The following is a 72,089-nucleotide window of genomic DNA, read 5'->3' as shown; positions in this document are numbered from 1 at the left end:
TTTTCATCCGATTGCCATCAAATTTTCAGGGATTGAGATATAACTATTAAACTTCATTTTACCATTTTACTCGTATTTTATTTACAGTCCATACGCAAATGCCCGCACCTTGGCCTTAACTCCGGCCATAAGATTCTGCACAACCTGTGAATCAACCGTTTTTTGCATGTAAACCCATACTTTCTTCAGTTCCTCGGCTGTCTTCACTACCTTAGGTCGTTTAAGAAGGTGCTGCTTCATAATCGCCCAGTACTTCTCGATGGGGCGGAGCTCCGGAGTGTTGGGAGGGTTGAACATTTTCGGCACGAAATTGACCTTATTTTCCGCATACCACTTCAGCACGTCCTTGGAGTAGTGGCATGAGGCCAAATCCGGCCAGAAGATTGTTGGGACGTTGTGGGCCTTCAGGAGAGGAAGCAGCCGCTTCTGGAGGCACTCTTTTATGTACACCTGTCCGTTCATCGTGTCCTGGGTCACGAAAGGTGCACTCCGCTTCCCGCACGTGCAGATGGCTTGCCAAACCAGGAATTTCTTCGCAAATTTGGACATCTTCTGAGTGCGGACATGCTCCGGAACGCTTGGCCGTGAAAAACAGGTTGCCGGGGATCTGTTTGAAGTCGGCCTTCACATATGTTTCGTCGTCCATGATGCAGCATTCAACTTTCGTCAGCATGTTGAGGTACAACTTCCTGGCACGGGTTTTGGCGGACTTGTTCTGCTTCTCGTCGCGATTAGGGGCCTTTTGTACCTTGAACGTTTGAAGCCCAGCCTTAGTTTTGGCCTTCTGGACAAAACTTCGGCTTAGGTGCAGCTTCTTAGCCACATCCCTAACGGAGGCGTTCGGATTTCGGTTGAAGGCCCCAACTACGCGGTTGTGATTTTTGGTGTTGTACGGAATACTTTTTCCTTCACTTCTGGGCTTCCGATCGGTGGTCAACCGTTCCTCGAACCGCTTAATCACTCGCGACACCGTGGAATTCGCGATTCCCAACGTTTTAGCGATGGAACGATGCGAGAGATCCTTGTTCTCGTGATGAATGCGCAAGATTTTATCACGCACGAGCTGTTCTTTCGACTCCATTTCCGCGAGTTTTGATCACAGGACTTTAAAACTTGCAGGATGTAAATAATGCACTATGAACTAAATCCACCAAAATTTTTATTAAATTCTACCCAACGGTTAAAAAGTTAGAGCAATTTCATAGTGTGGCAATTTCATCGTGGACGCCCTTTATACGTCTCGCTCGCATATACATGGGGTGACACGGTCGAATCTTGGTAGAAATGGTGACAGTCCTAGGGCAAAAAGGTTGAAATCACGCATAACTTTTCATAAAGGCTAATGTACCATTCAAAACTTTTCTAAATGTTTGTAAAATTCATCGGTTGCACCCGTAGAATAGGAATATACATTTGCCCTCAAATAAAAAAATGAATTCAAGCTGAACATTGCATTAGGTTCTAAGTAATATTGACAGATTCGCTTCGTCAACTTTCTCTTTGCATCCCCACGGTCATGTAAAGACATTCCCAGGTATTTTCAGCACATAAATCGATAAAAGAAGCTTTTATCTAGCATCCAATACGACAAACACATCAAGAACGGTTCTGTGAATAAGTTATCAACGAAAGAGAAAGTTGCGATTTTTTGCGCTTTGGGAGATATTAATGTTCAAAAATTGTGTTTTTTTTTCTCGTTTTTTCAACAATATCTTTGAAATTTGAAGCTTAATCCAGTTTGTTTCTTCACAAAAGCTATTTATTTAATGTATTTGCATAAGAGAATAATAAAACATTATAAAGCTGTAAGCAAAAAAACCGAAACAGAAAAAAACCATATTTTCGACATTTTTTTCTTTAACTCCATATAACTTGGAACCAGTAGACAGTGGAAATTTAACGTCTTTGAAATAGCTGTTTATTTTGTCAAGATAAACAACTTTGCCCAAAACATCAAGTCTCCAAAACGTCAGAGAAAGAAGTTAGATTGTGGCACCATCTTTGCGGAAGAGTTTTGAACTATATGTTTATGTCAATAGATGGTCCTTAATATGACGAGAAATTTTGCCCAAGACACCAAGTCGCGGAAATACTTCGTTTCGGAGTTATTAATTTTGATCCGCTAGGTTGCATTCCTGACCCAGTGTGCAATGTAAGCATTAGACATTTTAAGAAATTGCGCTTGGTGTTTTTCTTGCCTGCTGTCCTCTGTCGCCATATTGTCATTATGAAAATGCCATTAGCCTTGGAATAAAATCCAAGAAATTTCAATAAAATAATGGCTAAATAAGAGATCCGAAATGATTTCCAGTGTGCATTGGTATGAATTTATGTATTGAGATCAATTTTCTGTAAAATTAAGGTAATTCCATCAAATTCATTTGATTTCTGAAACAATCTTTTTTGTTAACTTGAATTATTTTGGAGGCGCATTTATTTAACGCTCATATTATCTCAATATACACGATAACATTTTAAGCGCATATGTTTTGGAACTTCTAAAAAGTCATATATTTTCTTTAAAATTTTCACTGATGTCGCCATGAAACAAAATTGATGGCATGGTGATCTTGACACCAACACTCAAACCTATTTTTAACGCTAAAGATTTCCATTTGGAAAAAAAGTTTCAGCAGAACAGAACAACAACAAGCTAATTTATGGCGGTTGCTTTGAAGCCAATAAAAATTAAATTGGCTTTATAACTGATTTTCACCAAAGCGTAATAAAACTGCTTGGATACAATATTACTCTTCTAGAGGCTATGAGAACCTTTTGTAGAGTATGAGGCTTCCTGACAAAAGGTTTTAAGACAGCTTTATTGTGATTCTCAAACATGCTTTATAAACCTTATCAAGAGTGGTCCACTAAGCAGTATGACGATCTTATAGCGGTTATCAAAAGGTTGTGCTGGAGCTATTAATTTTATTGGCGGTTTTATGAAATTGATCTCAATAACCACTAATAGAGTGCAATAAAAAATAGAGTGCAATGTAACGCGCGCGGCGGCACTGGAATTTGTCATCTGATTCACGACACACGTCTACGGTAAACTCTTTCCCGAGCCCCCAGCACTAAGCACTGACTCTCTTTATTATTTATCATTTTACTTGTATACTAACCTCCTTATAGCTATGCAATGAACTTGAACTAAAAGCAAGCCACCGTAGAACAAACAAGGCCTTGCACTTGAAATAAGTGCCGTTAAAGAAACAGCGTTCTACACCCTTGGGGTGGCATACAAAAAACTAAACAATGCGACGGCCCGATGTAAATGAAAACATCGCGCGCGGGTCGTCACATCTACCCCTACTCGATGAGTTTGAACGTGATCTAGAAAGGATCGCGTTCAAAAGAAATGGGTTCACTAGGAACGGTTACATATAAACAAACCTACTTAGCCTAATATTTACTCCTCAGAGGTATCCATCCTTATGCTGCTCGTGTGGTCTGTCTGCTGCAGATCCCCACTCGTCTCTATGATTCTGGGCTAGTCATCGGATTGATTTCAGACTGCTAGTGCGGCAGTACTCGTTCTCCATTCGGTTCTAGCATTTCGAATTCGTGGTCCCCATGGCCTGTGCTTTGAGTTTAGCTTGATTATTAGCACCCATTTTTTTTTTCTTTTTTGTTGGCTTCCCATTCTTGTCCGGCATATGGAATTCGTCATCGTCCATCTTGACTCCATCATCGTGCATCGTCCATCACCATCATCACCGTGAGTTGCTCTGTTGATGTCGCCGCAGCTTCTCGAACATGCTTACGTTGGGTTTGCACCTCTTCGCTTTCGTTCGGTTTTATTAAAAATTGATACGATCTGTTCCACAGATCTAGCTTCTTTTGTTAATGGTAAGCTTCAAAATGCTAACATCGCTTAGTTAAAATTTCAATTTTGATACATTTTAACACACATTTTTCGAACGATCTTGCGTACGAGATCAAGTTGATCTTCCCATCAGAGTTTATAACTACTGAATCCATAATATTATAGTTTTATTCACTGCCAGAAGCAGGATGCATGACTGCTTGTTGATATCCCAATTCCAGGATACGTTTATTCGTCCAAACCGAAAAGCACTGTAGATGCCATTATCAGCCGCATGTTTCCTCTTTGGTCCACCTTCTGTCGCCATATATTTGAATATTCTTCATATAGTCGTCCGGATACCTCGTCGTTACTACCAACACTATTAGTCATCAATCGCTCCTCTGACTTGCCTTTACGCCATCCTTTCGTCCTTCCTGTCATGCCTGCCGTTGTTGTCTCGTTACCTCTGAGAAGTGATTTTCTTTGTGTTATGTATTCATTTTAATATTTACTTCTCTTTTTTAACGCCCTATAATTGTTCCTTTTATAACTTTTTATCACATTTCTGTACTTTATAATCTAATATTTATTTAAACTTTGTTTATTGTAACAATCATATTTTTCATATCTGTAATTGATTTTCGATTTACCTACTTGTCTTTACTCGCATCACATTTTTATTCTCTTTTTCTTTTGTTCACCTTTGCAATAGACCTAGTTCTAATTGAAATTACATTTCTTGAGTGAGCATTTAAGTTTACATGAGCTCCACATTCTAATTGAGTTTAAACATTGTTACATTGTCTACAATTTTGGTTTGATTTTTAGTTACTTCTTTTGTACATTCGTTTAATTTTGCATTGTGTGAGCGTTTTTCTGCATTTCTGCCTGTAGCTTGTGCATTATTGTTCTGATGACACAGCAAAGCAAGTTATTAAGGTCATTTCTTGCTTTCGTGCCATTATTTTAATACATACCATCATACCAAACCTGTCTTGTCCTTTATTTGGTGTCCATATTGTCTTCTCCTCCTTTGAAGACTTTTGGGAGGAGCCTGCTGTGTCATCCTACCCCCACTCGATGTGATGGTCCTAGGTAGGAACTGTAAAATACTTAGAGTGATATATTAATATCTTGCAAATAATTGATTATTAAAGCCATGTCTCATTAAAGTATCCTTGGGATTCTTTGATAAAACCTTTATTTTTTTATAAACTGTGTACTATGGCCCTTACAGAAAGAGTAAACTATTCTGGGATTTCCAGCTCTTCGGTACATTCAAAAGCTATAATAGCGATTGATGGACGCATTATTTGTTATAAAATAGCTGTAGGCTCATAACCTCACTGAATATTAAAAAAAATCCTTTTCTTTTACTTTTGACTGTGGACTATGGCCCTTACAGAAAAAGTAAACTATTCTGGGATTTCCAGCTCTTCGGTACATTCAAAAGCTATAAAAGCGATTGATGGACGCATTATTTGTTATAAAATAGCTGTAGGCTCATAACTCCACAGCATATTAATGTTTGCAAGCATCAGAAGAGATGTCTGCGTTGTTTGATTTTTTTCCCAGACCAGAAATTAGTGGCATCGTGAGTGTTAATGTTTAATTTCAGTTTAATAACGCGCTGCAAGGTGCGTGAAAGAGCTCGGCACGATCGATGTTGATGTTGGTTTGCTTGCAACTATTTTTGCAAAAAAATAATAATAAGTGTTTTTGAAGGATGCATCATGTTTGCAGGCTTCAGAAGAGATGTCGCTATCTGCGTTGTTTGTTTTTTTTTTCGCTTGTGCTCCTGGTCCAGAAATTTGTGGCGTCGCGAGTGATAGTTTTTGATTTCAGTTTGTTTACGCGTTGTATGATTTTGTGAACGGTCGCTTCGTGTTCGCGTCAAGGAGATGCAAGTTGCCACTTGCACTTGGAGCTACCGACTACCTTCCACCAAAGGATTGATCCCCGTAGGGCGGGTCTATGCTGGGAACTACTACACCAAGCGTGATAGAGCGGCTTGCAAAGGATTCATTTGGACTGATTTGGGGAGATTGTTCCTTTTTTCTACTTTTGTCTATTTAAACTTAATTTATTTGAATCCACAGCGTTTGGAATCATTTGATTCGGATGAGACTCTTAACCTTTATTTGTTTACATTGTGTTTCAATGAGTATTCTTAAAAACTTCACAAAATAAGGTCCCAATATTTAAATTGAGGAGGTTGGCTAGCCTGGTGGTTGCCGCTTTTGCTTACTGAGTAGAAGACCGTGGGTTTACTCCCAGGCTCCTCAAAAAAAAAAAAAAAAAAAAAACAGTTACCATGGTCGCATCGCGTGCTTAAGCGAATCCTGATCCATTTCCTACCCAACTATCCAACTCTGTGGGGCGTCGGTGAGTCGCTGGCCTTCCGTTAAGTAGATGTTACATCAACAATATCCAACCTTTCCCCAGTAACGGAGAAGATGGGCGTGGCCGGCAATGGTAATTGTCATGCTTTTCCTGTTCTGAACTTTGATTGGAGAGCTATCCCTCCCAAATAGTTTTCGTTAAGCAATCAGAATAAGAACGTTAAATTTGATACATGACAGTTGCCAGTATGCCATCTACGAATTATTCCATTGCAAACGTTTTTTTTTTCTCAGGTTTCTATTTTATTTTGATGGGCAACCCCCCCAATATTTATGGTAGCCATTTCTATTGCAGTTATGGGGAATTGAACCCAGTCGGTAAAATTTTAAGACATGCTGTGGTTTGTTCTGTCAAAACCATTGATTCACCGAATATTCGACCGCCATAGTATTCGAAGTGAACCTTTGAGGTCTCAAAATTTCATTCAAGTCAATTAACATCACTTCCATTACATAGCTATCCGCTTGCTGGTTTTCCCCCAAAACACCCACCATGGCCACCGCTATGTACAATAAATATTTACATTTAATGCATCTAAGCGGTCAAGTCCAGCACGTGAGCAAATACTTGAATTCGTCGCGCATCTGATTGCATCATGACTAATTTACTTCTGACGATTTGCGGCTAATAGCCTAGAATCCAATTTTCACACACACACACAAAATCACTAGAACTAACAGTGGAAACAGGCGATTCCATTGTACCCTTGAATGGTTATTGATCCTTCGGAAGATAATTTGTAATTTGTATTCTTACCTAGCAATCAACGAAAGAGACACCGGCACGACGCTCATCTGGCGCCCTCCGACCAGGTAGTCCGCCTCCATATCACCTTTCTTGGACTTCTTCTTTACGAACCCAAAGTACACCTCTATTCGGGCACAGATCATCAACATCAGCACAAACACCACATAGTCATACAGGCCAAACTTTTGCAAAGACACCTTCACTTCGTCGACACTGATACCTTCCATTTTTTCTGCTTCAACAACAACTATCTCTCAATCACAAAATCACACAACCCTCTGCTCAGAATGGTCAGATCAACGTTTCGTCGCACTTGATTGTCATCCCAAAGGACGACCACTGCCAAAATAAATTTTCCAAGCTTCTGCTGCACTTTCCCAAGATGTCTCAACAAGCAATTCCCGTTCTATTTTGTTTACCCACTGAAACGAGTCGAAAACTGCGCAAAACCACCGAAAAACGACGCATCGCGGTTGGCACTCGCAACTAGTGGCCCTATTGCCACTGAACATGTCGAGTGGGATTTACGGTGAAAATATCCTCAAGCTGACAGTGTCACGGATTGATTTCCATTTTTTTTTTCTCCAAGGCGCACACTAGCCAACAAACACGACAATACACCCGAAATTCCATTGGCGTTTTGCTCTCACGACGACTCTAGCAAACGATATCGACGACGGATGGTGTAAATTTTCTTTTCCAAAACTAAACTTGCACCAGTCAGAAAAGGCATCCCGGTGCGGAGCACGTTTCCGCTGTCACCACTGTAACGCGCGCGGCGGCACTGGAATTTGTCATCTGATTCACGACACACGTCTACGGTAAACTCTTTCCCGAGCCCCCAGCACTAAGCACTGACTCTCTTTATTATTTATCATTTTACTTGTATACTAACCTCCTTATAGCTATGCAATGAACTTGAACTAAAAGCAAGCCACCGTAGAACAAACAAGGCCTTGCACTTGAAATAAGTGCCGTTAAAGAAACAGCGTTCTACACCCTTGGGGTGGCATACAAAAAACTAAACAATGCGACGGCCCGATGTAAATGAAAACATCGCGCGCGGGTCGTCACACAAGACATGCTACTTGGGAAGCTACTGCTGGTCTATTGCTGCTGCTACTACCGCCGGTGGGCATTTTAGGTCGAGTCCTTCCTGTTTTGTATGTTGTAGCATTGCCCGAGTAGGATGATGATAATTCAGACAAGATGTATCTTCCACTTGCCGGTTGGATACTTGGTTTCGGCAAACGTCTGCCAGAATGACTCACGGTACAGAATTGTCTTCTCCAGCTTCTGCCATCAGTAGCCCTTCTCCTTCTCGTGGAGGGGCTGAACGTCGAGTGTCACTTCCTTGAAGCGGATGACCGGCAACGAGTTCCTTGAATATTATCTTGGAATTTATGTTCGCCTCTTTTTTCCATTCATGACTAGAAAATGTAAACAAACAATCACAAAAGTCATAAGTGCAGGGTTGCCAAACTTATGGGCTACTGAGACTGATAGCTTGATTTCCACACTTCGGCACGTTCGGCACAAAGCTTAACCCAGCTTTCGGCACAGATAAAGTACTCGGCACAGATTGGGATGTGCAGAGTTGAACACCCCTTGAGCGTTGGAAGGAATCTTCCATTTTTGTAAATAAGCAGAGGAAACATCTAAACTTTTCTGCAGTCTGCTGCTAATAACACGAATACTTCTATTAACTTTAAGTTACGTACGATGTCGCCGTACCGAAGATCGTTTTTGCATCGGACAGCGTTGTGGACAGATCGCCTCAATAACTAGCAGTATTAGGACCACACATTTTTCAAAAGGAGTTAAATTTCTGTGATAAATCGACAGTATTTACCGATTTTCAGTCAGACTACAATATTGTTTTCACTTGGGTCCGGTTCAAAAATTACGTCACTCGGAAAATGTAATTTTAATTAAAAACTCATCCCACTATAACGAATCCTAACACCTTCTCACTCCTTATCATAACCTGTATCAGGAAAATTTTCGCATATAAAAACTGTATTTCTTCATTTTAACAACGTTACGTAACAACCTCCTTTAACACCCCGTCCCTAGTAAAAAATTGCAGCAAATTCTTATCTACCCCCGACTCCCTTGAGCGTTACGTGATATTTGAACCGGCCCTTGGGGTTTCCTTTTCGGTAAACTTCAGAGTATGGCTACATGCTACATGATGGAATCCTTTTCACAGACATAATTTTTTAAAAGTAGTACGGGAAATGGATATAAGGTCGGCCTAAATGCCCCTAATTTGAACCCACACAAAAATTCAGCAATCGACTAAATTTTCAATTGCGACAGAAATATCCATTAGTACCGTCCCAATGACGCGTTCATCTACACCGTGTCCAATATATTCTCATACACCTTTTCATCTTGTCGTAGTGGTGAAGCTACAGTTCATACACTTTATATGGATTGGTGTAATCTTGCACTGTGTTTACACAAACCATTGACGGTTCTGTTTGCTTATTTTCATTCAGTATCCATCTTTTATCAACGATGAAAGAATTTCGTGCTATGGTAATAAAAAAGTTTTTGGAAGGAGAGCGCCCTGGCGCTATTTTCAAGGATTTGCAGAATCTGGGAGTAAAGCGGGATTTTGTGTATCGAACCATTAGAAGGTACAGTGAGACTTCCTCGTTAGATGACCGGAAAAGATCCGGCCGAAGACGTTCAGCTAGGACTGAACGAGTGATTAAGACCGTCAGGGAACAAGTTCGACGAAAATCACAACGCTCTTTACGTACAGGCAATGTCTCGAAATCGACCATGCACAATGTACTCAAGCAGGACCTGGGATGCCAAGCTTTCAAGAAACGTAAAGTTCACGGAGTTTCGGAACCTTCCAAGAAGAAACGGCTTGAAAGAGCAACTCTCCTACTATCGCGGCACGCTGGACGAGACTTTGTCTTTTCCGATGAAAAGTTATTTGTCCTGCAGCAGTCTCATAATGTCCAAAACGACAGGTTGTGGGCGTGTAGGTCCAGGGACATCCCAGATAGAGACAGAAACATTCCACGGTTCCGAAGCGCCGCTTCCGTGATGGTATGGGGCGGTATTTGCAAGCGCGGCAAGCTACCGCTTGTTTTTATCGACTTTTTGGCCAAGGATGAATGGCCTCCCAGTTCACCAGATCTAAGCCCCTTGGATTATTTTGTGTGGTCATACATGCTGTCAAAAATAAACGAACACAAGGTGTCCACTTTGGTTCAGTTTAAAGCCGTAATCCTGCGGATTTGGGACGAAATGCCGATGGAAGTCGTGCGTGCCGCTTGCGATGGGTTTGAAAAACGTTTGAAGCTGGTTAAAAAGGTTAAAGGCGGTGTTATTCCGAAGCATATGCTGTAATTGATCCATACTATATTACCTTTCAATAAGCACAATTACTAATAAAATCTGAATAACTGATGTGAAATAATCGATGTTTGAATTTGTATGAGAATATATTGGACACGGTGTAGATAAAATTGATAATTGGCAGATTTTAGCGATGGGCCCACTCTTAGATTCATAGGCCAACATTAGAGCCATTTCCACTATGTCGATAGAAAGAAACTCTATCTACTATTTCCAATTAGTGCAATATTACTCAGAAGTGCTTGTATGATTACGATCCTGCGTTAGACAAAAACTTGTAATTATTGAGAAATTGTGATTCCCGGAAGCGTGAAGGACCGTGAGGCAGACGGATTTCCGAAACGACTCAAGACCCCTGCAGTGAGAGCTCGGTGTTATCAAACCAACATGAAACCAGTCAAGGTTGCAAATACTCATTTCAGCTAAAACAATTTTTTTTTTAAATTATGAAATAATTAGATGCCATGATCATATTTTGAATTGGTAGGATACAAGAAGAGGTTTCAAAGAATGTGTTTGACATATTAAACCTGTTTATTTCACTTCATGAGAGTCACAATCAGCGATTTTTCACACACACTCACACACTCACTCACTCACTCACTCACTCACGCACTCACTCACTCACTCACTCACTCAGCGATCAGAAAATTGCTGATTGTGACTCATAGAAAGCAAAATATACAGGTTTTATATTTCAAACGCATACTTTGTAACCTCTTCTTGTAAGTTAGAAGTAAAACATGCCATCTTTTGGTTTTATTTTTCCGAAAAACATTATTTTAGCTGAAATGAGTATTTGCAACATTGGTCAGAGGTAATGCATCACGCAGGAGAAGGTCCTCTAACTCAAGGTATGACATTACGTTCGAAGCGTAACTATGATGCATACTATCAAAACACTTAACAAGTGGAGAACCTGTATACCGTAATAATAGGTTACTTCTACGGTTTTTTAAATCAATATGAAGAAAAATGCACGAGAAGTTCACTAAACTGCTTAACCTAGTCTACATCTACGTGTCTTGTATACAACCCCACCAATTTACAACGGTACTAGTGATGTAGTGATAAGCGTGATTGGCTCTCACTCCAAAAAAGCCTGAGTTCAATCCCACCCAAGCAACACACTTGTTCTATAACAATTGATATAACTTTTATATGACTGATTTTGGTTGTATAGCAGTTTACTCAACATAATCTTATGACTTTGTGTTGCTTAGGCAGTCGGCGCCGCCGGGATGTACTAAGTAGGGTGGGACAAAATTCAAAATCCAGTTCCAGTATGATTTATTTATTTCGTCAATCGTCAATCAGTGTAGACCGTTTTACAATAGTGCTGTTGCCTTACATGCTATTTTAAAACATACGTTTTATTTGAAATTGTCAGTAAATGCAGACTGCATATACCAATATCTAAGATAATATTGTTTTATACTTATTAAATTATAAATTATCTAAGATAATATTGTTTTAAACTTAACGAGATGAAATCCTAGCAGTTAGTGTTCTCCTTACTGTATCTTTAGACATCGTTAGCTCTATATGCTCACAATAATTATTATACACTCTCATCATTATATTAATTGGTCCATTTTTACCATAATTCGTTCTGTGAGGTGACAGTTGAAATACAATTCGAGTTCTTAACATGCGTATGCGTACATGGTACGTAAAAATTTTATCTTGCTAATATTTTTTCTGAATGTACGCGTTGTGAGATAATATCATTAACAAAGGAAATCATGGAAATTTCTCTTCGTTTCTTAAGCGTTTCAATGTTTATCAACATGCAACGGGACTCATGCTTTGTCCGATTGAAAGTTGTTGGGTTTCATGCTTGAATCGAAAGTACCTGATGACGGCCAACTCCGACGGCAAACGGTTTCTGGGCAAATGCTTCCTCGCAATACCGGTGATGAGATCTAACTTGAGCTTGGTTTTGGTGACATGATTTTCTTTTTTGGTTCTGCTTGCTACGGCAATCAAATGGAAACTAATAAATTGTGTGGTCCCTCTCCGCTCATATATACTCCTATTGAATTCTAGAAACTTCGAAACAAATGTATCAAGTGATTTGCAAAAAAGTAGGTGATTTGTATTTATCGATTTCAATGATAGTTTGATTTGCTGGTGGACATAATGCAAGTATTGAAATTCTGAACTTTTCTTTCCACAGTAAATCACGAATAACTTTTTAACGGTTGAAAATGAGGTTAAAATGTCTTCAGCAAAGTTTTTGCTTATAAAATTTCCCATATTTTTGCTGAATTTGATTGATAATAGCGCTATGATTGATACCGACTTTTGATGATTGAATGCAGTGATGTACAACAAAAAACATCATTTTAGAGAGTTTGAAAAATTGTTACTAACAAATTGGACACAGAACATGCGGTAGCAATTTTTTCTCTTATAGTTTTGACTCTTGGGAATCTGCGAAAAATATAAAAGGGTGAGATTTCACTGAAATTTAAAGAACTAAAAATATTTTCATGTTCATTTTCATTTTGCAGCGTTTGGTGGGGCAATGGGAGCGCAAGTCAATCCAAAGCCGAGGATAAAGGACGGGTAATGGCTGAATAGTCTATGCGGACCACTTGAACGCCATGGGAAAAGGAAGGGATTGAAGAGGCCGGTTATTGGGGGGTTTTGAGGAAATGACACATAGTGATGCTAAATGTAAAGAAACCGAAAATCCATCTCCCACTGATTCATCCTTTCACATATATACCAAATTGATATTTAATGCAATAATCAAAATAAACAGACAATACATAAAAAGGCTAGTTGCCAGTTGCTTTAAAGGCTAGTTGCCTCCTTAAGCGAACCCTCCGCATTCTAAGTCTTCTGTTAATCCACTTAATGCTGCTAGGCTGTCTAAATTTTCTTATTTAAGTTCGTTTGATGATTATGATATCTCTAGTCTAATTTAATAAATAATTAAAATCTCTTATCTACCTACCATGCTTTATTTAGTACCTGCACTTGTGAATGTTATCTAAAATTTAACGTGTTTCAAGTTGTTTTTGACTTTGACGTATATTTAATATATATTAGTTCGTCCCAGGTGACACCTTCAAGTGATTAAAATGCTGCACTTTGAAGTTAGTTAAATTACATAGGGTATATGCTTCAACTACGCTCACACGTTTCCACTATGTCGCACCACAAAAATACGTATGGATATGTTACAATAGAAGCACGCCACAGTGGAAATCCCGAGCCATAGTTCAAACACTTATCCCAAATCAAAATGAAGCACATATAAGATTAGTTGCAATACCATGTACAAAAATGGTGTTTAACATTGTTCCGTGAGTAATACCTTAATGAAAACAACAACGAAAGCTTGTCACGCATGTAGAAGGAGTACTGTTGGGCACTTTCTGAAATATTTGTATAGTATAATTCCCTTGCAAACCCAAATAAATCTATCTGCGTAAAAATAAATAAAATAAGAGTGATTTGCGGCAAAACCCGCCAGTATCGCACCCAACGTCAGTGCCTATACGTAAGTGTACTACGACGCGGCTTTCAAATAAAGAAGTAACAAGTGTGATCCTATCACTTCAGGCTAGAACTTTGGTTCTCTTATGCAATGGTTCATCAGAGAGGGGAAGCTCAGTAATCCTCATCGCATGCTCATGACGCTATTTTGTCACGGCATGAGCCAACGATGCCGGACCTAAATCAACCGTCTCCAACGCTCCACTATGAAGCATAAGATTAGGCCCGCCCACCAACGTCCAGGTTAAAAAACTAGCCAAGGGGAGGGAATTTAAAGAACTAAAAGTATTTATTGGATAAAAGCTACGAAAAATGGACTTTTTTCGAAAATATCGTCGGGGCGACCTCTAAACAACATTTCCTAAAGTTGCCGCCATACAAAAGTTTGTTTGTAACACCCTTAGCTATCATTTGGCGGTTGAGTCCCCAGATTTCCAGACATAGTGCAATTTTGGGACACTCTAAGGTCCAGCCTAGTTTCCTAAAAGCAAATAACAAAAGCTGTTTTTGAACTGATTCTAGACGATTTATATATCTTTCATGGTATGGAGCCCAAACCACACTGCAATATTCGAGAATTGATCTCACGTAAGAATTACTCCTAAGTCCCTAATTTTATCGCACCTTACAACCAGCTGGTTTCCTAGAGTACATTTAAAATCTAGAGTAGTGTGTTTTCTGGAATAAGATATAATATTGCATTTTTTAACATTAATATCCAACAGATATTTAACGCACCAATTGTAGAAAACATCAATTTCATTTTTAAAATGTAGCAAATCAGAATTGTTAAAGATTTCTATGTACAGTTTCATATCGTCAGCATATATGAGAACATTTTAGCGATTCAACACAAACTTCACATCATCCACAAATAAAATAAATTATAAAGGACCTAAGTGAGATCCCTGTGGAACTCCCGAGGTAACATTAACTGGCGAGGGCATTTTTTCTTTAAAGTGGACCATCTATATTCTTTCTGTCATGTATGATCCAATCCATTTTAAAAGTGTACTTGTCATACCTAAACGTTTTAATTTAAAAAGAAGTAAGGGAATGTCTACTCTGTCAAAGGCCTTACTAAAGTCAGTGTATAAGGTTTCAACTGTATTACCTCTATCCATTGCTTCAATAGCGCCCGGAAATCATACTGGAACGAGAATTAATTTTTTTCATATATCCGTGTCCCAGCCTAGTACTAAGGCATAACATCTCTGATCACGCTTTCCTTCGGAAGAGAAGTAAAGCCGTTGGTCCCCGGTTCATGAGTTGATGGCTTGATATAGGTAAGGTCCAGGTGTGGGAGCTGCCTTCCTGGCGTCAGTGGCATTGGTGCTCAGCACGGAAAACAAGATCGACGGAAAAAACAAAACCTCAATTTTTTTTATCTGAACAGAACGTCGGGCCTGGACCAGTCGAGTCGTTGATTCCAGCTGGGGACATCGTTCTTTTTTAATAGATTATAGTTGCCGGGCTTGACATTAACATTTAAGGGGCTCGGTGGCCAAGTGGGGACCTTGATTTGATTTCCGTCGATTTTGTTTTCCGTACTGAGTTTCAATGCTACCGATGCCAGGAAGGCAGCTCTCACACCTGGACCCTATCTATCGACCCATCAACTCATGGACCGGGAACCAATGGCTTTACTTCCCTTCCGAAGGAAATCCCAACGGTGCCCAGTCCCTTTGGGGTGAGAGTCAATCACGCTTACCACTACACTACCGGTGCCGCTCACTTTCACTTACTGAGTAGAAGATCGTGGACAACTTCTATTCAGTACTGATTCTATAGGGTTTTTTTTCCCTCTGTTCGGGACATAACACCACTGCGACCAGTAATTTGATCTATTGTAGTATATTCCGTGTCCTTAGTTTAGTGCATGTCGTATTACTCCATCACTATTGAGAAATGATGAAGTTTTCGGTTTTGATACAGTTGTCATTCTTGCCTTCATCGCACGGAATCGATTCTAACTGAAAGGTTCCGCTATTTATACCCTTGGGAGTGTCGAAACACCCTCCAAAGGCGCGCCCCTTTGTCAGTCAAATTTGGATTCCTTAACAACAAAAACAAGCTATGAAACCTATAATGACCATGCATCAGAACCCTAGTCTTAACCACTTCAAACTAGGGAACAACGAGTAGAAGATTAGGAATCACATACATAAGTGAAGACTAACTAACTCATTTTTTCCTTGTTTCAAGATCATCCTCGGTCCAGGCAACCCGAGGACTTATCACTATCAACAAGGCATAAAAAGTAACAAGGAGTAAGATGTGTTCCTTTGATTACTGAAAAAAACCTGTTCCCCTAGTTTGAAGTAGCCAGGACTAGGAATCGGTGGTAGATCTTACATCCCGTAACGTACCATGAAAAGGTGATCTACCCACGTTACGGGGCAGGGTTACATCATTAACTAAATGTAGGTTTTAAAAATAGTAAATCTTTTTCACGTGCATTTTGGAAAACAATCCATTATATCAAAACAGTGATCACATACCTTATCAAAGTGTGGCCTGATCCAACGGTTCTTACCTATTAACAAAATCTCCCCTCCTGTGACCTTTGTGGGGCGCAGAGGTAAACACGGACCCTAAATCAACAAAGGTCACTCAAATATTTCTTCTTCACTCTCACCTGAATGTAAAGACCTAACCAGCGCCAATATTGATCTGTAGTATATAAAATCACTGTAGCTAGTACAATACAAATGAACAGACACTCCCAGCCACATTCAGTTGATTAATTGTGCAATTTTATTGAATCTGTTCTGATCAATCACGGAGTAGCAGCCATTGATATGTGCAGTCAACCTACGGTAAGAATAGGGAGTAAGAATATCGTCCAGGAGTGCCTCATCGCCAACGCACAACATTTGATAAGCAATGATTTTGATTTAGCCCTCTTGGGGTCACACACAAAATAAATTGAGTGCAATAAAACGTAAAACAGTGCTCCCTGGAGAGCCATGATTTAGTTCTCGTTTTATTTTCAAACCCTGATATGTCTACTCAAATTTCGATTTCCATGTTTGTTCTATTTTTCGCCGGGCGGTGGGAAACCAGCACGCAGCCGATAAAATAAAACTGTTTCATCGTCGGGAAGTCGCTGCTGAGGAGGAAATAAACTGAGCCACTTCAGCCCCCAACTGGATGGAGAAAGAAAAACGAGCGAGGCGGTAGAAGCCTTTTCTTTTCAGGGTAGCCACCCGCCATAAATCGGTTCGAAAATAAATGGCTGTCTATTTCGAAAGTCTTTGAGCCTGAATTTTGTTTGCCTCGAAAGGGTGTCTAATTTTATGACCCTAATCAAGCACCAGCATCACCCCCGTCGGACGGCCACTGGCTGTTGAAGTAAATCATCAGGTGTGTGTGTGTGTGTGTGGATGAGGGGGGACGAAAACTATGTTGGAGCAACGGAATGAAACGGTGAAAAAGGTGAACAGTTGACCTTTCGCTTGAATGAGACGTACTGATATGGGGAAAAAAAAACGTGCGCAATCATCACGGTCAGTGTGAATTGAATCGTGAGAAGAGAACAAATTGGCGATGACTACTGTTTTTCGTTCTGGGAGAGGGTATTCATGGAGATTGATGTCGGGGAGTATTAGTTTCAGTAACAGGGCTTCCAAAAACAAGCGGATTGTAATGACAGTTTATTCAGATTTGGAAAGAATCGTTCCAACAAATAACTATTTCTGCAATATGCTCATTCCATTTACAAATGTTTACAGGCTAAAATCAACTTAATCTATAGAATGACTTCAAATGCATTGAGTTTATTTTTATTTAATCCAATTTAAAGAACAATGCAAGCAGGATAATTCACAAAACCATCGCATTATTTTCCTGGAATGAGTTCTGGATCGATCCACGCAGCATTAATCATCATGAATATTGCTTTTACAAATTAAGATAAATAAATAACTAATTACCAATTCATGAGCTCATGATGTAATGCCCACACATTCACGTTTGTCGGAATTCAATTCCATCCGGCACGCACACACACGCTCTTTGGCAATAAATCCATCAAATTAGCCTTATTCTCATTTTCCTATGCCAATTGCACTCTCTTGCTCGCACTACACATTTCTTTGACCCGCCCTCCTTCTTCCGTCGTCATCGTCAGCGTTGGAGGGTCGTTTATTTTCGATTATTATTTTAATTCCGTTCTCGCATCGCTTGCCAATAAATAAACTGTGCAAGTAGCTTCCTCCCAATTGAAACCGGATAAATAAATAATTTATCGTTTGCCACGCACATTCCACCGAATGCTGTACCCTTTTTTTTCGTGCTGCGAACAGTGACACATTTTCATCTGCAATATAATCGTTTTCCAGAATTTTTGCCGGCTTTCCGACACTCAAACATTGTATTCCATGCAAACGATGACGAAAATATGCAATTCCACAGCACAATTCGGATTTGGGTGCAACCTTGAGATAATGCTGTTAACTTGTACTCAATAAAGTATGGTGATGGTGGTGGCATTCTGGAACTGCAGCTTTTGGCGCAGATGATTTACATACGAAAATATTTTAGTAATCGGTCGTTTGGAATTTCGTTGCATGGGAAAAAGAGCAACGCCTAGTTAAAACATATACCCCGAAAACGAACCATTAAATTTCGCCCAGTTGACAAGCACCAAGTGCATTATTATTTTTCATGGTTTCTCTTTACGAAAACTGTAAATGACACAGGCTTTGACTCAATGTGCAATAGTTTATGTTTGCAATAATGGTGTTCGAGCCACCGAAGGACATTCTTCGCTGTATAAAACAGCCACTCAATGGAGTACCAAGCCCCTTCCATTCTGGAAACACCACCAAAGTTTCTTCAGCTGCAGGCTCTTCGAACTTGTCACTAAGGTCCGAACGATGCACAACAATCGACCAAGTCCTTCCGCAAAATGGCACTTGGGAAAATCGCACGTAATTGCATTTAATTGCCACCGCACCAACGACAAAGTTTCTTCCACAGCAAGAATAGATAGATTTTGATCCTGAGCGGTAGTACACATGTGACGATGGCAAAATGAATTACACGTCGTTTTCGTTTTTGCTACTCTACACCGGTGTAGTGTAAGCAGCAATAAGCGCCATTGACAACAACATCATTTGTTTGTAAACAAAGGTGCAACCGATTGCTAAACCCTTTTATTAACTCTTTATTTGTTCCAAATTCAAAATAAATTACATTTAATTTTAACCTTGGTGCTCCAGTTACTGCAGTAACTTACCAGCCTTAATTGTTATGAAATATATCTAAGTGTTTTTACATTGTTCCTGTCTTGGCAATTCAGTATTTTAAACAGGTTTTTTAAACCTGCATGTCAGTATAACAATTAATATCTTAAAACTAAAACCAGCATCTCAAATTCTGCTATACTACCAGAACGTCGGTGGCATGAACAGCTCACTCGCCGAATACCAGCTAGCATGCAGCGACGCATGCTACGACATATACGCCTTCTCGGAAACCTGGCTGAATAACAACACTTTGTACATTTGTTTCTGTAATAATTTTATAATTACAGAGTTGATATAACGTCGATAGGATTAAGTATTTGTTTTAGAAATAGTGAAATTTTTGAATCATAAATCATATTCCAAATCTCCTTTTCCTTCTCCCGATCCAAACAATTGTCATCCACTAACCTCGAGAAGACCGCGAGTAATCGGTTCCAATCCTTTAATTTTAGATTTAAGACATTTATAATGTATAAAGAAAATGATAACTTGGCTCTGTAAAGTTTATTCGAATGAGCCTGTACAAATAAAGTAATTAACAAAAAAAAAAAAACAACACTTTGTCAAAGCAGTTGTTTAACGATACATATTCCGTCTACCGTCAAGATCGATCAACCCTCAACAGCAACAAGACCTCCGGTGGTGGAGTCCTTCTGGCCATTCGCTCCTGCTTCGTATCTCGCTTACTGAAACCTCCTGAAGATTCGACGGTTGAGCATCTGTGGGTTGCATTTTCAACTCTAAGTGGTACAATCTATATCTGCGTGATATACGTTCCTCCCGACCGCGTTAACGACCACAGCCTGATTGAGAAGCATGCACTTTCGCTGGATTGGATTGTCTCTCAAATGGATGCCAGGGACAGCATCGTCATCTTGGGCGATTTCAACCTGTATCGTGGCTTAGCGATGCTCACGGCTTCTTCTTTCCTGACAATTCCCGTTCATCGTTCAGACCGGCTTCTCTCTCCTTGCTTGACGCGTATTCAACTGCAAGGCTTATGCAAGTGAATGGCGTTCTGATTGCAAACAACCGTTTGCTCGATCTTTGCTTTGTCTGGGAGGATTTGGGACAAAGCTGCTCTGTTACCCATGCTCCGGCACCGCTCGTCAAAAACTGCAGACATCATTCACCTCTACTGTTGACGCTTGCAATCGATCCTGAGAAACGCTTCCAAGACCACGCCGAAACCGTCTTCTACAACTTTCACAAAGGAGACTTCGAGCGAATGAATAACTTCCTCGCTAATGTGGATTGGAATGCGACACTAGACTCCGGGGATGCGAATCTGGCTGCCTCGACCATGTGTGGTATCATATTCTACGCTATCGATCAGTTTGTGCCTAAAAAACTACGGTGTAAACCTGCCAAACCCGCCTGGTCGAACTCTGATCTTAAGCATCTGAAAAAAGTGAAAAGGGCTGCACTGAGGAAACACAGAAAATATAACACAGATTCTACGAAGGCTAATTACGTCCGCGCCAACAACGAGTACAGAGATCTCAATGCAAGCTTGTACAACGCACATCAGTCTCACTTGCTGAGTCGTCTCAAAGCTAATCCTAAGGAATTCTGGCGATATGTGAACGAGCAACGGAAAGAAACGGGATTGCCGTCCAATATGACTGATGGCCTTACTGATGCCAACTCCGTCGCAGATATCGCCAATATGTTTCGCACACAATTCAGCAGCGTTTTTTCAGACGAAGTTCTTGATGCTCAGGAAATTGCTGCTGCCACGAGTAATGTCCCTCGTACGTCGGTGTTTGGTTCTCCATTCACCATCCACAGCGACATGGTGATTTCAGCCGGGAAACAGATGAAAACATCAACAGGATCTGGTCCAGATGGCATTCCCTCATTAGTACTGAAACGTTGCTTAGACACTCTTTCAGAGCCCTTAGCTAAGGTCTTCAACTTGTCAATGACCTCCGGAGTTTTTCCAGAATGTTGGAAGGATTCGTTTGTTTTCCCTGTTCACAAAAAAGGATGCAAGCAGACTGTCGCCAATTACCGCGGAATAGCTGCATTGAGTGCTATCTCCAAACTATTCGAGCTAATTGTCCTGGAAAAGTTGGTTCAAGACTGCTCGTACAGTATTTCTCAGGATCAACACGGCTTCATGCCTAAGCGCTCGACGACGACTAATCTAACTGTTTTTACATCGTTCATTATTAGTGAGATTGAACGTGGCCATCAAGTTGACGCCATATACACCGACCTCTCTGCAGCTTTCGATAGAGTGAACCATGAAATTACCATCTCTAAATATGACAAAATGGGTGTTCATGGGAGTCTACTTACCTGGCTTCGCTCCTATCTGACTGGCAGATCTATGTCTGTTAAGATCAGTGACTACGCTTCTCCACCCTTCATTGTTACATCTGGTGTTCCTCAAGGCAGCCACCTGGGGCCATTACTTTTCCTGTTGTATATGAACGACGTGAACTTGATCCTCAAATGCCTTAAACTCTCGTACGCCGACGACATGAAGCTCTACTACGTAATAAAAGGGCCTCAAGACGCTCATTTCCTCCACCAAGAACTTGAAGTCTTTGATGATTGGTGCCGGATAAACAGGATGTCTTTAAATGTGTCCAAGTGCTCGGTCATCTCCTTTGGCCGTAAACGGGCGATGCATTTCCACGATTACACCTTAAGAGGGATAAGCTTGAAACGCGAATCGACTGTCAAGGACTTGGGAGTCATGCTCGATTGCAAATTAACGTTCAAGGATCACATTGCCTATGTTGTATCTAAAGCTTCATCGCAGCTAGGATTTTTATTCCGTTTCGCCAAAAGCTTCAAGGACGTGTATTGCCTGAAGGCTTTATACTGTTCCCTGGTTCGACCTATACTGGAATACTCTGCCGTTGTTTGGTCGCCATTCTATCAGAATGCCATCCATAGAATTGAAGCTGTTCAGCGAAAATTTATTCGCTTTGCGTTGCGACACCTTCGTTGGCGCGACCCGCGTAACTTGCCGAGCTATAAAAGTCGCTGTAACCTCATCGACCTGGAGCTCTTGGAAGGAAGGCGTAATGTGGCGAAGGTTTGTTTCGTTGCGGATCTTCTGCAAGGGAACGTCGACTGCTCCACACTTCTCAGTCTTCTTGACATCAACACTCAACGACGGGACCTCCGGCTGCATGCGTTCTTCAACAACCGGCGTTCGAGGACCAACTATGGCGTACACGAGCCAATGTTGAGTATGTGCCGCGTTTTCAATAGTTGTTATTATGTGTTCGATTTTAATGTGTCCCGCGAGAAAAATAAGCGTAGCTTTAAGAGATGTTTCCGTTAATTTTGTGTTTGAAGCAGTTTTGATGTTTAGATATAGAAAATTGTCATTAGGGTAACTATTTTATCTGTTGACAAGTAGAAATAAATAAATAAAATAAAAACTAAAACTAAATCTAAATCGGAATTAATCGTTGCAATTGACGATTGCAACGATTTTTGCCTGAAATTATTAATTATTTTGTTGGACATTTATTCTAAAGTTTCAACATTAGAAATTCTATGTACTTCGGTAGTACTGTACCAGGGAGGCAACTTCAAAATCATTTTCAGAACTTTGTTCTGAATCCTTTGAAGTGCTTTTTTCCTGGTAGTGCAACAACAAGACCATATTGGCACAGCGTAAAGCATGGCCGGTCTAAAAACTTATTTAAATATTAGAAGTTTATTCGTCAGGCAAAGTTTGGATTTCCTGTTTATAAGAGGATACAAACATTTTATATATTTGTTACATTTGGCTTGAATGCCCACAATGTGATCTTTAAAAGTTAATTTTTGGTCAAGTATTAATCCAAGATATTTCACTTGGTTTGACCAGGAAATTGGAACTCCGTTCATAGTGACTATGTGACTACTACTAGGTTTCAAAAACGAAGCTCTAGGCTTATGTGGAAATATTATAAGTTGAGTTTTGGAAGCGTTGGGAGAAATCTCCCATTTTTGTAAATAAGAAGAGAAAATATCTAAACTTTTCTGCAGTCTGCTGCAAATAACACGAAGACTTCTTCCTTTAGCGGAAATGCCTGTGTCATCAGCGAACAAAGATTTGTGGCAACCCTGAGGCAAATCAGGGAGGTCCGAAGTGAAAATGTTATACAATATAGGCCCAAGAATGCTACCCTGAGGAACTCCTGCTCTAACTGGTAGTCGATTAGATTTGGAATTTTGATAATTTACCTGCAGAGTTCTGTCAGTTAAATAATTTTGAACTAATTTCATAATATAAAGTGGAAAATTAAACTTTTTCAATTTAGCAATCAAACCTTCATGCCAAACACTGTCGAATGCTTTTTCTATGTCTAGAAGAGCAACTCCAGTTGAGTGGCCTTCAGATTTGTTTGAACGAATTAAATTGGTAACTCTTAAGAGTGGATGAGTAGTTGAATGCCCATGGCGAAATCCAAACTGCTCATCTGCAAAAATTGAGTTCGTATTGATGTGAAGCATCATTCTATTCAAAATTATCTTTTCAAAAAGCTTACTTATTGAAGAAAGCAAACTTATTGGGCGGTAGCTAGAAGCTTAAGCTTGATTTTTATCCGGCTTAAAAATTGGAACAACTTTTGCATTTTTCCATTTATCAGGAAAGTATGTCAAATGGAAACATCTGTTAAATAGTTTTACCAAGAAAGACAAGGTACTGGGAGTTTTTTGATGAGGATTTAGAAAATTCCATCATCACCTGGAGCTTTCATATTTTGAAATTTTTTAGTTATAGACCTTACTTCGTCCAAATCAGCCCCCCAGGAATTATCAAAAATATTTTCCCGAGAGAAAATATTCAGATAATCCCGAGCAACCTGATTCTCAACTCTCGAATTGCTTAGCAAGTTTCTGAGCTTTTTCCAAATTTGTGATCAAAATTTCACCACCTTCTTTAAGCGCTGGAATTGGCTTTTGAGGTTTTTTCAAAATTTTTGTGAGTTTCCAAAAGGGTTTGGAACTCGGGTCTAGTTTAGAAACATTATTTTCAAAAGTTGTGTTCCTCAGGGCAGAGAATCGCTTTTTAATTTGTTTTTTTGCAAATCCCGCCAGATAACTTTCATGGCAGGATCGCGTGTTCTTTGATATTGTCTCCTACGGACATTTTTAAGACGGATCAAGAGCTGAAGATCGTCTTCTACTATAATTGAATCGAATCTAACCTCGCATTTTGGTACTGAGGCAGCTCTTGCTGCAACTATAGAAGTAGTCAGAGATTCAAGAGCATAATTAATTTCATCTTTGGTTTGCAAAGGAATGTTTGCATCGAAGTTATATTCCATAAATGTTCGATATTGCTCCCAATCAGCTCTATGGTAATTGAAAGTAGAGCTGTTGGGATTACAAATTATTTCTTGGGATTTTTCAAAAGTTACTGGAAGGTGATCAGAACCGAAGTCAGCATGGGTAACCAATTGGCTACAAAGTTGACATGAATCAGTTAAGACCAAATCAATAGTTGAGGGATTTCTTGCAGAAGAAAAGCATGTTGGGCTGTTTGGATATTGAATAGTGTAATAACCTGCAGAACAATCATCAAACAGAATATTACCATTGGAATTGCTTTGAGCATTATTCCATGAGCGGTGTTTTGCATTAAAATCACCAATAATAAAGAATTTAGACCTATTTCTGAAGGTCACCCTTGAGAAAATTCTTTTGCTGGCCTACGGATTGGAATGGCAAATAGGCAGCTATAAACGTAAGTTGTCCAAATTTTGTTTCAACAGAAACTCCCAAAGCATAGGTAGCTCCATTAACTCGCTGAAAATTGCAAGCAGCGAGGGGAGTAGGTACAGATGAAAAATTTGTAGCAGCGGTGATATTTGTACCTACGGGTACGAATGTAGAATTTGTTCCTCGCTGATCGTTGTTTTTTTTTTTTTTTTTTTTTGGTTTGTTTTTTCCGTCGATCTTGTTTTCCGTGCTGAGCACCAATGCTACCGACGTGCCAGGAAGGCAGCTCCCACACCTGGACCCTACCTATCGACCCATCAACTCATGAACCGGGGACCAACGGCTTTACTTCTCATCCGAAAGAAGGCGTGATCAGAGATGTTATGCCTCAGAACATCCCGGCGGCGCCGACTGGTATTGAACCCAGGCCTGCTGGGGTGAGAGGTAATCACGCTTACCCCTACACCACCGGCGCCGTTACTGATCGTTGTTAACAGCAGAGGAATTTGTACCTGGTCGGAAACGTGGAACGTTTCCTACCTGTCGTTTAGAACGAGATTGTAGGATCGCTTTGCGAGTCTTACATTCCCAAAAAATGGGATTTGTGGTTTTCACCACTATTTGAACATTTAAATTTCTTAGGCTCTTCCTTCACAGGACAGTCGTCCTTTGCGTGAGAGGAATCACCACAATTAATGCATTTAGCTGGCATGTAGTAATTTTTAGTTCCGTGACCCCATCCCTGGCACTTACGGCACTGGGTGAGGTTTTGGAAATTTCCTCCAGTCTTCCTGAAGTGTTCCCACTTCACTCGGACATGGAGCATAAGGCTAGCTTTTGCTAAGGCCTTAAGGTTGTTTAGTTCACTAGACTTGAAGTGAACTAAATACAAATCATTAGAAATCCCGTTGCGCGAATCGCCAGGACGGGATTTCATGTGCATTTTGATTACTTGGAGTGGCACAACTCCAAGTAATTTTGCCAATTCATCTTTGATCTGATCCAGGGATTCACCACTGGGCAGTCCTTTCATGACAACCTTGAACACACGTTCAGTTTTGGTGTCGTAAGTAAAAAATTTGTGCTGCTTCTCAGTAAGATACTTGAGAAGACATTAAAATCCATCCAAGGTTTCAGCCAATACACGGCATTCACCCCAAGTCCAATTTGTAGTGAAAACTTAACTTTCACGAAATTCAAAAATTCCATGCGAGAGCATGGAAATCGGAAGTGGTTATCACAATAGGGGGAATCTTTTCCTTCTTGGCATTAAGCCGGGAAAGTTTACTAGAATTTTTCTTGGATGATGGATCATTCTCATCATCCGTGTGCAAATCAAATTGATTACTCAAATTAATTTCATCAGAAGGGGGGTCAAGAGTTTTTCCTTTTCTTTTGCGTTTAGGCGCCATGGCGGCAGTAAATGTTTATCCAAATCGACTTCCAAGCAGATTACTATAAGAATCTGAAGGATCAAAGAGGAATTTTTCAAATCGATATCCAAGAAGGATTATCTCGGGTAGGGTCCAAACAAGGATCGAAGAGGAATAAGAGTTGAACAAGGTAGATTTTTTTTTACAGGTTGAGCACTGAAAAGTGCTGTTTAAATTTGTTGTAGCTATAGGTAGTAGTAACACTTCCTTCAGCAAAAAGCAAGAGAGCACGATGCGGACTGATTGCTAAACTCTGATTTTATTTAATGTACGTCGGTGTAACGAAAGCAGCCACAGCCTTGGGAGCTGCATCGCTAATTCGTGTAGCCGTGCCCGAAGCTGGATATCTTGGGCCGGTCACGACAATCGGTGCTTGAGTTTTAATCGGAAAGTCAACAACTAAAAAAAAACTACACCATCCGACCATTCGAACTGCTCGAATACATCCATGGTGGTTGCTGCTACACCAATCATTCCATCGTCCAACATATAATGGTGGACGAAATGTTTAAAGAAAGCCCATATCGAAGACTGCACAATACACACTAAGAAAAATTGATGTAAATTTAAGTGCTCTGAGACTGACATATACGAGCTTCAATTTTGACATAAAATTTAGTCATAATAGACGTGAAATTCAGCTCAATTGGACGTACTTTCAAACTTTTCAGTCTCGGAGAACTTAATTTTACGATGTTTGTTTACGTCTCATCCTTTATGTCAAAGATGGATTCCGTCACGGGTGAGATTATGTATTTCTAAGTGCGTAGGGTATCATAATATTTATTGAACGAATCCTGATTATTTAAACAGGGTGGCTATGAAGATTGCTCATCAGAGAAGGGTGATTTGTACAACACTATGTATGGTCTGTGGAAATGACCCCTTGTGACTTAAGTATTGCTGTTGATGGTTATCTGAAGACCTGAGTGAAGTCCTATAGGTTTGATTTCCAATTCCCAATTGATTGTCTAGTTCAATGGATTTATTAAATTCTGAAGCGAAGATCAACGACTGTTAACAAAATGCGAAACCTTAGCAACTTTTAGAAAATCGTCATCAAAAAACAGTGAAGCCGATTTATATAATATTCTTTGTCATTCTTGTCAATTTGTGCCCTAATGTGCCGCCGTGCCGTGCAGTGTGCCGTGATGTGTTTCGGCATAGTGTGCAGAGATTATTACCCCTTGAGATGTTCAGCTGTCTTTTCTGGGAGATTACATATAATTAAATAAGCATAATCAAAACATAACATATATAATGGCATTTACCGGTTAAAAACAAATAGGCAAAACGAACCAATTAAATAAAACATCTTTTAGTGCTACCAATAACCTACAATAAATAGAAAATAGGTTCCTTTTAATTTAGTTTTTCATTGTAGTTCTATTACAATTGTAACACTTTCACTTATTGACCCACATTCACTATCAACATTTATTATCCACATTCAATTTTGAAAGTGAAACCTTTTTTTTTTTAAGGCTTTATTAAAGATATTTTTAGTCTTAGGTTAGTTCATCTCTACGAAAGTGAAAGTGATACAATTGTAGTAGAATTAAAAGGAAAACAAACGTTATAAGGTATACAATTATTCTACTAAAACTTACATCAACCAATTGAGAATGAGATAGGTTACTTTAACATTTCACTTATATGCGCTTGATGGTTAAGAATAATGAAAAAACATTGCAATTAGACAAGATTTTATCGGTTCAGATTTGAACCGATAAAATAAATCGGTACACTAAAATCGGTTCGTGTGTGCTCAACTGTTTTTTTTCTAGGAAATTGATAACGCGGGATCAGCATAATGAATGCATAACATATAAAATTTAATTTTCCGGTTCAATACCTAATCGGTAAAATGAGTCGGTAAATTGAAACGGCTCACATAAACACATTTTCCCATACATAGAAAGTAGATTACGTTAGCAGTTCCCTTATGGGCGTTTAAGGGTTAAAAGACTGTCTGGTATTCGGGGAATTACGGTATTTTTTCCCTTGATTTGTTTTCCTTCGATCTTGTTTTCCGTACTGAGTACCATTGCCAGGGCTGGCAAATGTCATTTTCAATGAAAGATCTCACGCGGTATATACATTGGGTGAGAAATCGATGATAGAGATTTTCTTCAAAATCTCATCGAATTTTTTGTCATGACAGAACGTGATAGTGATGTTGTGATCATCGTAATTACTAGCTCATTTAATGCTTTTAAAGTTAATAGTCCCGAGAAAATTTTAATTATATACTCACCCCTCCCAAATAACAATTCTAGAGCTGCTTGGCTATATTCAAAATTTATAAAGGTTTTATTGCAGCTGCAACCATTACCTACAGCTTTATGACGGTCATATACAATGCAAGTCATGAAACATTCTTATAGCTAGCTACAAAACCCCTATAAAGCTAATTAAAAAACCAACTGATGCTTATGCTATTTTCACTTATGAAAGGTTTTATGATTGCTTTGAAGTATAAAAGAAAGTAATATGAATTGCCCTTATAAAACCCAAAAATAAAACCTTTTGTTGCTTTATGAGTAAGCGCAATAAAACTAGTTGGCCATGAAATGGTTATTTTAAAACAATTATAAGCATTCAGTTGCAACTTGTCAGAAATGTAAATAGGTGGTTTACTTTTACAACATAGAAAAGAATCAAAACTTTCCGGTACTTCCAAGCCGAGCGCAAAGAAAATCAACAAAATTGTTAGCATGAGCATGAAAACATTTCGTGTATACGTATACGCGACGGAGTGTGCGTAAGAAAAACGTCAGCAATCTCTATAATTCTTTCGGTTTCGCTCGCATATACATGGGGCGACACTGTCGAATCTTGGTCGAAATGCATGGAATGGTGACAGTCCTAGGACAAAAAGGTTGAAATCACGCATAACTTTTCATAAAGGTTAATGTACCATTCAAAACTTTTCCAAATGTTTGTTAAATTCATCGGTTGCACCCGTAGAATAAGAATATACATTTGCCCTCAAATAAAAAAAATGAATTCAACCTGAACATTGCATTAGGTCCTAAGTAACATTGACAGATTCTCTTCGTCGACTTTCTCTTTGCATCCCCACGGTCATGTAAAGACTTAAATCGCACAGTATGTTTCTTCAAAAAAGCTATTTATATAATGTATTTGCATAAGAGAAAAATATAACATTATATAGTTGTAAGCAAAAAAACCGAAACAGAAAGAAAAAACCATATTTTCGACATTTTTTTCTTTAACTCCATATAGCTTGGAACTAGTAGACTGTGGAAATTTAACGTCTTTGAAAGAGCTGTTCATTTTGTCAAGATAAACAACTTTGCCCAAGACATCAATTCTTCAAAACGTCAGAGAAAGAAGTTAGATTATGGCACCATATTTGCGGAAGAGTTTTGAACTATATGTTTATGTCAATAGATGGTCCTTATTATGATGAGAAATTTTGCCCAAGACACCAAGTCACGGAAATGTTTCGTTTCGGAGTTATTAATTTTGCTCCGCTAGGTTGGATTCGTTACCCAGTGTGCAATGTAAGCATTAGACATTTTAAGAAATTGCGCTTGGTGTTTTTCTTGCCTGCTGTCCTCTGTCGCCATATTGCCATTATGAAAATGCCATTAGCCTTGGAATAAAATCCAAGAAGTTTCAATAAAATAATGGCTCAATAAGAGATCCGAAATGATTTCCAGTGTGCATTGGTATGAATTTATGTATTGAGATCTATTTTATGTAAAATTAAGGTAATTCCATCAAATTCATTTGATTTCTGAAACAATCTTTTTTGTTAACTTGAATTATTTTGGAGGCGCATTTATTTAAAGCTCATATTATCCCAATATACACGATAAAATTTCAAGCGCATATGCTTTGGAACTTCAAAAAAGTCGTATATTTTCTTTAAGATTTTCACTAATGTCGCCATGAAACAAAATTGATTGCATGATGATCTTGACACCAACACTCAAACCTATTTTTACCGATAAAGATTTCCATATGAAAAAAAAAAGTTTCAGCAGAACAGAACAACAACAAGCTAATTTATGGCGGTTGCTTTGAAGCCAATAAAAATTAAATTGGCTTTATAACTGATTTTCACCAAAGCGTAATAAAACTGCTTGGATACAATATTACTCTTATAGAGGCTATGAGAACCTTTTGTAGAGTATGGGGCTTTCTGATTAAAGGTTTTAAGACAGCTTTATTGTGATTCTCAAACATGCTTTATAAACCTTATCAAGAGTGGTCCACTAAGCTGGAAGACGATCTTATAGCGGTTATCAAGAGGTTGTGCTGGAGCTATTAATTTTATTGACGGTTTTATAAAATTGATCTCAATAACCACTAATAGAGTGCAATAAAACAATAAATGCTACTTGGGCTATTCTGTATTTCGTTCCATACGAAATTCTCGTACAGAAAAAAATTGTATAGGAATTTCATTTTGAACAAAATACAGAATAGGGGTGACTCATTCTACCGATTACATACGGTTGTTTGCTTAAATTTATCTAAATCAGATAGAAATGATGATGTTAAAACCGAATAAAAATTATACTCATGAGTGCTTGATCATTGAAAAATGACAAGAAAGCTAATGATAGGTAGTTCCGTCTCGCGATAGTGAGAGGACCTGTTTTCTCATCGTTACATGACGGTCGTGATATTTACCAGCTCTGACATTGCTACTGACGCCAGGGAGACAGCTCTCACACATCTGAACCCTACCTATCTACCCATCAATCAATTCATGAACCGGGGACCACCCAACTAACATTTTCAGCTTTATAAGCCAACTTTTCCAGCATTGTGCTGTAAAGTAGCTGAAACAAAGCTGCAGATACAGCTACAAGCGAAAGCTAGCAAAATACTTTTGGAGAGCGTTTACTCAACTTTCACACAACCATTATTCAATTTGTCAGTCGCACTGAATAACATCAGCCAATCAACGCTAATGTCGCTTCTATACACACACTAATCAACCTTCAACTTGTAGCTGCAAAACAAAGCTAACAAAGTGAATATATTACTCATTTCATGGCTACTACGCAACCAACTACTCTTGCTGAATAACATAAACATCAAAAGTGCTTTTTCAGCAACTAAACAACCTGTACTCAGCTAATAAACTGTGTTAGTGCTACTTTGGAAGCATTTTTACAGTCAACTAGGTTTATTTTTAGACTTGTGCAGCTTTTACTCTGCTCCTTTACAAAACTGAAGTAACTAGTCGAGAAAAGTGATTCATATGCACTATTATAAAGCCTCTACTCAACGGTATTACGGTATTATTGTAAAAAGTCATGTATATTTGTTTACGTCAGTTCAAAGTGTTGGCGTAGCGAAGTTGGTAGTGTAAAGGTTGCTAATACGGTCGTCTCGAGTTCGATTCCAGGTTGGTGTAGGGTAAATGATTTGGTGGTTTGCTTATAACTAATTTCGAATAATTTGATTCGCACAGCAAAATAAACTCAATCAATTCCTCCAACAAAAAAAGCGTAAATAATATTTAACCCGGCTTCAAGAGAAAGCTGTGTAGTGATTATTGGATAACCGGGAAAAGGTTGAATAAGCGCCTTTCAAGTTCACATACAACTAAACAGCAGGATAACAGTTGTTATAGAAGCGTTAATGGATATGCAATAAGAGCTTGTCACAACTCTCCCAACAGTCATAATTAGGTGACTTAGTTCGCCAGATTTGCTTGTATAGAAGTTGAGTAAAGGTTTCCTCATATCGTATAACATTTAAATACAGCTTGAGGCTGTATAAATGAAATGAGTAAAGCGTTTACATTGCGAAAATTGTTAGTTGGGTACAACCCGAAGGAAGGCGTGATCAGAGATGTTATGCCTGAGAACATCCCGGCGGTGCCGACGGTAGGGTAAATAGCTCTAATGTTGACCTATGGATGTAAGATTGGGCCCATCGCTAAAAATCTGGTATTTATTGATTTTATCTAGATGAACGCGTCATTGGGATGATAATTTTGGTCGCTTTTGAAAATTTAGTCGATTGCTGAATTTATGTATGGGCCCAAATTAGGAGCATATAGGCCGACATTACATCCATTTCCCCTAGTCGGTAGAACATTCCGGAGCTAATTAAACGAAGCATTTGAAGGAAGTAAAAAAAAATGCATTGGGGGATTTTGAACAAACAATTTGTATGGGATATATTTAGACTGGATTACCATAGAGTTGGAGAAAATATCGAAATAGAGAGAGAACGAGCATGGGAAAGTTGACTGTTTGAAATAGTACTTTAACATATGAGGGGGTTAGAAGGAAAGGGGTGTAAGTGACTTTGATCGATTCTATTCATTGACTTTCTTTTTTGATAGCCACAGCTTTATAAACAGATTTTGCGCTTTTTCTGCCACATAGTTTGATAAAGGAGGTTCTCATCTAGCATCCAGAATGGCACACGAATCAAGGAATGTGTTTGCAGCTGAACTATTTACGAAAGAGAAAGTCGATGAAGAGAATTGATCAAAGTCACTTACACCCCTTTCCTTCTAACCCCTCATATATTTTAGGTAATTTTTGACTTGTCCGGGGATGTTTGCCACTACTTTGTTTGCCACTACTTGCCTATATTGGTAAGCTAACTGTAGGTACACAAGTGAACATCTTGAACGTATTCCATAGCCAACGTATGTATCCTAGTCTAAATGGCCATCCAATATTCCCCTGCTAACGATGTGCTTAGTAGCGATACCATCCACGCAATTATGACTTTCAAATATGAGGTCTTACGCTATAAGAACATGCTGCTTCGAAAGATGTGCACCGTAATCCAGTTGAAGTTTTCGTTTCCCATATCGACGGCGATTCATATGCCATTACAGAAATTGTGCGCACTCAAACTGAGTACTGACTGAGTTGTTGAAAAAAGCAAAATTCTCCCAGTCAGCAAAACATTCCCGTGTAGGATATGATGATTGCTATCGCAGCCTGGCTGAAGATGTTCGCTTTCCGCACATATGCGCGGCGTTTGGTGAATGGTTAAGAAGCTTCTTTTCGCCAATTCAGTTCGTCTTGTTGTACGGTAAGATGGTTGGCAAATAAGATTTTCTTTTGTGCTGTGCACATTGAAATGAGCAGCTCCAGATGCAATGTTTGGTACGAATTTGCATTCAAGAACCCTTAACATTTATAGAGTGTAGCAGTTTGCTTGTCAGTTTGATTGAATTGGGATTGCTTTTCATATTTGTAATGTACTAGAAAATTGGGATTAAATGGAGTATTATGCTCAGCTGAGAGACACCGACTTCCGGCAGTCTTTCAATTCGGTCATTTAATTTTTAATGAAATATCCCATTCACTTGGAAACAAAATAATTATAGGATCATCATATTTGGCCTTGGTAGTTTTGCAAGTGTCTGTATTTATGGACTAAGAGTCCGGATTTTGGTGCAATACGGCACCGGTCCCAAAGTTTGCTATCGAATTGATCGAATTCCAATTACGAAGGCTCCAGTTGGAAATTCCTTCGCTTAATCCCATCGGAAGAAAACTCATTAAAGCACCGTCGTCGCGCGAAATCACTCTACTCAATTTGGCTTTATTTAGAATTTAGGAACTTGACACACACGTTCGCAGAGCTACACACTCGCTTCGACTAAGCCCGGCAATAAATTCTCCTCTCCTGAACGGCAGCCTGCCTGGCTGCCTGCGGCCGAACCGGATGTTTCCATTCCGCTATCGTAAATAATCATCATCTGTAGATTTAGTCGACACAGTTCCCTTTTTCGGATGACCGCACACACTCTGCTGGCTGGCCGTTCTCGCTAATGTAGTCGCCTGGCATCAGGAATCGGGAGGGATTTCAGAGCTGATTATGATCTCCGGTGTGGCTGAATTTGGGACCGAGAGCACAATTGAGGCATGAGACTGGTCAGCTACGGACCCATCTATCACCATTATCTGCGGGGTGGGATTAGAGGCACAAGCAGAACAACTTTTTCACTTAATCGGTTAAAATTAGATTAGAGTTCGGTCCAGTCGATTGTCGGGAGATTTACCTCTAAATTTTTGCACTACATGGTAAAACGTCCGTTGGGACCGATTAGTATACCATGGGGAATCGATTGCTGAAATCGGTCTGGTACGTTGAACGGTAGATTTCGAAACTGTTGGGACCATAAGCGGAGGTCCTTCTCTGATGATAGCACGAATTGTTCCAAACGTCCTCGTACATTGCCTGAGTGGTTGTCTTCGGGATAAAATGTTTGGTTGTGTAGCCAAAAGTGCGATAGGTGGCACGCTGTGGAAGGGAAAAAGAGATTATTTTCGATTACACTGGGCAAAAATGGCTGAATAGGGGGAATGGCTCTAATGTTGACCTATAGATCTAAGATTGGGCCCATCGCTTAAAATCTGCTATTTATCAATTTTATCTAGATAAGCGCTTCATTGAGACGGTACTTATTGATATTTTTGGTCGCTATTGAAAATTTAGTCGATTGCTGAATTTATGCATGGGCCCAAATTAGGGGCATTTAGGCCGACATTACATCCATTTCCCCTATTTGCAGAATTATGTTTCCCATGGCACTTTGTAATTTTACAAGTAAATATTAAAATTTGTTTTCAATGTATAGTGGACCCTACACGATTGCTTTTATTGACAATAATCGTATTGTCAATACATTCTATATTGACGTCAATACATCGAGATTGTCAATATTTCTGAATTCACATCATCAATATTATTGTCAATAATTCCCCTTCGCGTCAATATATTGATGCGTGTGAGGTTTGCTTATGATGCTGAAACTAAAATCGATGGCTTGCTGGATGAGCAGCATGCAGTGTCTGAAATTTGCAGACCTATAAACTTCGTGATTGTTGAGACCCTTATGCTCCATCTTCCTTTGCTTCACGAGCTTTCGACTGTTCTTAGCTTTGTGATCATTGAAGCACTTCCACAGTTATTCATTACAAACCAATGCCAGTGGCCAGCATAATCATACTCTTTACCCAAGGAAATTTCCAACCATTGACCTACGGCTTGGTGATACCATGCTTTAACAGACTTGGTTATCTGAGGACCCTATTAAGATCCATGTTCTTGATTTATCCAAGTATCATAAATAATGGTTTTTACCTTCGAGTAGAAAACATCATATACATTTATGATTTTCCCGTAAACGAAACAATTATATTTTTGGTACGATTCTTTAGATCAAACCTACAAAACACGGTCTATTGCGACCTTACAAACAAATATTTACTCTCAATTTTCTTAAAAACAAACGAAGCGCTCCAAACGAATCTATTTTTACAATCCATATTTGCCTTCATCTGTTCGACGAAGTTAAATGAGGTTTCAATGCGTTTGAACGAAATTGAAGCACATTGGCCGAATTTAAAATCAAGAAGCAATGTTCTAATTAAAAAAAAAATAAAAAAAAATGTTTCTCTTCCTCAAACGTTCATCTAGATAAATTTGATAAATAGTAGATTTTTATCGATGGGCCCAATCTTAGATCCGTATGCCAACATTAGAGCCATTTCCCCTATTAGGGTTATGGGATGTAATATCAGCCTAGCTCCTAACTTCGACCTATCAAGCAAATAACTAATTTATTCAGCAATAATACATAATAATAATGAAAAACTAATATCACATCTGCTGTGAAATTGAAATCCCTAAATGAATTGCCTATTTTTGGGACAAATTTAGTACATTTATGGATCTTTTTTGAAGGAAAAGTTGAGTGAAATGTTCATATTTTTCGATTTTTAGGCACCGTGATATTGCCATATTATAGCACTAACGAAAATCTGCGGTGGTCATCAAAAAACCTGATAATTTCATGAAATGAAAGGACTTACCTTTTTGTAGCATGGTATCCAAATAAATCAATATCGCAGTTTTCATTTGTCTTGTTTATTTAAATGTTTTAACGCAATTTGCTCTTTAAAACTGTTTGCCGAACTTTAGGGACGTCATTTTGAGACGTGTTTTTAATTATAGCCTACGAAATTTATATGATGACTTTATATTGGTATTGGTGAAACCATTTGCATAGACGACGAGTCTGGAACTCTTTACTCCTGTAGGAAAATCCCATAATCAAATGTTAGTTTCGAGAAACGGATAATTTTTGCACCTTTTTACTCCATTGAAAAGTCCTGAAGGCAAAACGGGTCGAAACAATACGTCAATTCGCGTCTACAAAGCTTCTGTAGCTCTTTACTCCTATGGGGAAATCCGATAAGCAAACGTCACTGGATGCATGACTTTTTCTTATTCGGTCGCTCTACTGATAAAAACCGTAGCCGTAACCGTAACCTTTACTTGAAAATTCCATGTCGACCAGCGAACTAGTTCTAGATAAACATCTCAAAAGGACCTATCTGCACTGATCGATTCTCTTCATCGACTTTCTCTTTCGTCAATAACTCAGCTGCAAAACCTTTCCAGGATGTATTTAACGTTTTAGACGCTAGATAAGAACCTTCTTTATCAAACTATGTGGTAGAATCAGCACAAAATCTGTTTGCATAGCAGCGCAGTTTTGTAATTTGTACTAAAGGTTTAGTACGATTAGTTATCCTCCCATTTCATCCTCCAAGAATGTTATACAGGTACCCTACATTGAGGAGCATAAGAATTCGATCAAGCTCAAATCTGTACCGGATTTTTAGTACGATTAGCTATCCTCCAAGCAAATCCGTTAAAATGTATTGTGCTCAGTAATATCGAAATTATTCACCGTCAAATAAATTGAGGACATGACCATCATTCAGAACTCGTCCTTAACTTGTAACTTGGAGCCTCTAAGATTGAAAATTATTTTTTTTAAGAAAAAGGTATTTTTTAATATTCTAAGCCACATAACTTGAACCCAAAACAAATTGAGGACATGATCATCATTCAGAACTCGTCCTTAGAGTCCTGCAGGCGAGTCCTGGTGTTGGAAGCTCACGCCACGAACTTGTAACTTGGAGCCTCTAAGATTGAAAATTATTTAAAAAAAAAATGTATTTTTTAATATTCCAAGGCTTATAACTTGAACCCAAAACAAATTGAGGACATGACCATCATTCAAAACTCGTCCCAGCCGAGGCATAAAAATCTCTGTTTACGTCTTCCTTCGGAAGGGAAGTTAAGTGGTTGGTCCCGGCCCATGTGTGTGTGTGAATGGGTGCGATAGCCTGAGCAGGTGTGGAAGCTGCCTTCCTGCACATTCGATTGCCGTAAATGGATGGCAATCGATGTCCGTCGGTGATTGGCACTAGATTGCGGAACAGAGACCGACGTTAAATAAAGGAATGAAGAAGTGGATTATGAATTAATTGAAATTTTGGTATTTACTACAAGCTAACTTATAATTGCTCAAATGTACTGTAGGAAGTGATGCAATGGTTCGCTAATTAACTGAAATATGATTCTGTTCAAAGGTTTTGGGAAGAAACACCATTTCACGATACGTTTCTGATGAACTGATTTTTTTCAATTCATTAATGAACATTTACAGTTACCTACCCACTGAGAGAATTAGCAAAAATATTATCAGCAATGTCAGGCTGCTGTCATTGCTTTAAATGAACTATACCTCATGACTATAATTCCTTGTGCGTCAACATAATTTTATACAATTTAGAATTAATCAGTATGGTTTTTTGAAATATGATTTAACTTCATAAGGCACACGGCTGTCGAATTTGATCTATGTTTGAGTTCTGTTCACTCAAATTCGCAAAAACGCAGGTCACTCAAAGACTAAGTAAAATGTTCCTCGGTTCTCCAGAAAAAAAAAAATGTTTCGAATGTAAGGAAAATCGAGAGAGGTTTCACTCAGTCTAATAATATACTCTTAGACTGAGTAAAATTTCCGTCGATTTTCTTCATATTGGAGCACATTTACGAGGAAAAGCGAGGAACATATTACTCAGTCATGAGTGACCTACATTTTTGCGATTATGAGTGAAAAACCACTCAATTTTGAGCCGATCTCATGGGCCGAGCATTGAAATTCCGATTTAAGCCTTTCGGACTGTTACTTCTAAAGCAACATGTGATAAGGTTCTATGAGCCGAATGTAAATAATAACTTTACACGATTGCTCATGAATCACAACACGTCCTCGCAAATTAACTACACCATTTGATAGAGCAAACTTATATATACCTATATATACTGCTGTTGGTTTGCCTAAATGAGTCTTTTTTTTTTTAATAATTTGTTTATTTTTCCAGGCTCATTTGCTGTAGCTTTGCGGAGCCGATATTCATTGTTTAGACAACAAAATTACTTAAAACTAACGTTAGTAAAGCGGGGGCCGATTACTCGCGGCTATCTCGAGGTTAGGGGTAACAAATTGTAACAAATGGATGGCAGGGTAGGGATTGTGAACACAAGGTTTGGAGAGCAATGTGCTCTTGATCTCGAACTAGGCGACACTCTGATGAAAAAGACAAACATGGGGGTACACCGATGGGCAGCTAACAACTTGGGAGAACACAAGATGACACTAACTACTAAATCCTCAAATCTATCCGTTTTAAAAACTCATAAATTAAATTCAAATAGTCGAGGTCTCGGCTCGCCAAGACATCTCTAACGGGTATCGCGGGTTGTTTTCCTCGGGCCCTGAGGGATGTGGATAACTCAGATCTGGCAACACGGTGTAAGGTACATGACCAAACAACATGCTCGATATCGTGATAACCACTGCCACACGCACATAAATTGCTGTCTGAGAGCCCAATTCGATAGAAATGCGAGTCTAACGAGCAGTGAATGGACATTAGCCTTGATATAACGCGTATAAAGTCGCGGCTCATGTCCAACCCTTTGAACCATGGTTTGTTCGACACCTGTGGGAGAATAGAATGTAACCATCTTCCCAATTCACCATCATTCCATTTTTGTTGCCAACTGATGAGGACTTGCTGGCGAGCAATGGAGAAAAATTCGTTGAAGGCGATTTGTCGCTCAAAAATATCGCCTTCCATAGCGCCCACCTTAGCCAATGAGTCCGCTTTCTCATTACCCGGAATTGAGCAATGAGATGGGACCCAAGCTAAGGTGATAGTATAGGAGCAGTTAGATAAAGCACTCAGTTTAGATCGTATTTCAGGCAGGAAATACGAGGAGTGCTTCATCGGCCTCATTGAACGAATAGCCTCCAACGAGCTAAGACTATCCGTAAAAATGAAATAATGGTCAGAAGGTAGTGAGGCAATTCGCTCTACTGCGTAAAATATAGCTGCGAGTTCCGTAACGTATACGGAGCATGGTTTCTGCAGTTTATAGGGGGTGCTATAAAATTGATTAAATACACCAAATCCAGTGGAAGCATTTATGGTTGACTCATCTGTGAAAAATCTTTTATCGTTACTTACATGGTGGTACTTGATTGCAAAAATTGAGGGAACAACCATCGAACGATGGTGATCTGGTATTCCATGGATTTCTTGCATCATGGTCAGATCAAAATTTACAGAGGAACTACAAAAGGCTTGAAAGCAATCACGATTGGAGATTAATGAAGAAGGGCCAACCTCCAGCGTCATGTACTCATAGTACAAACTCATGAATCTTGTTTGAGGATTTCGGTCGAGCAGCTTCTCAAAGTGTTCTATTACCAAAGGATTAATTACTTCACAACGGATGAGAAACCGGAAAGACAGCTCAGCGAAACGATCTGTCAGTGGGAGAACACCCGCGAGTACTTCGAGGCTCATCGTATGAGTCGAGTGCATACAGCCTAGCGCAATACGAAGGCAACGGTATTGAATCCGTTGCAGCTTAAGGATGTGTGTTTTTGCTGTGGATTGGAAGCAAAAACTGCCGTACTCTAAAACCGAAAGGATGGTTGTTCGATACAACCTAATCAGATCTTCCGGGTGTGCTCCCCACCAAGTTCCGGTTATTGTACGAAGAAAATTAATTCTTTGCTGGCATTTTTGTTTCAGATACGCAATATGTTTTCCCCATGTGCATTTGGAATCTAACCAGACACCTAAATACTTGAAAGAAATACTTTGCGTGATTGTTCTACCCTTTAGTTTAAGCTGTAACTGTGCAGTATGATGCTTCCTAGAAAAACAACCAACTCAGTTTTCTCCGGAGAGAATTCGATACTCAGCTTCATAGCCCAAGTAGACAAATTGTCTAAGGTATCTTGCAATGGTCCTTGCAGGTCCGGTGCACTTGGCCCTATAACGGACACAACCCCGTCATCTGCAAGCTGCCTTAGCGAGCAATTTTCATCAAGACAACCATCAATGTCTTTTACATAAAAATTATAAAGAAGGGGGCTTAAACATGAGCCCTGGGAGAGACCCATGTAACTAATTCGTGAAGTTGTCGAGGCAACAAGTTGCTCAAATAGTTGTTCATAATTGGTGAAAGCCCACTATCGTGGAGTTGAAAAAATGAGTCTTAATCCACGAGAAATCGACGTTTAAAGCCATTGTTTACATTTGGAACATAGGAAAATTTCACATGTTGATCTAGAATTGACTTAACAGTTCGTTATATGTGTGTCGTGAGATGATCTATTTGGCTTTTATGATGATTCTAAAAGCATCGTGGTTTATGTTATCTGGATCAACCGGAAAGAAAACACTGTCTCTTTCTTTCTCATCAGTTCTTACGCAAGAAGTTTAAGTGATGTCAACAATGAGGTTACGTATGAACGATAAGGAATGACAAAGAAGCGTGATTTCACATGCCGGACCTTTAAGGATCGAGGGTCATCTTCGATAGGCCGAAGTTACATCCATTTATAGACCCAATTTGAGCACAGTAGGCCGACATTACATCCACGTACTTGGAGAGTTTTCAAGTTAAAATAGTGAGTTTTACAATTTTCTGTCGTGTTTAATTAATATCCAAATAATAAGGATATTTCAGCTTGCATATTGGCAGTGAAATATCTTTTGAAGCTCAATTATTAAATAAGATATGGCATACAATGTAATTGAAGGCTTCAGGTTAGAGACATGTACCCTATGTCGTTTTTGTTTTTGCGGTGTAGCTACACCGGTGCTACACTGGTTTTTTTTCCTTTGGTTTGTTTTCCGTCGATCTTGTTTTGCGTGCTGAGCACCAATGCTACCGACGCCAGGAAGGCAGCTCCCACACCTGGACCCTACCTATCGACTCATGAACCGGGGTCCAACGGATTTACTTCCCTTCCGAAGGAAGGCGTGATCAAAGATGTTATGCCTCAGAACATCCCGGCGGCGCCGACTGGGATTGAACCCAGGCCTGCTGGGGTGAGAGGTAATCACACTTACCACTACACCACCACCGCCGCCAGTGCTACACTGCTGTACATCGAAATAATTTAGGGTGTAGATATAGGATGCACCTTTGTTTACGAACAAATATTGTTGAGCTGTCAAAGACTCGCGCTTATTCCTGCTTAAACTGCACCGGTGCTACACCGCAAAAACAAAAACAACATTAGATAAAGCCATAGCTGTCAAAATTACAATTGAGATTCAAAATTGAGCTTGATTGAGATGTACTAAAAAGATGTTTGGCTAAAGTCCAGGGCTGTTACAATATTTTCTAAATTTGATCCGTGAAATCCGCGATTTCTCAAAAGAAATCCGCGGCTTTAAATACTAATCCACGACAAAAAAAAAAACCGTTTTGAAAAAACCTTTGAAATTAAAAAAAAACATTGTATCATCTTCAGTTATTTATGTATGGTATAAATTCTGAGTAATTAGTGAACATAATAAAATAACCTTACATTATGAGATTCTATTGAATAATACCGGCCTTGATTTGATGGAACATTATTTAAAAAAATAATGCATTTTCATTTGAAATGCAAATTTTCTTGAAAATTAACCTTTGCGTCTCTGACGTATTTTGCTGTCGTACACTGCCGGCAACCGTAAGTCAGTCCCATCTGCATTTTTATCAATTTTGAGTTAGGGTTGTCATTTAGCTTAACTTTTCATGTATTTTCAGCTATGCTATTCAAAAAAGTAAGTTTGTTCTAGAAAAGTGGAAAACAACACCAAATCAAACTGTCCCATAGTGGAAAGTAACCGCAAGTCAGTCCCATTGAAAAAAAAAAAACAAATTTCACGAAATAATCAAGAGAACAACGTCATAACTTTGTTTTTAGCTTTGTTTATTAAGTAAAGATAATGTTTGATAACAATTGATATAGAAAAGCATCTCCGCTGAAAGTTTTCGAAGCGTTTCTATGCATTTACGACTAGTTGTCATATATCCGGTTAAGAAGAATGCTGCTCTGGCAAATCAGTCCAGTACGATTTGCTGTCGGCGTTGATGAGTGGTGCAATAACTTTAAGCAAAGCAGCTTTTCTGTCTGCAGCTATTCCTTTGGGCGAAGCCTGCCGTTTCAAGGTGTTTTCCAAAAGAAATCCGTCACACTGAATCTGCTTCATTTGCTTTTTCGAAAATAGGGTACATCGATTCATCGGTTTGCTTCCGTCGACAGCATTGCTGTAAGAAAGCTCGAAGCTTCCTTTCTTGAAAATAATGTATTTTATATTTTCAATATACGGTCGAGGTTTGCACTGTTTAATTACGTACTGGCTGGTGTTTATGGTCGTGCAGAAAAAGTCGCTGAACTTCATGTTCATTACCTCCACGTTTTTCTTTGCCTTTTCGACCAATGCTGAAAAATCTGGAAATGTTTAAGCTGGTTTACTATTGCGCATGCTTTTTTCGATGGCAGCATGTACGCTATCTGCAGCCATGAACGTATGTCCAGTTTCGAAAAACTTGAAGGAAACTTTTCTAACACTAACAGCATTATAATTCAGCAGAAGTATCATGTGTTGGAACATATTCTAATTTTTGTTTTGGGCGCTGCAGTTGTCCAGCCAGAAAATTATTTCCTCATAGTTGTTGAATCGCTCGATTACTTGGTGGAAACAGCTAGTTATATCGGTAGCGTGACGTCCTGCAGTCGACTCATCCCATAGACATGTTATCACAGGAAGAATCTTTGCGTATTTTCCCACCGATGCAAAAGTTTCGTTGTAAGCAACTGCGCTCAAGAACACGCCACTTTCAACTGCCCTGCGGATGGAGCCGTGGCGTTAAAATGCGCCAACTGTGGTGGTGCACATCAAGGTTCCGACAGACAGTGCTCCAAACGCGAGGACTTCAAACGCATCCGAAAACAGGTGGCAACTAACAACCAACCAGGACGCAAGAAGGACAAAGTCCCGGCATTTCAGACGGTGGATTTCCCGCCCCTTCGTGCTCCTCAGCAAAGGCAAGTGAATTTGCGGGTGGATTCCGCTCAAACAACTTCCGGTGATTCTGCTGGCCAAAGCTCTCCATCCCCGCTGGATTCTGGAGACAACCAACAGCGCAAAACAACAACCCCGATCTGTCCTCAGCGGATGAACTGATGGAAATCTTCGTCAACATGTCCGGTGCTCTTCGTAAGTGCCGCAATAAGCCCGAACAGATCCAAGTGCTCGGTAAGTTCATCATCCAGTATGGCGTCTAAACCGCTAACTATCGCTACCTGGAACGCTTGCTCTGTAAAAGCAAAACAGATTGAGCTTGTCGACTTCCTCCGCAAGCACAGCATCGACGTGGGCCTTCTAACCGAGACCCATCTAAAGTCCGGCGACAGCTTCTGGTTGCTTGACCACAACATTATCCGGCTTGATCGCACCAGCTCCAGGGGGGTGGTGTTGCGGTCGTCGTCAAGAAAGGAATAAAATACCACACTCTGTCCCATATCCGCACCACTATCATCGAGGCCCTTGGTGTGGAGGTGGAGTCGTCGACTGGATACGTCCAGTTCATCGCCGTCTACTGCCCTCGACAGTGTGCCGCCAGCAGTGGACTAGCGGCTAAATTCAAGAAGGACCTTTCCACTATCACCCGTAACGGTTCCCGCTTCGTAGTAGGAGGAGATCTAAACGCTCGCCATGAGGCCTGGCTTAACTACAGGCAGAACCAGAACGGTCGTCTGCTGTTCGACCACTCACAGTATGGGCTGTACTCCGTTTGGTTTTCGGATGAGCCAACATTTATCTCACCGGCGGGCAACCCATCGACGCTAGACCTGTTCCTGACAAATATCGGCTTGTCCAAGCCGGTAGCCTTGAACGAACTCAGCTCCGACCACCAAGCGGTGGTGTCTGAACTGGGCTGCAACGTGGCTCCTGCTTCAAGCCTGCGCAAGGACTATCATCGCGTAAACTGGGCCCAGTTTGGACGCGTGGTAGACAGGCACATCATCGACAACCCGCCGCTTGATACCGTGGAGAACATCGACCGTGCGTTGGAGGGACTCCACCAAGCCATAACCTTGGCTGACGAGGCGTGCGTCCGACGAGTTCCTGTGAGGGGTAATTTTTTTGCTATTGATTCCCACACCCAACTCTTAATTCGCCTGAGAAATGTTCGTAGACGCCAGTTTCAGAGGACTGGAGATCAAGCGAGGAAACGTGAAATGGCCGATCTGAACAAGGAGATTGCTTCCAGAATGGTCTCACTCCGGAACGAAAGTTTCGGGCGGCTTGTCCAGAATCTGGACGACCGCTCCAGACCATTCTGGAAAGTTGCCAAGGTCTTAAAGACGCACCCTAAACCTATTCCGCCACTAAAAGATGTAAATGATGACTATCGGCTCATAATCACCCCTCAGGATAAAGCAAATGCGATTGGTGAGCATATTGCCAAATCGCACTTGCTTGGCTCATAAGAGATGAACTAGCCTATGGCTACAAATCTCTATAATAAAGTAATAAAAAAAAAAAAACTTGCTTGGCTCCAACATCCAAAGTCCGCTTGAAATTCAGGTTGAGCAATGCGTACTCAACCTTGATTCCTCCCCTTGTGTCATCTCTCCGGAGGATAGAATCACAGTGGAACAGATTTGCTCAGCGCTTAAATGCACCAAAAACATGAAGGCCCCCGGGTTTGACGGAATATTCAACCTATTGTTGAAAAATCTCAGCATGAAGGTTCACTCTCTGCTGGCTGCTGTCTTCAACAGATGCTTGGAACTGCACTACTTTCCAAGCATCTGGAAGACAGCGAAAATCATACCTATCCGCAAACCCGGGAAGGACCCAACGCTAGCTTCAAGCTACAGACCAATCAGCCTCCTTTCAGCGCTGAGCAAATTGTTCGAGAAACTCATTCTCAATTGTTTGCTCAAGTTTGTCGAGAAAAATAACATTCTCCTTCCGGAACAGTTTGGGTTCAGAAAGGGGCACTCCACCAATCACCAGCTAGTGCGGGTGATGAATAACATCCGAAGTAACAAAGCTGTATCCAAGTCCACAGCCATGGCCTTGTAAGACGTTGAGAAAGCGTTTGATAATGTCTGGCACAATGGGCTTGTATACAAGCTTTGTAACTTCAACTTTCCATTACATCTGGTTAAAATCACCCGTAGCTACCTCCAGCAAAGGTCGTTTAAGGTATCGTTGAACGGTTGTCTTTCAGACACGTTTTCCATCCCAGCAGGAGTCCCGCAAGGCAGTCTGCTGGTCCCCTTGCTTTACAGCATTTACACTTCCGACATTCCTCCCCTTGGAGACGGTTGCGTGTTTTTCCTGTTCGCAGATGATACCGCAATAGCCGTCAAAGGAAGGATGCCTCGCGAAATAACGAACAAACTTCAACGATGCCTTAACGCCTTTGCTGATTATGCCACCACGTGGAAAATCAAAATCAAAATCAATGCTTCCAAAACACAAACAATCATGTTCCTCCATCGGCAATCACTCAAACTAAAACCGGCTCCCTCTTGTACTGTAATCATGGATGGCACAAGGGTTGAGTGGTCCGCCGAAGTAACCTATCTCGGGATGTTGTTTGACGAAAAGCTCCTATTCCGCTCGCATGTGGAGAAAACCGTAGTTAAGTGTTCCGCCTTGGTTAGGTGTCTGTATCCGCTGATTTTCCGCAGATCCCGCCTCTCAAGGGTGAACAAACTGGCCGTCTACAAACAAATCATAGCACCTGCAATCCTCTACGCAGCTCCGGTGTGGGAATCATGTGCACAGACTCACAGGAACAAAATTCAGGTACCTCAGAATAGAGTGCTGAGGATGGTTCTTGATCGTCCTTTCGACACTAGAATAACAAATTTACATGAAGAGGCAGGCATTGCCAAAATAGATTCCAAAATTAACGAAACTAAGACTAAATTTGCACAAAAATGTAATTTATCAGAACATGCTTTGATAAGCAATTTGTATATAGTAGGTTAGGTGTACATAGTAGTTGTAGGTTAGTTGTAGTTGTAAATAGTAGTTATAAGTAGTCTCCTTTTTTCAATTCAAATCAAACCAATCCCACCAAGGTGGTCATACTTTAAAATAGGCTTGATAGGACTAGGAACTGTAAATAATAATTAAAATCTCAAATGTACTAAAGTTGAAAAGACGCATCTGTGTCACTTAAAAAAATCATACATGTAAACCACACAATCACAAGAAATAAAGATCATTTAAATTGCAAAAAAAAAATGGAACTAAGAGCTCCATTATTCTGGCTTTTCAATATGTCACTAGATTCTAGAATCTTCCCAAAAACATGGAAAAGCTCTTTTCTAGTGCCTATTTTCAAAAGTGGTAAAAAATCGGACATACAAAATTACCGAGGAATTGCTGTTATTTCCTGTATCCCAAAGCTTTTCGAAGCGCTCGTCAATGAAAAACTATTCAATCAGATTAGGACTCATAACTCATACCAGGACTGTCATAAGTAAATTTCAAAGTCAAGGAATTTGAAAAAAAAACAGCTTGAACATTTTGCGAGTTGAACATTAATTAAAAATTTCATTTACTTATTAAAATCGTAGTTTAAATTATTGGGCTATGTTGAAGATTCTAAAATTTTTGATTTTCGTCTCTCGTAGCTCGTCAATTACAAATCACTCGATGTTTACCCAAGTCGATACGTTAAATATCGAGTTAGGGAGAGTGGACCGTATGCACAATTTAAGAAAGAATCCTGTATGAAATTTGTTTTGTTTGAGAACTTATTACGACCGCTAAATCTCTACCCGATACCTAAGTGGCAACATATTACATAACCATTATAACTGCAGACATACTCACCCCCACCGAGCAGCACGGGCAATCCTTGGGAAACTGCTGTACCCGTTCGTCCCAACCGGAAATTTTCACCCGCATATCAGTATACTTGGAAATGATGGCATGATCCATCATTCTGTCGCCCGCCTGTTTATGGAGTGCCAAAAACACAATTATCTTAATTTTTCTTCCAGCTGTGCAGTCGAAACCCCAAAATGATAATTTATGTAGCATCCGTGAAATTGGCTTGCCATCACCATTCCACATTTAACTTCAACTTACTATTGTTCGCTTGATTGGTCCCCCTGCGCTCGCTCGTTGGTAATAACCGCCACCGACACCCCGGAAGTGAGGCTTTAATTTATGCTTCGGATGTTCCTCCTCACACGCGCTCCCCGGGCAACGGAAAAAAACTGTCACGAAATTTACTCTCACTCACAAATTTACAATCCAATAAAAATGGATATCCACATGCACACAAGGGGGAAAGCGCGAGTAAAATAAAATATTGAATTACGACCGAATTGCAGTTCCGATCGAACAAAGCGACCACGACGACGATGAGTACACACGGTGGCCAATTGTGACCAGCGCCAAACTCGACTGCGAGTGGAACCGAACTGAGGAAGAGGAAAAAATCCAATATATTGATACGTCAATATGACATTTAATACCGAAGGTTTTTTTTTTTCATTCGTTGCTTCGATTTCGTCCTGCGCTTCCTGAGCGACAAAAATAACAAAGTGTGTGAAGCATAAATTACGGGCACTGTAAGCAAGTGCACATAGCAGTCCGATCGCACGGTAACCAGGATATGGATATGGTGGGAAATGGAGAATGGCAAAACAAAACGTGAATGGTTGCAGCTACATACATTCGCACTATGTATCGCGCATGTGACTGCCATATTTGGGGCAGATCATGGGTGTGGGAGATGTGGGGGATTGGAAAATCGAACGTCGCGCCATCATCGCCGCCAAAGTTCCGTGGAAACGGAAACGTGTAATTGTTCATTGGCGATATACAGAAGTTGGCTGCTGCTGCCACTGAAGGTTGAAGGTTGTGCCATGGTGTGATTTTGGCTAATTTCCGTTCGTTTATTTTCAAACAGTTCCAACGATTGGTGTTTCAATCGTTTTTTTTTTTATGGAAACAAAGCTGGAATCCCTTCAACATTTTACATCAAAACGTTTTCAATCAATTTCGATAAATAAGACCGAGTTCTACAATTCTCGTTTCTCTTCAATTTCTCCCTAAATCTGGGTCTGGGCCAATCTCTAGCAAATCCTTCAATCCATTAGGTATGACAAATAGCTCAACCGTGTTTCGTCTTTTCTTCAATCTCGCGACCATCGCCGGTTTGCGATGCTTTCTGCCAATTTCCTGATTGAATATCAACCGCAAAAACCAATTTGCATCAATCATAAAACGGTACGCGGAGACAAAGCCAAAGAACAAAATCCGCTTAAGACCTCGTCCCTCGCTTCGAAGCAACTCACGGCATTATTCTTGGCAAGGAAAAAATATATATATCCAAAGACACAATTTGATAAATCCACTCCCGCAATCAGTTGCATACTGTTTTTATGAACTCTTATCGCTGGTAAAGTGAAATCTGTGCGCAATGAGTTGAGGTCGCCATTTTGCAATTTCATTGAATAAATCTCATTACAATTTCTATAATACAAATTATTCGTGTTCGACTTGTTCCCTATTCCACATTCAGATAGCGATCATCGTCGGTTAATTTAAACCAGCACTAAGACGTCGTTAAACTTTCCCAATAACACCGATAAAAATGCCTCTTGGAAGGGATCGCACCCCAGCCACCGATAATTCATTGCTAACGATCGCTTTCCTGCCGAAAATGCAAAACTTTACCCGTGTAGGACAAACTTGAGATGAGTATCACATTAAAGAAATTATTCTGCCATTCCCGCCCACGTACCAATTCACCAATTGCTTGTGTGGGTGGTTTGGGTGGAGTATGATCCAAAGTATCACTCGTTTCTTCACCCGACTTTGAATTGTATCCCATTAAGCAGATAATATCGCTTCATTTATCAATATTATTACTTTTGTCTAAAACCCCCACACACACACACATACACAGCTCCAAAGCGCCCCAAGTCGGTCGGTCGGTGTAGGTGGGTACTTATTGCACTGTTCGACTTGAACGAGCAATGATGATGGTGCCGAGACCGAGGATGAGAAGTAAAGCTCCCATCTTCAATTGGTGAAAGTTTGCATGCGGGAGCAGAGAGGAAGGGAGTGTGCGTGTAATTATTTGCTTTTTGTGTGCTGAAGAGGATAATTGCAGAAGGTTTTCGGGTCTCACAGCGTCACTGTCTCCATCGTGGTTGAAGTTATGGAGCTGAAGAAATTTTAGCTTCTTACGTGCATACGTTGAACGGTGAAGCTTCTACGATGGTGACTTTGGAGAGCCTTTTGCATCCTGCAAGCGCGAGCGAAAGAGAAACGGTGCATTGAGTTTTGTATTTGTAGATACAGTGGGGATTGTAGTCTTTATGCACCGATTAAGGCAGCATTTTTCGAAAACATATAGGGGAAATGAATTTAATGTCGGCCTAAATGCTCCTAATTTGGGCCCATACATAAATTCAGCAATCGACTAAATTTTCATTAGCGACCAAAAATATACATTAGTACCGTACCAATGACGCGTTCATCTAGATAAAATTGATAAATAGAAGATTTTTAGTGATGGGCCCAATCTTAGATCCATAGGCCAACATTAGAACATTTCCCCTATCTTTCAATCTTAAACTCATAAATAAGCGGCGCCGGTGGTGTAGTTGTAAGCGTGATTACCTCCCCCCTCCCAGCAGGCCTGGGTTCAATCCCAGTCGGCGCAGCCGGGATGTTCTGAGCAGGGTGGCTAGATTTACAGTCCACGAAAGGTATTACAATCTTCTTCTTCTATCTTCTATCTTCTTCTTCTATATATATAAAAATGAATTTCTGTCTGTCTGTCTGTCTGTCTGACCCTTATAGACTCGGAAACTACTGAACCGATTGGCGTGAAAATTTGTATACAGGGGTTTTTAGGGCCGTGGAAGGTTCTTATGATGGTTCGAGACCCCTCCCCCTTCTGCAAGGGGGGGCTTCCATACAAATGAAACAGAAATTTCTGCATAACTCGAGAACTAATCAAGCAAATGGAACCAAATTAGGCATGTGGGGGCGAGTGTGGGGGTATAAGGAGAAAACCATAGGGGGTAGCCCCTTAGATAATAGGGGGGGGGGGGCTACGTACAATATAGCATGTTTTTTTTTTTAAATCGGCGCATAAACTCAAGCTAATATTGAATCCCGAGCAAGGCCGGGCACACTCAGCTAGTCAAATATAAAATATAATCGAAGAAATGATCATAAACATGCAGTGAGCAATAAAATGCTATGAGATACGTTCGGTAATGATCAGTAATGATAATTTCTACTATTTTTGACGTAGGACTATGTCTGATATCGAAGGAACCTGGAAGCCAGAAGCAATCGTTTAATTCCATCTCAGTAGTCCTGCTTATTTGACTTTTCATTTTTCTGTTCCACTATCAAACTGTCCTTCAAATAAACCACACGTTAATTGGAAGAGCTCTGCTTTCACTTATTAAAGGTTATGGGCACCTCTACGAGAGAAGCTGTGTGCGGTTTTCCGCAGTTCAACGGTGGTTCCAGATTTCAGCACTGGAGTCAAGATGTTCCTGGATTCCGTGGGAGTATTGAACACTTTAACTGAAGAAGCACCGGAAGTAGCAGCTGAAAAGGTGAAATTTGAAGAGGCAGACCGGAAGGCCAAGTCATATATTGTCAGCTTCCTGGCGAATGAATGTCTGGCGATCATCTGCGAGAAGAAGACGGCCAAGGACATGTGGAAGGCGCTCGAGAACACCTTTGCGAAGCGGTCAATTAGCATCGTCTGAACCCAAGCAACAATTTTTGTTTTATTTAAGTTTTATAGCAGTTGATACAACCAAATTATAAAACCTTCACTGACGACCACATTGCTTTAACAATCTCCTGAGAACCGCAATACAGCCATGTCATGGCCAATTGGCCCAGTTTTAATGCAGTCATTAAAACTTGATATGCGAACTACTTTATGAGCATAGGATTTATGTCAGTTTTATCACACTCTAGACGTGATTGTTAAAAATGAAAACATAAAACCTCCTCCAGGTCAGAAAGTTTTAACAGCCTTCTAATGACTACCATAAAACTATATTACAACCGCATAAATCGCTCCTGAAGAAGTTGATAAAACATGATACGCAAAACATTTTGACAACTTTGAAGGTTTTAAGTTGGGGTTTTTGGATGATAGTTAATATTGAGAAATATTTTATTGTGGTTTTATTCTTTCGATGTTTGATGTGAAATCATGATCCTTGTCAGTTGGTAATAATGGCTGATATTATTGTACATTGAAAATAAGACGACTTTATTATAATTTTAAACCAATCTGTATATGCTTCACAGCATGCCGTGCAATATTTATGGTGATTATTATACCCTAATAAATTTAGTGCGCCATATGAATACTAAAATATAGGGATATTTTTAATTTGTCTGCATTAGCACCATGCATTAAAGAGTCATTCAAAGATTATCTATTTAGTACAAAACTGTTACTACTGTTGAGCAATAACCAGTCACACATTATTTAATCATACATAGATGTATGAAAGTGTTTTATTGCCTATCAATTAAAGCGTAATTATTCATACTGTGTGAAATTTGTTCATACGGCGACATTTTTTTTCGTTATAACTTGCTACTCCTTAAAAATACCTCAATATAACATATTCTCCTAGATTGGAATTCTATAGCATAACATAAACCTAATGGTTGTATCTTAGCATTTTGTAGTCCAAATTGAGAGCGTTAAGTTATATTTAAGCTATATAACTAGCTTGCTGGTTTTATTCGGTACAGCGAATCAAAACAAAACAAAAACCATGACCACCTGTCAAAAAGTCAACATTCCAAGCGATCCTCATATTTTCGCTTGTAATCAAGATGTAAGAAATGCTTATTGGATCCACTAAAAGCTTTTTCAATACAAGGTTTAAAGCCGTGATGTCAATACTGGCCATCTCCAAACGGATTTAGTAAAACTGTCGGCGTTGCATTAAGAAGGGTTCGTGGATCTTTCGGAAGTGTATCGGAAAGCCGCTTGTTCAATATTTTTAAGAGCTCCTTCGCCGCACTGTGCTTTATGTAGGGATCGTATAACTGTAGTTCCTCCAGGAGTTTCATATTGTCGATCGTCTCATCTTCATCGTGTTCAGAAGCACTGAAGGGGTTTTCATTTCATATATCTGAATAGATTTGTTTTTTATAATGACAAAAAATTTCAGAGTATTTTTTGTTGTAGCAGTATATTTCTTATCTGTGAATCTTAGGCCTCTGATAAAGATGATAGTTGTAATGAAGCTTTAATGAAGGTCTAAGACTGCTTCAAGTTTTATATCGGTCATAAAAAGTGTACCATAAAACATAATTGTATGTTTTGTTTTGGTTTTATTCTTCAGTTATAAGTAGTGATGCAGAACCACCTTACAGCTACCGTTAAAACTATGAGGTCTGAGTTTTAATTTAGTAGTCTTAAAACAGTTTATAGACGACTTGACGGCCTGATTTTATGACAAGCACACAAAACCGTAATACAACCACAGGCTGGAAGGGATGCTATGATAAAACAATGATAAAATAAGAATAAATCTTCCAAGCATTTAGATTGTTACTTGGGAAGTTGAGAGATGGTGATTCGATGAGAATGCACTTGCTGGTGTTCGAAGACTTGATCCGGCAGCTGAAAACCGCTGAGGCGAAGGTCGAGGAAGCTGATTTGGTCATTTCGCTGTTCCAGACTCTACCGGATGCGTATGACCCCTTGGTGACGGCCTTGGAAAACATTCCTGAGGAAGAATTGAGTTTGGAGATCGTGAAGCAACGCTTATTGGCGGAAGAGCTGAAGAGAACCGAACGTCACGAAGACTCAGGTGAGATTAAGGCTGCTGCATTTTCTGGAGAGAAGAAACGCAAGTCTACGAAGTTCCAAGGCAAGTGTCACAATTGTGGAAAACGTGGCCATTTGAAGAAGGACTGTCGGCAGAAAAGCGATGAAGCTAAAGAAAAGACACCAAGTGGAAAGTTGGTATCAAGCTCGATTTGGGTTCAAGCGACCACCTAGTGAATGATTTGGCAGTATTCTCGGAAATTTGCAAGATGAAGCAACCCATTGTGATTCAAGTAGCGAAGGACGGAGAAACACTGATATCAAAAACGGTTGGAACCATCGTCGGAAGCAGTAACAAGAACACGTCGTTGAACATAAAGGATGTTCTCTATGTCCCCGAGCTTTGCGACAACCTGATGTCCGTTAAAAAGTTGGTGAAGGCAGGCGTTGTGGTAATTTTCAGCGGTTCCGTTGCGGTTCTCAAGAAAAACAACGAAGTCATTGCTACTGCGAACTTGAGAGGAAAACTATACGAGATCGAGGTAGACATTACAGTGTCTTCGGCAAATATGTGTCAAACTGAAGCGACCAATTTGTGGCACCGAAGGCTTGGACACCTTAGTCAACAGGGAATGAAAGCGATCATAAATAACAATCTTGTGGATGGTGCTGATTTCAGATCAGACCAGCTGGCGTTCTGTGATGCGTGCGTCCAAGGGAAACAATGTCGTGAACCATTCAATGGCACACGCCCGAGAGCAACAATGCCGTTGGAAAGAATTCATTCGGATGTATGCGGACCAATCGAACCTACTGCGTGGGATGGTTCGAAATATTTTGTTTCCTTCATTGACGACCATACCCATTTTGCAATGCTGTTCCTGCTGAAGAGAAAATCGGAGGTGTTTGATCGACTCCACGACTACGAAGCAATGGTAACGATGCAATTCAACATGAAGATCTCGAAACTAACAATAGATCAAGGCCGTGAGTATCTTTTTAACAACCAAAAGCGTTTTTACTCACAGAAAGGTATCCAAATCGAACCAACCGTTGCTTACACGCCTCAACAAAACGGCGTTGCGGAGAGGTTCAACCGAACCATTGTTGAGAAGGTCCACACAATGTTAATCGATTCTCAAGTCCCGAAAAAGATGTGGTCAGAAGCTGTCATTACTGCCGTGTACCTGGTGAACAGAAGTCCTACTGTAGCTCTGCCGAGAAGTATGACACCAGCTGAATGCTGGTACGGTCAGAAGCCAAGTCTAGAAAAACTTCGAATTTTCGGATGCAAGGCGTTCGCTTGGATTCCCAGCCAACATCGAAAGAAATTGTCATGGTCGGATATACATCAAACGGCTACCGATTGTGGGAAAAGAAGTCAAGAAGAATTATGATTGCTCGTAACGTGAAGTTTCATGAAACCTGCTTTCCCTACAAAGCTAATCCTGAAAATCAAGCAGATACACCACTCGTTGTAGTACCGTACGAGCAAGAGGGGGAAGTCGTTCGTGTTTCAATGAAACCGTCACCTGAAGAGAGGTCGATGTCACGTGAGAATACTCCGATTGCTGATGATGCAGACGTTTTGGAGGCGGATGATACCTGAGCGCTCCCTTCGCAACTAGAACAACTCGAGTTCGAAGGACAAGCGATTTTGAGGCGCAGCGAACGGGAGCGCAAGCTCCCCGGTAAGTTGTTAAATTTCTTCACCGGTTACAGAGCAACTTCTGCTGGCTCGTATTCCACAGATGCTCCTCAATGCTACAGTGACATCGAAGCCCGCTGCGATCGTATGAAATGGCTGGAGGCTGTTGATGACGAATTGCGATCCATGGAGGCGAACGGTGTGTGGAAGATGACGCCCTGTCCACGTGGCGTGAAACCTCTCAAATCCAAGTGGATATTCCGTGTGAAGGAAGACAAAGATGGCCGGCCTGGCCGGCCTGGCTCGATATAAAGCCCAACTAGTAGCGAAGGGCTACCTGCAGCGTTATGGAGTTGACTTCGAGGATGCATATGCACCGGTGGCGAAGTTACCAATCATTCAGACTGTGCTAGCTGTAGGCGTCCACAACCAGTTTCATTTCCATTAGATGGACGTTAAAACTGCCTTCTTGCGTGGAGATTTGAAGGAGGATATCTATATGGATATTCCTGAAGGTGTCCAGGCTCCAGCAAATATGACCTGCAAGTTGCTGAAATCATTGTATGGATTGAAGCAATCTCCACGATGCTGGAATGAAAAATTTAACAGTGAACTAGTCAAGATGGGTTTCAAGCGGTCCCGCCATGACTACTGCCTATAGACACGATGCGAAGAAGGAAACGAGCTGTACGTTGTACTCTATGTGGACGATTTGCTAATCGCAGGGAGGAAATTGGAATCCATGGCACGTATGAAGAAGAAGCTTTCGACTGTGTTCAGCATGACTGACTGTGGAGAAGCACGCCACTTTCTGTGAATGAAGATAGCGTACGATCGGCAAACAGGAGTTCTTCAACTTTCGCAAGAGGCGCACGTGGCAAGAGTCTTGGAGCGTTTTGGACTGGCTGAATGCAATCCAGCTAAGTCACCAATGGAGAAGGGATTGCAATTGCAACGAGAGGGGCCACCTGAAGAAACCTACAGGGAGCTACTAGGCAGTTTAATGTATATTATGCTGTGCGTTCGGCCGGACATCTGTTTTCCAGTAGGGTAAATATCTGGGACGCTACAAGCGAGTCGTTCGTTACCTGAAGGGAAGTGCCAATGCTGTATTGAAGTTCGAACGCAATGACGACCGTCCGCTCGTTGGATTTGCTGATGCTGACTGGGCGGCCGACAATGAAGATCGAAAATCAGTCACGGGATACGTCTTTAAGGTGATACCGTTGTCATGGTGCAGCAACAAGCAAACTACAGTTGCTATTTCGTCAAGTGAATCCGAGTATGTAGCTCTGTACTGCAGAATCCCTGTGGTTATCTGGAGTACTTGAAGATATGAAGGCCAAGGATTCGAAAACACCTGTCACCATATTCGAGGACAACGGAGGCTGTATTGGAATGACGAATAACTTGGAGACGAAACGAAGCATACACAATGATGTTAAACACCATTTCATCAGGGATCATATTGCCGAAGGACGCATCCAAATGGAATCTATTGGTACTCGCGAACAAATAGCTGACATATTCACCAAGCCAATCGACTCTGGAAGCTTTCAAGAACTACGGATGAGTCTAGGGCTACACCATTGAGAGGGATGATATCGAAGGAACCTGGAAGCCAGAAGCAATCGTTTAATTCCATCTCAGTAGTCCTGCTTATTTGACTTTTCATTTTTCTGTTCCATTATCAAACTGTCCTTCAAATAAACCACACGTTAATTGGAAGAGCTCTGCTGTCACTTATAAAAACTATGTCTATTATTTCTATATGGGGGTACACTTTGTGAAAACCGAAAATGGAACATTTAACAAAATTATGAAAGATTTTGAACGTTAATAACTAAGCTGCCTCTGGACCAATTACAATAATTTTTTCACCAATCGATCAGAAATATTTCTACGCATCTTTTTAAATTAAGACAAAATGTCACTATCGAAAATTGCTTGCTATGATAGTTAAAATTTCACCGTTTATCTGCGCAAAGCGATTTCCCTAATGCAGATTTCAAAGTTGAATTCCATCCGGTCTCACCAAACGGTGTTTATTCAATCACCACGTGGTGAGTAGTGGTGTTCTCCAGTACACAACGAAAGGCTCCCTGCAAGCAGCTAACGATCAAGGCTGTCCACAACCGCTGATCGGATTCAGTTCTAATTATCGTTGTGTGGTGGTGTCCGGTCGTCGGCATCAGCAGCAGCAGTGCTTTCGGCGTGTGGCGTTGAACATTGTTCTCCAGTACACAACGAAAGACTGCCTACAAGCAGCGAGTTGCAGCCTAATGAGCATCCACAGAAGGAGGAAGATCAGTGTTCACTCGGCTGTCGACAAAAGCAGGCCACTCTCGATGTGTGCTACGCGATCGTCTGTTTTCTCGACAGCAACCATTGTGTGGTCCTCTTCATTGTTCTTCATCAGCAGTTCTTTCGGTCGATGCGTCGTCGACTTTGGAAAGCAACCGTTTCGTGATGAGTGTGTGAGTGCTGACCACGTTTTGCGTCCATTGTTGCAATGGACGCGCTCTGACCCTCGTTGGCGTACAACAATTTGCCATACAATGAAACTACTGGAAGCGGCTCCAGCTCTGATGGAGGAGGCTTTTTGGATAGCGGAAGATAAAGTGTTTATTGTGTTGTACCTTTTGACTATAGTTTTAAGATGTATTGTAAAGTAACCAAGAATCCTCGGCTCTGTAAAGTTAATTCGGTTGAGCCTTATCAAATAAATCAATAAACAGAAGGAGGAAGAAGCCACACCACTATTGATCGGAATCAGTAGCTCTTCGTGAGGCGCTGTGGGCCATCTATTTCAAGCGCGTTAAACAAAGGAGTATAAAAATAGAAAACCCCACTCAAATTCCTATTCCTAAGCAAAACCCAAGCTCCTGCTGCAGTTAACAAATAAGATTTATTATATAAGACCACGCAGTCCTACGTCACCATTGCGTACAACCCCACAAGGCTGTCCCATGTAGTTTTTGTTAAGATAATTTGACAAAATCACATATATATAAAGATTTACTACAGCTGCAATTTTTTTCTCTCGCTAGAAGTCCAATATAGGCTGTCTTGCAATGAGCACTCATACATAGGATTTCCAGTGAAAACTAGATGTATGAGTGCTCATTGCAAGACAGCGTATATCACGTGATATACGCTGTAATGTGAATGGGGTATTGACATTTGTTTCGATCGGTGGAGACTTTCGTGGTTCGAGTCATTCGAAGAAGAAAGAAAGGTGCATGAGAGAGGAAGAAACAGATAGAGAGAGAGATAGAGAGAAGTTAGTTGGGGTGATGGAAAACACGATAGCCGATAGGGGAGAGTGAGAGCCACAACGAAAAAGGCATAGGCATTAGACAGTGATTCATCATCTAATCTCTGGGAGCTCTTCGAAATCCCCGTGAAGTCATGGATTCCTTTGCAACATATCGGGTGAGATCTTTCCTTTACTGTTCTCTTAACATTCATTCCATTACTATGTGACACATTATATGCTGGGTATGGGACGGTCCAAGCAGGGCACCCGATTGAAGTGATTTGGATGGGGAAAGTGGAATTGCCAACAACGTTACCAGATCGTGGATTGTAGGCGGGCTTTTTTTTTTTTTTTTTTTTAATGTGTTTATTTTTCCAGGCTCATTTGCCGTAGCTTTGCGGAGCCGATATTCATTGTTTAGGTTACAAAATTTCTTAAGACTAACGTTAGTAAAGCGGGGGCCGATTACTCGCGGCTATCTCGAGGTTAGGGGTAACAAATTGTAACAAATGGATGGCAGGGTAGGGATTGAGAACACAAGGTTTGGAGAGCAATGTGCTCTTGATCTCGAACTAAGCGACCAACTGATGAAAAAGACAAACATGGGGGTACACCGATGGGCAGCTAACAACTTGGGGGAACACAAGATGACACTAACTACTAAATCCTCAGATCTATCCGTTTTAAAAACACATATATTAAATTGCAATAGTCGAGATCTCGGCTCGCCAAGATGTCTCTAACGGGCCGCATGGGTTGTTTTCCTCGGGCCCTGAGGGATGCGGATAACTCGGATCTAGCAACACAATGTAGGGTGCATGACCAAAGTACGTGGTCGATATCGTGATAGCCACTACCACAAGCGCACAAATTGCTGCCTGCGAGCCCGATTCGGAAGAAATGCGAGTCTAACGAGTAGTGATTGGACATGAGCCTTGATATGACCCGTATAAAGTCACGGCTCATGTCCAATCCTTTGAACCATGGCTTGTTCGACACCTGTGGGAGAATAGAATGTAACCATCTTCCCAGATCACTCTCATTCCATTTTTGTTGCCAGTCGGTGAGGACGTGCTGACGGGTAATTGAGAAAAATTCCGCAAAGGCGATTTGTCGATCAAAAATATCGCCTTCCATAGCGCCCACCTTAGCTAGCGAGTCCGCTTTCTCATTGCCCGGAATTGAGCAATGAGATGGGACCCAAACTAAGGTGATAGTATAGGAGCAGTTAGATAAAGTACTCAATTTAGCTCGGATTTCGGTCAGGAAATACGAGGAGTGCTTCATCGGCCTCATTGATCGAATAGCCTCCAACGAGCTAAGGCTATCAGTAAAAATAAAATAGTGATCAGATGGTAGTGAGGCAATTTGCTCTACTGCGTAAAATATGGCTGCTAGTTCCGCAACGTATACGGAACAGGGTTTTTGCAGTTGATATGAGGCGCTATGAAATTCGTTGAATACTCCAAATCCAGTGGAAGCGTTTATAGTTGACCCATCTGTGAAAAAACTCTTATTGTTACTAACATGGTGGTACTTGTTTGCAAAAATTAAGGGAACAACCATCGACCGATGGTGATCTGGTATTCCACGGATTTCTTGCAACATGGTCAGATCAAAATTTACAGAGGAACTATAAAAGTCTTGGAGGCAAACACGAGAGGAATTGAATGAAGAAGGGCCAATCTCCAGCGTCATGTACTCGTAATAGAGACTCATGAATCTTGTTTGAGGATTTCTGTCGAGCAGCTTCTCAAAGTTTTCTATTACCAATGGGTTCATTACTTCACAACGGATAAGAAACCGAAAGGACAGTTCCGCGAAACGATCTGTCAGTGGGAGAACACCCGCGAGTACTTCGAGGCTCATCGTATGCGTCGAGTGCATACAGCCAAGCGCGATTCGGAGGCAACGGTATTGAACCCGTTGCAGCTTCAGGATATGTGTTTTCGCTGCGGATTGAAAACAGAAGCTACCGTACTCTAGAACCGACAAGATGGTTGTTCGATACAACCTGATCAGATCTTCCGGGTGTGCTCCCCACCAAGTTCCAGTAATTGTACGAAGAAAATTGATTCTTTGTTGGCATTTTTGTTTCACATACGCAATATGTTTTCCCCACGTGCTTTTGGAATCGAACCAGACACCTAAATACATGAAAGATATACTTTGAGTGATTGTTCTACCCTTTAGTTGAAGCTGTAACTGTGCAGGATGATGCTTCCTAGAAAAAACAACCAACTCAGTTTTCTCCGGAGAGAATTCGATACCCAGCTTCATAGCCCAAGTAGACAAATTGTCTAAGGTATCTTGCAATGGTCCTTGCAGGTCCGGTGCACTTGGCCCTATAACGGACACAACACCGTCATCTGCAAGCTGCCTTAGCGAGCAATTTTCATCAAGACAACCATCAATGTCTTTTACATAAAAATTATAAAGAAGGGGGCTTAAACATGAGCCCTGGGGGAGACCCATGTAACTAATTCGTGAAGTTGTCGAGTTTCCATGAGAAAAGCTCATATATTTCTCAGACAACAAGTTGCTCAAATAGTTGTTTATAATTGGTGAAAGCCCACTATCGTGGAGTTTATCCGAAAGGACATCGATACAAACAGAATCAAAAGCCCCCTTAATGTCCAAGAAAACTGAACCCATTTGCTGTTTTTGCGCATAGGCCAGTTGAATTTCAGTTGAAAGCAACGCAAGACAGTCGCTCGTTCCTTTGCCTCTCCGAAATCCAAATTGCGTATCTGAAAGTAAACCATTCGACTCGACCCATTTGTCTAGACGAAAAAGAATCATTTTCTCCAACAATTTCCGTAAACAGGACAGCATCGCGATGGGACGGTACGAGTTATAATCCGACGCGGGTTTACCGGGTTTTCGAATGGCGATAACTCTTACTTGTCTCCAGTCATCCGGAACAATGTTGTGCTCCAGAAATTGATTGAATAAGTTCAACAAGCGTCTCTTCGCGACATCTGGGAGATTTTTAAGCAAGTTGAACTTGATTCTATCCATTCCTGGAGCTGAATTGTTACATGAAAGGAGAGCAAGTGAGAATTCCACCATCGAAAACGGGGAATCTATTTCGTTATTACCCGACGGACGATCACGAACGTTGGTTTGAACCGCCACCGAATCCGGGCAAACTTTCCGCGCGAAGCTGAAAATCCATCTGTCCGAGTACTCCTTGTCTTCGTTAATCGGTGTAGACGCGTTTCGCATTCTCCTGCCGACATTCCAGAGTGTTCTCATGGAAGTCTCTCGCGACAAACCATCGACGAACCGACGCCAGTAACCGCGTTTTTTTGCTTTAATTAAGTCCTTAAAAGTTTTCTCGAGGTCGGTGTACCGCTCGAAATCCCCGACCTTGCCGTGTTTGCGGAAGCGTTTAAACGCGGCGGACTTCTCGCTGTTCGCGTCGGTGCAATCCTTATCCCACCACGGGGTGGGAGGTCGCTTGCGGACGGAAACACCCGGAACACGTTTCGTCTGTGCTTGCAGCGCAGAATCGATGATGACACGCGCGAGAAAGGAGTACTCGTCCAGCGGAGGAAGTACGTCAACCGATTGACTGGCATCAAGAACCGCGGTCGCGAATTTTCGCCAGTCAATGTTTTTCGTAAGATCGTACGCGATGTCGACCGAGCGAGTAGAAGATGAACCATTGGTAATAGAAATTTTGATTGGCAAATGGTCACTACCGTAGGGATCTTGAATTACTTTCCACGAGCAATCCAACGATAGTGAACTCGAGCAAAGTGAGAGGTCTAATCTGCTTATTTTTGCTGGAGGTTTGGCTACTCGTGTTGCTTCCCCGGTGTTTAGAATTGTCATTTTGAAGAAGTCGCACATGTCGTATATCAAGGTTGAGCGGTTGTCGTCGTACAGTTCCCCCCAGCCTGTACCGTGAGAGTTAAAATCTCCCAAGATCAACCGTGGCTCTGGCATAGCCGTGCAGATATCCGAGAAACTTTGACGAGAAATCGCAGTTCGCGGTGGAAGATATACTGAGGCAATACTGAGGCATTTACCTCGAATATTAACCTGACATGCAACAACTTCAATGCCTGTCACCGAAGGCAGATCGATTCTGTAGAAGGAATGGAGCTTGTTGATCCCCAGAAGCACCCCTCCATACGAATCTGCCCGATCAAGGCGAATAATGTTGAAATCGTGGAAAGCAAGATCGTTGTCTGAAGAGAGCCATGTTTCACAAAGGGCAAATGCATCAGAAAGTAAATTGTTAACTAAAAATTTAAATGTGTCAAGTTTTGGCATAAGACTTCTACAGTTCCACTGAAGAACAGAGATCATATCCCCGACCTCATTCGGAGAATTATCCATCGAAAGATATGATCGATGCAAGGAAGGACCACCTAGAAGCTAGTTGCTTCAAAAGAGTTTTCACCATTGGCAGCACTAAATTAATAATGCTCCTCGTTGAGTCAGAGACATTGAATATACTGAAGAAGCTATCCACAATACCAGAAAACGTGAACATGGGGGCATGTTCTTGCTGATTATTCAGCTGCTTTTCTGGCCGAAAAACTGGGACATCTGGGGTTTTAGATGATCCTGGAAGTGACGGAAAGTTCTTGTCATAATTACAAGGTTGAAAACCCGGTGGAATGGGCTTCGGTGCATTTCCGTTACCTCTTGATTTTTCCAAGGTGGAAGGGTGGTCCGTACGAGTGGCCTTACGAGGCTTTTCGGTGTTGTGTTGTTTTGCTCGTTTTCTCGTATTGCCTTTAAAGACAAACGGACTACCCTCACCGACCTCTGAGTCAGAGTCTAGATCATCAACTGGCAAAATGGAGAACGTGTTACTGCTTTTTGCTGTGGTCTGAGAAGATGAAGCGGTATTCTTCAAGAGTTCTGCTAGTGTTCTCTTGGAGCGAGCTTGCAGAGACCGCTTAAGTTTTCTCCCTGCTGTTTATACCTCGGGCAGTCAGTCAGGGTATGTAGGCTTTCCTTGCAGTACACGCATTTTGGAGGAGCACCGCAAGGGCCCTCTTGATGTTGCTCGCCACACTGATCGCAGCGTGGTTTGTTCGAGCAGTAGTCCGATGTATGACCAAGTTGTTTACATTTCGAGCAGTTCATTACCCGAGGTACAAACAGACGTACAGGCAGCCGAACCTTGCCAATAGCGACGTAGTGAGGTAACGCTGAACCCGAAAAGGTCACACGAAACGAGTTTGACAAGGAATAAGTTTTTTTGGAGCCTACTACCGATACTGACTGCATTTGAAGGCAGTCCAATATCTTCACCTTCGGCAGAGCACGGTTTTTAAAGATTCCGAAGGAATCGGGACCCAAGAAATCATCACTAGTCAAACTCGCTTCGGTGACCACTCCTTCAATTTCTACCTCACTACTGGGTATGTAGACTCGGTATTCCAATGAAAAAAGCTCGCACGCAACAATTTGGTTAGCCTGCTTCCGGTCATCAACGGTAACGCGCAGTTTTTTTGGTGTTACCTTGAAAATATCGGTAACGGCCGAAAAATGTGTTGTTAGATCCTTAGAGATCCTCGGAATGTTCAAAGGTTTTTGTTTGGGCCGGAAAAAAACAACCCATGGGCCTTTCGAGGCTTCTGGGTAAGCCTTTAGGCGGGGGAGCGCAGAGATTTTTGGGGGGAATGGTGTGGGGGGTGCAGGACGAGGAGGTGATGGTGGGGGAGAGGGTTGTGGGGAATACCTATTCTTGGGATATGCTCCAGTATTTTTGCTGGAGAGCGAGTCAACTGGGACGTCAAGGGTTTCCATTTCCACAACTTCCTCGAGACTTTCGTGTGAGGAATTAAGAGTTTCGTCGTCTGAGATGGAAAGCGACAATCCCCCGCCTTTATCATTTTCATCCATTGCGGTTAAATATCGCCACAATGGTGTTTTTAATAAATATTTTACAAATAATTACAGTTATTTCAAATAGTATCAAAAAAATGCAAAAAAAAATAAAATAAAATAAAAAAATAAATAAATACAAAAAAAAATATATAGTTTTACTCTAATAAAGAGTAATACGAAAGAAGGAAAAAAAAAACCAAAAAAAGAAAAAAAAATATATATACTAAAAAAAAAATGTTTTTGGATCACCCTAACTATGCTCTACTTATAAATAGTACGAGAAAAAAAACCAAGAGAAAAAAAAAATATAGATATATACTATTTACAAAATTTTGAATCACCCTAATTATGACCCAACCTAATCTAATACTGGACCATGCGGGGAGATGCGATACTGGTGAAAACAAAGCGACACGGTATACCTATTACACTGAGGCGGCAGATGACTGGTGCGAGGCTATTGTTTGCCCCAACGGCTGTTGGGTCGATAACCTGATAGCTGGTATGCCTCGGTCGCCTCGGTAGGCAATTTAACGTGCTTTCGTTGCTGCTATCAATGGGATGATGTGATGATGCGATGATGGTGATTAAAGCTGGACCGTAAGCAAAGCGCTCGGCGTATGGTTAACGGCTTCCTCACTCGCGCACTAGTTGTATAAGCACTATGCCAACTAACTTTGGCGAGAAAAAACCCTCGCGTGGGGAAAAACTCAAAAACTCAAATACTAGTGTCGTACAACGAGACCGATGCGACTTGATCGGCTCAGCGTGCGAGACGGAATGTAGGCGGGCTCTTCTTCCCCACTCATTGGGTCATTTTTTAACTCAACAATTTTTAAAATGAAAAATAAGCATTAAATTTTTTGAAGTATTAGATAATAAAAAACATGCTCGATGTTTCATTTTCGTACATTTTTATAATCAAAAGAAATTTCAATTTTATCTCGTCATTTGGCAGATTGAAAGGATATTGAATTCAATAACTGTTGCTTGAACCTATATACCTAAGTGTTCTCAGTTTTTTTTGTGAAAAACTTTTGGATGGTTTCATCTGTATTTCTCTATTTGCAATCGTGTTCATATGTTTTATCAACTTTATTGTGTTTTGTCACAACATTTTAATAGAATTGCATAGAATATTCTTTATTTCGGATAGTACGCTAGTCAAATGGCAAAATCTCCTGTTGACTGTTCGACTCACAAACTTTAATCAATCAGCTTGTGGGTTGTTAAAAGGGCTTGTTCAGAACAGCTGAGCATCAGAAGTCCGTTAAAAATTAACGAAGATAATAAAATAAAAGTGAAAATTGGGATTTTAATAAAAATAAAATCTAGAGTTAAACATATATTCCACTTATTTGAAAATCTGAAATTCACTCTCCAGAGCTCGCTAGAGTTTAACTGTGTTTAAATTTTGTGGTTTTATTAGACATTTTAACTAATTAGAACATATCTCTCTACAGAAATCTTGCATTGAAAAAAAAATCCATAAGTTGCCAACTCTGTTCAGAAGATTCCTGTCATCCAGATTTAGAAAAATAATAAATGTGATCTCTCTCTGTATCTGGCAAGACTACCGAAAATCTGGAAAATCCAGATAAATCTGGAACACTGGCGGTTTTCAACATATCGGCCTTCGGTCTAATGGCAAGGCCCATTCTCGGCTTTGTTGTTTTGTTTGAGTGAGATTTGATTCCCGAGAAGCTAAAACAGACTGACCACTTTGACTCAAAGAGTGGGATCGATCGAGAAACTTTGCTGCCTTTGAATTTTCCGAGTTTTCTATGTGAAAATGTTGCATCCTTCACTGGTAGCCTGCCACCACGCACTCCAGGACAGCTTCCACTCTCTAATGAAGAGAGCGTAATCTTAATCTAAATCTAAATAGTGACGGCACCATTGAAGATACAGCAGCAATAGTTGAGGAGCAGCTGTAGGAAACTACTTTTATCTCGGTGGCAGAGGATGAGTGAGAAAGGGTTAGACCAAAGATGAAGACGATGTAAACTCTGTCGTCGTTGTCTTCATCTGCACTGAAGAGGATACTCACTGTTTGCCACCGTCGTCGTTGGCTTTTGAGTGTGGGCAGCCATGCATGCATATGCACCATCTGATGTACGTGGCAATTTCACCGGCTGGGCCGCGCCACGAGCGACACCCACCGAGATTCATATCTTAATCTGCGCGATCACGCTGGGATTTCATGGGGGCCAGGGGTCGTTACATATCGCTACAGGGTTGAATTGTCAGCTTAAATTGAATGTTTTCCAGATGCAAAATTTTCACCGATTTAGACAAATCTTAAAACCATCATCATTAAATGCAGTTCTTCCGAACCGAAAATCCATTTCCAATAACTTTCCCCAGAGCCAACCCTTCTTTGCGAACCAATCACTGAAACTGAAATGCATTCATTCTGTCCCTCGTTCCAATCCTCAGACCCTTTGTCAAGTTCCAAAAGCCCGAAGAGGTTGACTGAAATTAAGAAATTTCATCTTCCCATCTTCCAACTTCTGTTCTGCATACATTTTGCCGTTTCCGAAGCCCCGAAGGAGCAATTCCACGCCAGCTGACGGATCGATTTTAGTTTTCCCTCTCCGAGTTTCATGAAACTTTGCGTAATTATTCGCTAGTTTGAACCAAGCTTGTACCGGAGTTCGGCCATTTCGACTCATGCTTAATTTTTCAAATGACGTTTTTGATATTTTTCAATAAATCATAGCACGAAAACGGCTCATCTAATCGAAATGACGTCTGAGACAAAGGATTGCCTTTTCAGATTAAAATACATAGGGGAAATGGATGTCATGTCGGGCTAAATGCACCTAATTTGGGTCATACATACATTCAGCAATCGGCTAAATTTTCAATAGCGACCAAAAATATCCATTAGTACCGTCCCAATGACGCGTTCATCTAGATAGAATTGAAAATAGCAGATTTTTAGCAATAGGCCGAATCTTAGATAGGCCAACATTAGAGCCATTTCCCCTATTGAAAAATAATCTCCAATTTTCGACAAATAAGAAAAAAGTTGAATACTTCAAAAACAAAACAAGTACTCTTTTAAGAATTTTAAAACTTGTATTTATTTGAAAGCTTATAAAAATGATAGCTTTTCTGATATTGGGCACATTGTACAATTTAAAATTGACCAAACTCGTAGAACATCAACTATTAGTACATTTTTTTTAAACTTTTTTCTACAAACAGTTATACAGAAAACGTGTTTTAAGTCTAAAAATCGTTTCTTATGCACAAATAACATAAATATTGCGTTAAAAAAATTTCTAAAATCATACTAAAACTTTATGTTGTCGAATTTGGTCATTGTTGAAGTAAGCCAAAATAGCAAAAAAAAAAATATAAATCGACCTTTTCCGATTTGAATTACATTTTTCATTATTGTTTATGGACAATCTTGCACATATTTGCTGAAACTCGGTACTTTTTTTGTCAAATGACTGTAGTGTGTAATTTTGAGTCAAAATTCAACACTTATGTTAAATACTCAAATATCTTTCACAATTTGAAAACTAATGCTAACGAAATATGCATTTTTTTAGATATTAAAACTAAGAAAATTTGCAAATTTTCAAAAATCGTAGAACATGACATTTCTGTTAAAGTTTTGAATAGAAAAAGTTTTACATATTGCTTCCTGTGTAGAAATTAAATAGAGAAGCGTACTAACAAAAAGTTCAAAAATTTGTAAAAATTCTCATGTTCAACGATTTTATTGTCTAACTAAATGTCCATGATAAAACAGCAAAAAAGGTTATCTTCCATTTAATTCCACTTAATTAATTTTGGAATCAATACTACTAAAGACTCATCAAAATCAGAACCCCTTTAGTACTCATTCCCAGATTTTGATAAGTCTTTAGTGGGATTGACACTGATGAAGACTGCACATTGTAGTCAAAATACGTATCTGTAATGGATACCAAAATTAAGTAATGGAAGACAACAATGTTTGCTGTTTTATTTAAGCATTCCGCTAACAACCTAATTTCATTACATCATAAATGTCCATAGTTTTCTGTATTTTCTGTATTCCAGAGTGTGCATTTTTAATTAGTTTTTTTCCCCTAAATACAACAATTTAACCGGGACATTTAGTAGCATTCGAGTATTTAACACTTGTTTAAAAAATTACTTTCCAGAAACACTTTATTTTTCTCTACAACGTCTAAGACGTCATATCGTTAAGAAGTGTCGTTTTGTGCAACAATTTATAGAAAAATGTCAAAGGTGCCATTTTGAAAAATGACAATATCCAAAATGGACGAATTTTAGCAAAACTGTGAATGATTACCCATAACAAACAATTATGAAAAGTGTCATGAAAATCGGAGAAGGTAAAGTTTGATCGATTCATTATTTGGCATGGAACTGCTCAAGTGTCTATTGTGCCCATTTCAGAAAAGTTAGAATTTCTTGATAGAGCTGGAATTAAGGCGTAACAGCTTTTGTAAACAATGATTTATCTCGATGATTTCTCGAAAGTCATGCATCTCTCTAGCAAATCGACATCACCATCGAGTGGGGGAAGACTTCCCCTATCCGATGGATATGTTGGTTTGTGTAGGTGTGCCTGGAGTATCTAGAAATCAACATTGTAGAAGTATATCGATCCTGAGAAACGCTTCCAAGACCACGCCGAAACCGTCTTCTACAACTTTCACAAAGGAGACTTCGAGCGAATGAATAACTTTTAATTGGAATGCGACACTAGACTCCGGGGATGCGAATCTGGCTGCCTCGACCATGTATGGTATCATATTCTACGCTATCGATCAGTCTGTGCCTAAAAAACTACGGTGTAAACCTGCCAAACCCGCCTGGTCGAACTCTGATCTTAAGCATCTGAAAAAGGTGAAAAGGGCTGCACTGAGGAAACACAGTAAATATCACACAGATTCTACGAAGGCTAATTACGTCCGCGCCAACAACGAGTACAGAGATCTCAATGCAAGCTTGTACAACGCACATCAGTCTCACTTGCAGAGTCGTCTCAAAGCTAATCGTAAGGAATTCTGGCGATATGTGAACGAGCAACGGAAAGAAACGGGATTGCCGTCCAATATGACTGATGGCGTTACTGATGCCAACTCCGTCGCAGATATCGCCAATATGTTTCGCACACAATTCAGCAGCGTTTTTTCAGACGAAGTTCTTGATGCTCAGGAAATTGCTGCTGCCACGAGTAATGTCCCTCGTACGTCGGTGTTTGGTTCTCCATTCACCATCCACAGCGACATGGTGATTTCAGCCGGGAAACAGATGAAAACATCAACAGGATCTGGTCCAGATGGCATTCCCTCATTAGTACTGAAACGTTGCTTAGACACTCTCTCAGAGCCCTTAACTAAGGTCTTCAACTTGTCAATGACCTCCGGAGTTTTTCCAGAATGTTGGAAGGATTCGTTTGTTTTCCCTGTTCACAAAAAAGGATGCAAGCAGACTGTCGCCAATTACCGCGGAATAGCTGCATTGAGTGCTATCTCCAAACTATTCGAGCTAATTGTCCTGGAAAAGTTGGTTCAAGACTGCTCGTACAGTATTTCTCAGGATCAACACGGCTTCATGCCTAAGCGCTCGACGACGACTAATCTAACTGTTTTTACATCGTTCATTATTAGTGAGATTGAACGTGGCCATCAAGTTGACGCCATATACACCGACCTCTCTGCAGCTTTCGATAGAGTGAACCATGAAATTACCATCTCTAAATATGACAAAATGTTTGTTTTCAAGATGAATAGAAATAAGTTCATGTTTTAGGATTAATTAAATATTTATATAATAAATCATATTTCAAACCTCCTTCTCCCTTTCCCCATCCAAAAAATTGTAAATCTCCACTAACCTCGAGACGACCGCGAGTAATCGGTTCAATCCCTTTAACTCTAGATTTAAGACATTATTCATGTATAATGCAAATGATAACTCGGCTCTGTAAAGTTTATTCGATTGAGCCTGTACAAATAAATTAATATAAAAAAAAAAATATATGACAAAATGGGTGTTTATGGGAGTCTACTTACCTGGCTTCGCTCCTATCTGACTGGCAGATCTATGTCTGTTAAGATCGGTGACTACGCTTCTCCACCCTTCATGGTTACATCTGGTGTTCCTCAAGGCAGCCACCTGGGGCCATTGCTTTTCCTGTTGTATATGAACGACGTGAACTTGATCCTCAAATGCCTTAAACTCTCGTACGCCGACGACATGAAGCTCTACTACGTAATAAAAGGGCCTCAAGACGCTCATTTCCTCCACCAAGAACTTGAAGTCTTTGATGATTGGTGCCGGATAAACAGGATGTCTTTAAATGTGTCCAAGTGCTCGGTCATCTCCTTTGGCCATAAACGGGCGATGCATTTCCACGATTACACCTTAAGAGGAATAAGCTTGAAACGCGAATCGACTGTCAAGGACTTGGGAGTCATGCTCGATTGCAAATTAACGTTCAAGGATCACATTGCCTATGTTGTATCTAAAGCTTCATCGCAGCTAGGATTTTTATTCCGTTTCGCCAAAAGCTTCAAGGACGTGTATTGCCTGAAGGCTTTATACAGTTCCCTGGTTCGACCTATACTGGAATACTCTGTCGTTGTTTGGTCGCCATTCTATCAGAATGCCATCCATAGAATTGAAGCTGTTCAGCGAAAATTTATTCGCTTTGCGTTGCGACACCTTCGTTGGCGCGACCCGCGTAACTTGCCGAGCTATGAAAGTCGCTGTAACCTCATCGACCTGGAGCTCTTGGAAGGAAGGCGTAATGTGGCGAAAGTTTGTTTCGTTGCGGATCTTCTGCAAGGGAACGTCGACTGCTCCACACTTCTCAGTCTTCTTGACATCAACACTCAACGACGGGACCTCCGGCTGCATGCGTTCTTCAACAACCGGCGTTCGAGGACCAACTATGGCGTACACGAACCAATGTTGAGTATGTGCCGCGTTTTCAATAGTTGTTATTATGTGTTCGATTTTAATGTGTCCCGCGAGAAAAATAAGCGTAGCTTTAAGAGATGTTTGCGTTAATTTTGTGTTTGAAGCAGTTTTGATGTTTAGATATAGAAAATTGTCATTAGGGTAACTATTTTATCTGTTGACAAGTAGAAATAAATAAATAAATAAATATACAATAGAAGTAGAAGTCATTGTTTACAAAATTTGTTACGCCCTAATTCCAGCTCTATCTAGATTTTTGAAAACCTTTCAAATAAACTAAAAGTTAACACAAGTTTATTAAATTTTTTGAGAAAATTTTAAATTATTTTTTCATACATAGTATTGTTTATCTGGAAAGGCAATCTTGTTTCTTAAATCTTTGTCTCAGACGTCATTTTGATTAGATAAACCGTTGCACAGTGTAACGAACCTATTTAAATCGTGCGTTTTTTTAATTGCTTGTAAATGTTTGCTCTAACAAAGGCAATGTCTTCGAAGAAGTTTATTGGACTAAAATAGTCTATATTTTCGTTCCATTAGGGTGATGATTGTTAATATTAAAAAAAAAATTGTATCACCCTAATACATGGGGTGATACAAAAGTTTTTTTTAAATATTAACAAAATGAGCTAGTGTCTCGACAAAAGTTGTAGATCTCATTCAAACAAGCAACTTAGCTGAAAACAACAATTTCCTATCTCTTAACGTTGACGAGATATGATGCATTGTATGTGGAAAGCCATTAAGAAACAGTTTTTCTTCAATAACTCTGAATACAATCATTTTATTGCTTTAAAATTTTCTACAAAGCTTGTCAATGTATTAAAGCATACATTTTTGTCAAATATCGTGTATCGCTAAGATGCATATTTGAAAAGTTATTAAAGATTTTTATTAAAATTTAGACACTCTTCCAATAAGTTTATCTTGAACTGAGGCAAGTTCTGGCAGATCAGCCAACTTTCATAAGAAAATACTAACTTTTGGCTACAATATGCACATCTCTTTAATAGGATATCTTCGGAGGAAAATTGCAATAGGAGTTGTAACAAATGCCATCATCTTTAAAGTTGTAGTAAGTTCACTTCATGTAATAAACGCCATACATGTTACACAACATTTGCAGAACCAACAAGCTAAA

General features: G+C 40.3%; 1 long non-coding RNA gene across 2 annotated transcripts; it reads right to left on the bottom strand.

Moving 5' to 3' along the window:
• Positions 1 to 33,770: 33,770 nt before the first annotated feature.
• Positions 33,771 to 47,923, bottom strand: LOC135699497 (uncharacterized). 2 transcript variants are annotated; one of them, XR_010517525.1, is made up of 4 exons: positions 47,525 to 47,923; positions 47,267 to 47,436; positions 34,237 to 34,478; positions 33,771 to 34,138 (listed from the first exon to the last, which is right to left on the bottom strand). It is a non-coding gene; the product is annotated as an uncharacterized LOC135699497 (long non-coding RNA). The 2 variants fall into 2 exon arrangements; XR_010517524.1 differs by having other exon boundaries at positions 47,267 to 47,389.
• Positions 47,924 to 72,089: the final 24,166 nt, after the last annotated feature.

This window comes from Ochlerotatus camptorhynchus, unplaced genomic scaffold (assembly GCF_037179485.1).
Source record: "Ochlerotatus camptorhynchus isolate MF236.1 unplaced genomic scaffold, CSIRO-AGI_Acam_v1.1 ptg000111l, whole genome shotgun sequence".
Lineage (NCBI taxonomy): Eukaryota > Metazoa > Arthropoda > Insecta > Diptera > Culicidae > Ochlerotatus > Ochlerotatus camptorhynchus.
This window is presented reverse-complemented; position numbering and strand designations above follow the sequence as displayed.